The 62081-nt window shown below is 31.7% G+C and overlaps 2 protein-coding genes and 1 long non-coding RNA gene across 7 annotated transcripts; 1 reads left to right on the forward strand and 2 right to left on the reverse strand.

The window, feature by feature from the left end:
- Positions 1-837: 837 nt before the first annotated feature.
- On the forward strand, positions 838-40940 carry LOC105321038 (uncharacterized). Of its 5 annotated transcripts, XM_066081761.1 has the most exons (30): positions 859-944; positions 1046-1085; positions 4281-4527; positions 5662-5812; positions 6475-6840; positions 6928-7197; positions 8166-8428; positions 8725-8890; positions 8985-9320; positions 9490-9756; positions 10259-10361; positions 10722-10966; positions 12855-13106; positions 13216-13371; positions 13636-13850; positions 14163-14306; positions 14941-15009; positions 16076-16907; positions 17010-17323; positions 18684-19147; positions 19736-19976; positions 20773-20942; positions 21133-21337; positions 21610-21706; positions 21805-22005; positions 22180-22351; positions 24839-24986; positions 31648-31818; positions 35975-36164; positions 36729-40939. In XM_066081761.1, exons 3-30 carry the CDS (start codon positions 4282-4284, stop codon positions 39569-39571), a joined length of 9297 nt encoding a protein of 3098 aa, XP_065937833.1. In that variant the 5' UTR covers positions 859-944; positions 1046-1085; position 4281; the 3' UTR covers positions 39572-40939. The 5 variants fall into 5 exon arrangements, with proteins under 5 accessions (XP_065937835.1, XP_065937836.1, XP_065937837.1 ...); XM_066081763.1 differs by having other exon boundaries at positions 838-1085; positions 12855-12968; XM_066081762.1 differs by lacking the exon at positions 1046-1085 and having other exon boundaries at positions 850-944.
- Positions 40941-49761: 8821 nt separating this feature from the next.
- Positions 49762-53046, reverse strand: LOC117682550 (uncharacterized). Its single transcript, XM_066081766.1, has 4 exons — positions 51651-53046; positions 51333-51460; positions 51080-51240; positions 49762-50698 (listed from the first exon to the last, which is right to left on the reverse strand). The coding sequence occupies exons 1-4, from the start codon at positions 51798-51800 to the stop codon at positions 50631-50633; spliced, it is 507 nt and encodes a 168-aa protein (XP_065937838.1). The 5' UTR covers positions 51801-53046; the 3' UTR covers positions 49762-50630.
- A 5633-nt stretch (positions 53047-58679) lies between these two features.
- On the reverse strand, positions 58680-60420 carry LOC136274587 (uncharacterized). The gene is made up of 2 exons (XR_010713025.1): positions 59825-60420; positions 58680-59707 (listed from the first exon to the last, which is right to left on the reverse strand). It is a non-coding gene; the product is annotated as an uncharacterized lncRNA (long non-coding RNA).
- Positions 60421-62081: the final 1661 nt, after the last annotated feature.

A 62081-nucleotide genomic window follows, 5' to 3' on the forward strand; every position in this document is an offset into this window, starting at 1 on the left:
TTAAGTCTCGCTGTATGCACCTCCGAGCCTGAAAATAGTACACAAGAGTCAAACACGCTGTAATTGCTTTCTCTTTCTCAGTCTCTTTCTTCCCAAAACAAAAAAAAAAACAAAATAGTATGTGTATACAGTATTCAAAACCATCTTAATGTAATAAAATTTATCTCAAAAGCAACAATTACTTAAGCCATAACATGTATAAGTCGACCAAAATATTTATATACATGTAATTGTTTCGTATAATCTGCTTGTTTTAAGGAAAAAGACAATTTGTATAAACAAACACTTATCTGTTTAAAAATTCACAAATTTATATTAATTTCTTGTCATTTTAAGGTTTTTAGAGATCCTTTTGTGCCGCCGTAATATGTTGTGTACTAGTTCAGGTTGCACAACACTATTAATTTTTACTATATATTCTTACCAAAATTACGCAACTTTAGATACGGGTAGCAAGTTTAAAACAAACTTCTGGGAAAATTCCTCTTTACAACTTTTAAAACAATTGTTCCTAACCAATTTAGTAGCAAAAACACACAGCCATCCACAAAGGCACGAGAGTTTGTTTACATCAAAGTTACACATGTGCTTGAAAATCATGTCCGAGCCCTTTCACCCCTTGCCTAAACAACTGGCATCAGAAAATTCAAGTGACCTCGTATTTTTACAAAGGTGGGAAAATCAGGCATTTTACACGTTGTTTTTTATCTCATAAAAAAGTACAGTCCCTGTCGCTGGCGGAAAACTCCTAAAAACGAAGGGGAATTCGGGAATTATTTTCACTCAGCCATGTTTTAACATGAACCTTCGAAAAAATAGTGTTGTGATACCTATACCAGATATTGCGTAGTTGGTATAGACTACGTATATATTTAAAGCAGAATAATTCGACTAGAAACAAGTATTACTAGTGGACAATATTTATGCGCAAGATTTTTCAAGAGGTGACTATATTGACCATGGACTTTGAAATGTATACATTAAGCAAACAAATATATATTGCACAGATATGAAGTGAAAAGATAAATGGGTTATTAATATTTAGGCATACGCAACATCATTGGCCAACAAAAAACGTCGGACAGGTAAGTGGCAATTGTTAATGGTTTTTATTTTTGATGATTAAAATAAATAAAATTCTACTTGTAAAAATTATTTAAAACATTTTCCTCTTTTTTGTTATTATCAGTATGACTACACAATTTACATGTTACGGTCGATACATCCAATGTGAATAGAAAACGAAACAAGTTCGTTTCTTGTAAACGTATTGGTATTTTGAAACTCATTTTTGTAGATTGAATTGCAAAACCGGGTTTAAAAATATATCGATTTAGTGCATATCTTTTTTCATGTACATTAAAACTAAGTTTTTGGTAACCGTGATTTAATATCATATCTAATGTCTAAAACGCTAGTAAATGCTTTAACAATTCGGAACAAGGTAGTTTAACGGTGCATGTCATTTGTTTTATAACAAAGCGTTTTAAATCGATTAGACACAAAGGTTTGTGTACTCAATGCATGAAATGTATTTACACTGCAGCGAAGAGTATTGATTGTGAGGTTTGTTTACATAAAATTTCTATACGTTTCTTTTCAAGGCAATAAAAATGAAACTTTACCTACATAGAATTCTGTGTAAATGTGATTTTATTGCGCAGCTTAACTTATAAATTATCAATTAAAAAACCTGCAAAGAAATACGAAAGATTCCGACTTCTTTTACGGGACAATATTATTTAGCCATTTAAAAGGTCTCGATGACCGTGCCCAATTTTAGATTGTACTAACTTACCTCCTTGAAAAAGAGAGTTCTATATTAAAATATATTAAAGATGAACTATGGATTTTTTCGTTACTATAAACAGTTTGCATATGTTTGTGCATGTTTTGTTTTGTTTTTCTCTCTTCTTGTATTGTTTTTGTTTTTTGTTTCTTTTTTATTGAGGGGGGTGGGGGGGGGGGGGGTACATGTACATTTGGAAATAATTTGGTATTTAAAGAAGTCCTCTTTTATCGTTTTGATATCTCTAACTCAATATGTTTAAGTTCATTGCAATTTAAAGACATCGAGAAAAAAACCCCTCATTTATGCCCCCCCCCCCCCCAAACAAAAAACAAAAACAACAAAAGTTATATGATCAAAAAATCATTTAAGTGCAATCATGTGCCATACCTCATAGGTACAAAAACTGACATTCTTTTTTCTTGACATTTTTAGGGTATGTTTTTCTACAAATTTTTTTGATAAACTTTTTAAAATTTATTTTATACAACATTGCAAACGAAGACAGTTGAAACAGGGAACAATTCTAAATGGCAGGAACTTGAATTTATTACTTTTTTATCTATAATATATATTCTGATTCCAAAAGTATATTAAGGTCAATGAAAAGTTATTGGGATACATGTAGGTGTACCATTTCCCAAGATTTGTTCAAATTGCATACCATCTAGTTTTATGAATATGAAGCAAAACAAGTCGAATTAAACAGTATATAAAAAACAATATCGAAAAATAATGAAAGAAAATATATTCGATTTAAAGAGGTTCGATCCTCTGATTTTGTGTAGCCATTTTGTGTCACCTCTAGTCTGGAAATTCTGTGTCATATATGAATTCTACTTGTAAATTCCTTTTTTACAATGCCAAATAAACTATATTGAATAAAATAGAGAGGGAAAAATTCCATATTTAGAGAGTGTAGTAAGGGACTATATTTTGTGGCGGAAGGTTTTTAAGAAGAAAATGCACATTTTTCATTACTCAGTTGTTGTAGAGTACCGTCATGTTGGCTTTCTTAATTTCTGTGCAGACCAAAATTTCAGATAGTTTATGCATTGGGATATCTTCGTGTTGTTTCAAAAAACATATTTCAACAATATTTCCATATTCATATCGACATGTATTGGCATGTATAAGTGATATTTCATAAAAGTAAAGAAAAATTCAACTCCAATTTTCCCCTAAAATTAGCTTATTTCATGCCATATCTCAAAATTTACATTATAGACCCATACTTTTGGTTTTATTTTCTGAATATTTAAGTTTTTTTGACAAGTCTGTCAGAATTTGAGAAAAAGTTTGAGACTTTTTAATTATTTAATTGCATGGTGAATAATTTATGAATAAAAATAGTATTTTTTCAGTGCAAAAAGGTCAAAATATCCATAAGGTGAAGTAATTGCAAACTTTTTCATTATGATAATTTTAATTTTATTAATTCTAAATAATGTAAATTTGTATTTGATACTATGGTTCATTTCAATAAAAAGTTATAGGGGGAAAAGCAATTTGTGTGCAATTTGCACTTTCAGTGCAGAAAGGTCATATTAGGTCATATTACACCGTAGCACCGAAAGGAGCATATAGACCCCAACATTTTGTTTTGAATTTTGGTTTAGGTATATGTGTAGATGTTAAAAAATTACTTTAGAAAAAAACTTAGAGACTTTTGATCGCAGGATCCAACGTCCTTAAGTTCTTATTTATGATAAAAGAGTTTACCCTAAGCTTGTTGTTGCACATTATAAATTGATATAGCATTAAGACTTGTTTTATATCTGTTTATGTCAAAGTTATATTTTGTGTGTTAAGAGTTTTCCTTTTTATTTACGACAATCATCTACAACATGTTTTATTATGTCAATAGGCTTCTTTACGCCATAAACGTTTTATACTCTGTCCCAAGATATTTTGGATTCACGTTTGGACGATTTTTAATAAAAATACACTTACCTGTGAAAGAATTGCAATTGAAATAGTTGAAAGGGATATTTTCCAAGATAATTTCATTGACACATTGTCATCTTTCACTCGGAAAAATTCACAGGAACGAAAACAGATTCCTTACGGAGATTTATAATGGGGAATGTTTACATCTTTTCTCCATTCGGAATACACTCGGAATACATCGCGCAATATTTCAACGTTATCATCCGGGCTTGCTGCAATGCAAAATCTCCATAGACATCACATTTTTTAGCATTGTATTGAAACCTGATAAGCTAACAGGGGCGTTTTGACTGAGATATCTTGGAAATTTTTCATACTTTTGAATGAACATCGTTTGGATCCTGAGGTATTTATAAATATCAAACAATTAAGCCAAACGTGAATCCAAAATATCTTGGGACAGAGTTTTTTTTTTATATAGCAGAAAGTAGCACATTTGAATATGATACCGCTTTTATATAAACAATGCTCTTCATAACGTTACTCTTAAAAAACAAATACTTTGTTTTCAATTAATCATTATGCCGTTGATTTGATCTAGCATGGATGAAACAACTAGACTTAAGGAAATAGAAGAGAGAGCAGCGATTGCTCTCTATGCAAATAATGCCCAGAATGCTTGGGAGTTGTATTCGGAAGCTGCGTCGATATGTTTGAAAAATGGCCTTGAAGAAGATTATAAAAGGGTCTTATCTTGTAAATCAATGGTGGCAACAATGCTGCAAAGGAACACAGAAGCTTTGATAGATTCCATATCATATTTTATGTTAGACCAGCACACTGAGCAGGTATGGGCGGTTTTATAATAAAAAAAAAACCACCGTATAATTTTTTTATAATAATAAAAGGTACTTACGATACACCGGTATTGCTTAGATTGGGTAGTATATCTGCAACAAACATCATACAATGATCTACTTCGTGGGCATGTTAAGGCTTCTCGATGAATTTTACAGCGATGTGTAGAAAGTCACTTGTCTGTACTTCATACGGTATGACGTCATAATTATTTTTGACGTCACGATCTGCATTCCTGTCGATAGTTCTCAGGGAATGTATCTTTACGTTGAAAGTGAATTATCTCAAACCAATATACAACCGCATGTTTCCTTTACATAGATGCTGCCGTTAATGCTAGGCGTACAGCATTCATTCATATTAAAAACCAGTAACAAGTAATTGGCAGTTTTAAAGCTTCGTTATAAGTAAAAGACTATTTCTAAACTAGTGGTTTGGAGACTCTCCTTGCTACGCGTTAACAACTGAATGAAGAAATTTTAATGCATGTAAAAACCAGCTTGGCGCAGGCGAAAGATCAACATAATTTTAGAATATTTTACGTAAAAATGGTAAAGAATATCAGTACAAATGTGAATCCTGCTTGGGAAACCTACGGATTTACCGTAATTTTTTGTGAATCGCTTTTGATTAGTAAAAATGTGCATTATTTTGATGATTTTGTGGAATGTTTCAACAATATCTTCCGTAAACGAAATATCTATTTCTTTCCCAAGCAAGAACTTTAAAGTATATGACTTAACAAAGGATTTTTCTTAAAAATATGTATGATTTAATGTCATTAATCACCTGCGCCAATGCGATTTAAATAGATCATTTCTAATATTTGGATTCGCCCGTCACGTGATTACAAAGAACATATGACGCCACAAAATGCATCAAATAAAATGTTTAACATCGCTGTCAATAAATATAACATCGATTTTAAGAAATACTCCCGATCAAAGTATGTTTGCGATGATTCAAATAATATCGTTTTCCAGCCGTATTTTAGCATCGGGACGCCTTGAATTTGCTGCGTTTCTTAATTTGTTTCATTTCTAAAGTTCAAAATTAGAAGTTTATTATTACATTACATATGTTAATTATACAGGGTGCACTAGCTAGCTACATATCTTTTCCAGGGTTATTGGCTTGCTGCTATGTCGCATATAAAACATGGGAAGAAGAATTTAGCGTTGGGATATTTCCTGAAAGGGTTCAAAATAGCACTTGAACCAAGCCTTTTCTTAGTGGAAATTGTTCGTTGTTTAGTCACACTTAAGTCAACAAAAGGTATACTTTTGTTATTGCGATGAGAAAATTTCAAGAGTATTGGCCCCAATCTTTTTTCTATGTTTGCTGGTTAATTTGGCAATGACTAAAAATGACGACATACATTAAACTACTCTTTCTAACTTTTTTTTTTTTTACAACTTTGCATTTCAGTTGTAGTATTAAGTTATCTTAACAAAACGACCCTCAAGTTTGCTTAAAAATCTTTTTTAAAGAACTTTTTAAAGCTTTACACATAATATAATTAAAACAATAAATTTCAAAATAAAACATTCAACAAGTCAAATATTTTTACGCTTTATTTAAATAATATGCTTTATTTTATTGGCTAAAAAGACAATAATATTTCGCTTATCACAAATCGTAGAGTGACAAATTTGATCAAATTGTAGCATACTGTAATTTAAGTCTATAAAAACGTTCATAGAATAAGGAATATTAATGCATTCGAAATCGCGATCAAAACAAAAAAGTGCTTGTATAACCTTTACAGCATAAGTTAAAATTTTATGTTCATTGTTATTCCAAAATTCTATTTAAAACTAAACACAAATGTTTGATATCAATGTTGCACTTGTATATTCCTATGCACATATAACGAATATTTCCTCTTGCATAATATTTTACTAAAGTCATAAATAAAGATTTATTTTATCTTTTAGAAAAAGAGGAATGCACTCATCTCTTCGGACAACATCAAGACCTTAATGTTGCCGGAATCACAACTGACACGCTAAAACGTACTCTACAGAAACTTAACGAAACAGAATCTTGGAAGTGTCTTTGTTTAATAGTAATAGGAAAGCACCATGGACCTAAAACTGATTTTGATAAGTTAGCATACCAATGTCCTGCTTCTCACATTTTCGTTGGGAAAATGCTGAACAAATTGTCGAGAAAAAATAAGCAGAAATTCGGTTTTCAGCTCGCCATAGCTTTTCTTAACAACGGAGCGTCCGTGAAAGAAATAGAAAACGTTTACGAAACACCTGCCGTGCATGTTGGCTTACGAATGTTTTTAGAAACAGGTAGGTGGAAACTTTAAGCTAAATTTTTAAAAAACATGTTATACAAGAAGTCGTCTATACTTGGGGTTTACTTTTTATGTGTTTCAGAAAAAGACATTTTACTTTTGTGGCTCTTCAAACATTTTCTTTCTGAGCAATCAATGAAAGACAGAATAGATGTCAACGGTAATACAGCTGTTCATTCTCTGGTTAAGTCTACAGTTGAAGATATAAAGCTCAAGCAACGTGTTTTAAAATGTCTGCTGGAATACGGTTGTTCTCCTGGTCTTTGTGATATGGATGGGAAACTACCAAAAGATTGCATCACTGCAGATGATCCTTGTTTTCAAATTCTAGAGTCAACAGCATCTCATATTGGTAACTAAAATAACATCATGTATTTTGGCGGGGTCGGGAGCATAATAATTCATGTAGTTAACTACATGTGATTGATAACAATTGTGATTTTTTATACCCCCTCTCCCTAAAAAAGGGGTATACTGTTTTACTTTTGTGTGTCTGTCCGTCTGCTTGTCCGTCTGTTTGTCTGTCCGTAAGGAAACTCTCTGTTGCTTTGTTATCAGACGTCAACATCCTTTTAATGAGACTTTGTATATCTTAAGCCTTAATTTTCAATCAAATTTTCGTTAACGATTTCTTTGCAGCTATTTATCGCAGGTTGCTTGAAATTTTAAAACACTCTTTGCTTAGACATGCCATATAGTTGGATTTGTTATTACACCAATTGAACGTCAGCTTCCTGTTAAATATCGAATATGTTTGTTTTTTTGCCAAAAATTTTAACAACGGAAATTTTTTTCTCAGCAACTATTTATAGCAGGTGCTTGAAATTTTAAAACACTCTTTGTTTAGGCATGTCATATGGTGGGATCAGTTTTGTATCAATCGAATGTCAACTTCTTGTTGAATGGCGACTTTGTTTGTTGTTAGCCTATATTTTACAAATTTTCGTTTTTTGTCTTCGCCACTATAAATTACTGACACACTCTTTGTTAAGCCATGCCATAATGTGGAATATATTTATGTACCAATCAGAAGTCAACTCCCTATTAAATGACGACTTTGCTTATTTTGTATATTCACATAAGAACGGGGGAATTACTGGTAAGCATTGGCTCACGGATGTGTCGTTTTTCTTTTGAACATTCTGTCAAATATTGCTTCATTGGTAATATACAGAATTATAACAATGTTAACCAAAAATTTAGAATTCAACAAAAATTTTGTAAATTAGAGTAAATAAATAGTACTAGTGTGAGATAACATAGATGTAGAATTTATATTTATTCCTTGTTTATACTTACAAAGTACAATTTTTTTTTTAGATCAAACGAGAGTCAACAATATAATAGATGATTGGACAAATGCAGAACTCATTCAACATGCAAACAAATTGTTTGACCAAAGTAGATTTAATGATGCATTGGAGTCATATATTAAGGCCAGGGAGATGCTAACTTCCGAAGAAAATGATGTTGAAATCCAATGCAATATTATAGAATGCTACCTCAATATGAAGGATTATAAACGGGCACTTGAGTTATGTTTGTCAGTAAACGAATCTTCATGTGGATCAGGAATAGAAAAGGTATTTGCATTATAACACTTGTCATGGTCTTTATATTAGTTCTCAATAAGTTGTGTAAGTTGTTTTTTTCTTCAAATTATGATATATTTTCATTCTGTACTCTAAAAGCTTGCAAAAATAATCGTGAGAAGATTTTTGACCTCTGCTATCGTCTGACGTATGACTGCCTTTAATTTAAAAATTCTTGCAATGAATTACAAATGCCAAAAGTTCGGTAAACGTAGCAAAGTAACATCATAGTGTCATCAGAAACTATTCAACAAACAAATGTACTATAAATAAGCGGTCTATTTTAGGTAAATGTTTTACGTGGATATGCGTTGAAAGGACTAAAGAACTGGCCAGAAGCATTCTACGCTTTTCTTTATGTGGCAATTAAGTTTCAAGACAAAGGAATCTTTGAAAAGGACATCGTTGTAAATATTGCTGACACATACATTGAGTATTCAACCTTTGACAATGGTACGATTTTATCAAAAATGAAACACTAAAGCGGAATCGTATTTTTCATAGTCCCCGGATTTCTTGTTATAAAAAATGATAATATTTTTTTCAGAACTTGACACAGTACAAGTTGAAAGACTTTGTGATAGAATGAAATGCTATATTGTTTGGGAACTTGTTAAACGAGCTTACTGGAATGTTGCTCATCGGTTTTTCAAACAAACTGCTGGTACCGGGAGTAATTCACGGGAATGCGCAGTTATGATTATAAGTGATTTGAAACCAATCTGCACTTTTGCTGTTCTTTCGGAGCATCGATGGCTTTCATGTTTTATCACATGTCTTATCAAGAATGGCATGCTCGAATTCCGAAATATCAAATACAAAGCGCAAAGGAGGAAATCCTACAAGGGCTTACATGCTTGTGTAATGATATCATCTGTAACAGGTACCTCTTAATTTGTCGTATATATTAAAAAAGAGGAAGATGTTAAAGATAAGATTTTAATAATGAATACTTTTATTTAATAAAATGTTTTGATACATTAAAAAGTGAAGATTTAAGAGCTTTGAAATATCGTTAAATTACAAGTGAATTTAAACACTTTGTTGTTAAGGAGATACAAGTCTTGTTGATTTGGTATCAAAACAAGCTAAAGAGTGCTTCCAGCATAATGAACAAGACTCGGAGGGAAACACGGCACTTCATCTGGCAGTATTTGTATATCGGGATTTGTCTGAACATGCAATCGCACAGACCGTTGTAGAATGTCTGTTAATGAATGGAATTAATCCTTTGCTGAAAAATCATGAAAGTAACACAGCGAGAAATTGCATCGCCGAAACAAACAAAGAATTATCAAAGATTCTTTTGAAATATGAAAGTATGATTATTTCATTTAGATTTCTGAAGATTGTGTTTTAAATATCAAAATGTTTCAATCATATAATAGGTTCACATGAATTTTGTTAGTGTAGAAAATGCTTAAAGGTAAGATTATAATTATCTTTTTTATGAAATAAAGATATTTATAATGATTAAATTAAAAGACAAAAACAAAATAAACAGTAAAATATTTGCATTAAGTACATGCCGATAATGTTGAATATCTTTAAATCTTTTACAAAAGTTTATGCTTTTTAAAGTCATTATGTGGAGGTATTTTCTACAGAACAAGGTTAATCGTGTAATTTATTTTCAAAATCTTATTTTCAAATACCTAGTATGTTAAAGTGTTAACTAATATTTTAAACTGTCATTGAGATGACACTTTGTCAAATGATAGTTTTAAATGAAGTTTAACTTAATAGTTGGTGTTAAAAGGTTTTTGTTTTCAAAATTATTAATCGAGATATGAATAAGGAAGTTGCTTTTTATTTGAACAGCGAGGTTAATTAAACACATATCAAAAGAAGAGGAAATGAATGAGCGAAAAAGGAAATTTGAGATATGGAAATTACATGAGGAAAACCCCCAGAAAATAGACAAGTAAGTTTTTACTTTTCTGAATGTAGATCAGAATCACGGTTTTTCAATTCATTTTTTAAGGAGGCTGGGGGGTCAAATTATAATATAACATAGAACCATCAGATTTATTTGAAAATTTTATATGCGATTTCTGAAGTTATCAACTACTATTTGATAAAGAAAAATTTCATATTTTTTAATATAAAATTTCATCACTTCCCATTATCTTTATATGGAGCTCTTCTTTTAAAGGAGATCAATATTGTCAAAAATGGCAGCCACCCCCAGCCCCCTTAATATGATAAACAGCTTATGTCAAAATTATACTCATATGCATTTTATTTGATTTTTTTATTTGTTTTTTTTTTCATTTTTATGTAGCTTCAAAACATATGTCTTTGTTAAAGTCGACGAAACACCTTCTGAAAAAGTAAATTCAATTTATAAATGTGACTGCAAATTCACATTACAAAAAATAAAGGAAAGCGGCAACATTTCTGAAGAACAAAAAATCGGTCATCTGATAGAAGTGATCAGAAAAGATCACAGATTGAGTACACATCATAAAGTACAACATGAATGTGTGTCGCTGATAGCCAATGCTGTATCCAAGGAGGACGCACCAGGTATTTTCAGATGATCAAATCATATCTTCTAAAACCGTAAAAACATTAGAGGTCTTTCCACTTAAATAGTTTTTATCTTTACTTCAAGATACCGATTTCGATTTATCAAATAGCTTTCTAGATTCCTAGATAGGGTATACAATTTAGACTGTCAGGTATCACAATTAGATCTTCATTCAGGTCATTTGATAACTCAGGTATGACATCAATAAAAAGAGCTATATTTAGTCATCACTTCCACTTTTTAAAAAACTTTTTGGGAGTTGATTTTAATCAACTCACCTATGCTCTTACTCGGGCTAAGCGAAAGTGAAACAGTGTTTGGACCTAAGCACAAATCAATACCGCTGACAACACTTAGTTCTTGAAAATAATCGATAAATTCAATGCTATGTATTCTGAAGCATTGTTTTTCAGGAAAACTTATTTAATAATACCATGAAAATAATTAGATTTTAAATTGTACAAACAGTTAAGAGATTTTTAAAAGTCGTATGTATTCCTACGCTAGAGTTCAATGTAGTCTCGTTCAACCAGACGCTTGTTTGTCTCCGTTAATATCCGACGAAACAGAGTCTGTCTTGTTTGTCGGAGATAAACGGAGACAGCCACGCGTTTGGTTGAACAAGACAAGATTTTAATCTTGCCTGGATCCATTCAATTTCTCAGAAATATTTCAATTACTGATACTAATTGCAATGCAAAATCACATATCCTTGATTTTGAATATATGATAATCGATAAAATCAACTCCCGTCAGTACTTCAGTACTTTGATTACCTTATCTTATCAAACATTGTTGCTTAGGTTTGAGCTACTTAGACAGTAAAAGCTCAATAAAACTATTATACTACTGATGTATGTTGTAGAATTGAAGAAAACCACAAAGCCATCAATGATTATCATATTTTTTCCAGAAAAAAATACTTTTTAATTTCAAGCTTATTCAAGAATGTACAATAACACTTAACACTTAAGTAACCACATGACCTTGATGTAAAAACTGACTGACTCAAGTGTACACCGAACTGATTATTCCAGCAAACTATTGAAAACTCAATCAGTAATCTGTAATTCGCTGTGAAGCATTTCTATTATAATGGAATTTATGAAATATTTCCCCTGTATTACCTTTATATTTGAACTTGCCATTTGACCTTTCTGTCATTTTGATCGGCAAATGTACATGCATACGCCTCTATACTAAATTGTATAAAGTAGTTACGGCGAATAGTAAAATCTAATGTTTTAGGTAAATTTAGATATTTCAAGGGCAATAACTGAAAGAAGGGGGGTTTGATCTCTTTGATACGATATACTGAAAAATTCCTCAAAGTGTACTTAAAACATTGGTAAAACTTCAAAGTCTCTATTTTTGATGGTTTTTAGAACGAAAGCGATAACACGTATTCATATAATAGGGGCAATATCTTAGTGACTATTTTAAAATAGGAGCTAAAGAGCTATGTTATGTAATCTCTAATGATGCCCTACTACAAAAAAAAAATGAAAAAATTCTCTACCATCCTAATCAAACGAGATATAAAAACTCATTTGACTTTTATAGCATTCTGTTATGCCATTGTAGATGCTCCCATTACAGGTGGCCCTAAGTCTCTATGATAGATATTAAAACATTGGAAGTGATTTAATCGAAATTTGAATCCTTTCAGAGGCAATAATTGAAATTAGAATGTTACCTGATATTCTTTCGGCATGAATAAATTGGTCATTACTATTTTCTTTAACAAGTATTTAGTTTTTAGAAAACAATGTTGTTTTATGTACTAAGCATGTTGAAAGAGAATATGTGTAGTTTTTTTTTTATACAGAATCAATTTTGAGTTTCACTTATATTTCTATAAATTTATTTTCATTATTTTTAAAGAAATCATGAAGACAATGCTGGAGATAAGTGAACCAGTTTACGAAGCATATCTACACGAATTATGTCACTTAAAAAGGTTGGAGGAATTGCATAAAATTCTCAAGTCCTATCGAGGTAAATTATCCAACAGTTCGTTGCAAATGCTGGCCAGAAGTTGTTCAATTTACACTCTAATAGAAGCAGTTGATAAAGAAGAAACAATTGCTGAATTGCTAGAAATTTTTTTGGAAGGAAAAAACATAATTATTAAAGGTTTGTATCGTAATATAAAACGCTAAAAAACAACCCCGCACATGGGACCTTTCTATAAAAGACAATTAAAAAAATAAGAAATATATATCTATATCTTTTTTTTATGCAGACGATGGTATACTAGTGAACGACTTGTTGAAGCGCAAGATGTTCAGGGTACTTAGAGTGTTATTTCATCATGATGTCGACCCGACACTATTACGTATTTATCCTGGTGACACAGCAATTCATGCTGCAGTTTGTATTGGTTTCCAGTTCGAACATGGTGAGTTATTTCTATTTCCTTTTAAAACATTTGAAACACAGCTTTATTTGCTCTCTGCATTTTTCACTATTTCTTATTTACACAATATGCTACGATATTTGAAGCCGTGATTTTTTTAATAATGATATCCTTACAAAAATGATAATAAACACTAAATTCTTCAAGTGATGGGTTTCCAATTAATTAATCTTTAAATATTAACAGTCATAACGTGCCCTATTTGATTATTTAGTTTACTTTTTATATCAACACATTTTATTGCAGAAAATTTTGCCATTTTCGGAGACTTCGTTGAAATGTACAACAGGGACAAAATGAATTACAAATGTTTAAACCCTTGTCAACTTGATGATAATGGCGACAGTCTTGTTGATATGATCTCAAATGAACCAGAAACACCTCGAAAACGAAAATTAATGGAAACATTAAAGGATTTACGTGTACCAGAGAAAACTAACGTTACAAATGATGAAAATACGGTAAAGCTTATCTATGAAGATACATCAAATAAGCTTTTTGATCACTCTTTGCTCGCTGTCTCTGTTTCTTAGTGTTAATTTCCTTGTATTTCCCGTCCGTTTGTCAAGAATTATTTTCTTTTAGTCAGGCTAATTCAAAAAATAACTTTAGAAAAACCATTCTAAGAAATAAAAGATCGAAGATAAAACCCTATTATATTAAGAAAAAAGCAAAATGTTGTATTAAATTTAAATTATTAAGCTAATTAATTTGGATCAAAGTTTTTCATAGTTGCTCAGCTAAGCAATGCGCAAATGGTCTTCTGTTTTCAGACGTACGATTATCAAGACGAAAAGATGTCAATAAATGTGAAAATCGAGAGACTGGAACAGCACTTATTAGACGAGATCTCAAAATTATCACCTGGAATTTTTAACAAATCAGAACTACGCCCCATCGTCAAATTTTCTTCAGAGGTAAATCGCACATTCACTTTACGACACATTTTATTTTCCAAAATTTTGCTTAGTTTTTTACTTTTACTTTTCGACATTTTATAATACGAATAGATAATTCATAGTTTACTGTGTCTTTTTCACTGATGGAAAATATTACTTAGTTGTGAATACACTGTGACACATACGTCAGAACCGAGGAATCTGTTCTAAGTGACATATTTAAGATTTTATATCTTAATTAATCTTAATAACAGATCGTCCTATTCTCTATATCTGATACCAATAAAATATTAGTTTTACGGAAAAACTTCAATTAGTACCTTCAACATTTTCTTGGAAATATTTACGCTTTTCATAAAACTGCTTCGTGGTTTATATAACGTTTTTTTTTCTATATTTCTATTATCCATGCCGGTTTCTGTTTGCAATAACTGAAACAATTGAGAATCTGTTTATAAAGATTAAGATTTGAAATATTTTTTTTTCACTTTGATAAAGGTTCCCATTGAATATTATCATTACTATCCATTTCATTTTATTTTAAATTCAAAATCTCTCGTTAATAAAAATTCAAATACATACTTTAAAACAATTTGATGAAATATCTTAATCACTTTTAGCTTTTGTTAAAATATCTGAATGACTATTTCAGAAAACAAACCAACAAAACCAGAGTGAAATGGAATGCGAAAGAAATGAAACGGGGTCCAGTTTTGATGAGGTATTGGCTATTTACATTGTATTGATTCAATCTATACAGAATCGCTCTTAAACACACTTAACAAAAGTTGTACGTTTCTCAAACACTTTTTGCGTGGTATAATGTTTTTACAATAACAAAAAACGCTTTTCTTGCAGTGCGATGTTTTATTGGTGCAGAACGCATAATGTACGTGTTCCAATGGCATTTCTTAGGGGTTCTAGTAGAGAAGAGAGAATCATTCATGCGAATAATAAAGTTCTTTTTAACGGCACAAAACAGTTTCTTAGTTGGTTGTTGTCAGATTTCTCTGCGCTTTGGGCAAATGTAAACATTCTTAATTAATCAGATTGCAAAGAATTGTAAAAGCTTAGTATCTCGAATTGATATTGACATTATGAATAGTTTTGTTGACCATTCAAGACGTGATGAAGCATTGTAAACTTCAAAAAGTAGAAAATAAAAAATTGAAAATTTTCAGCTCAAATTGTGGCCATACCTCTGTTGGTTGATTATGCAAATCCAAAGTTTATTAACAGTGTCTTTCATATTATTTTTTACTTATATTTATATAGTTTTAACATCACAAGTGTGTAATACACATTAAAATAGAGATGAGGAAAGAAATATCATATCCATAAGAAGCTCATAAATCTACATGTGTACATTTTCAATTCAGTTAAAGTCGACGCTTTCTTTGTGCGTTAAGATTTAAAGCGTTGAATAGACAAGTATAAAGTGCCTGGTTAAACGAGACTTGCCATATTAGCTCAACAGAAATGCATAGCCTCTTTGAAAAAATGACCAATTACTGATAACCAGTAATTAAGAAGTCTGATTTTTTTTATAAATGAGAAATAAATAAAGCTGCTACTTCTACTACTATCTATTGAGACATAAAAATAAATACTGTTTGATCTATGCTTTAAACTAAATTTCAACCGTCTTGTATTTTATTCTTATTATTTACGAGTATTTCATATCTGGAAATCGTTTCATTCAGATATTTGTTCTTCTTGTCAATACTTAAAAAACAAATATATGTAAATATAAAACCACTTTACTCAATATTTGTTTTTACATTAAGGTCGATTTGAAGAGTTTTGAATCTTTGCCTTGGGAAATTGAATGTACATCTGGATTTAAAAAGGCTATTAATAGCAGACATGTTCCTGTGCATACAAAGAAAAGGGCGTTTGAATGTATCAAGAAGCTAGCAGAAGGTTACAGAGAACCACACCTTTGCAAGGCTCTTCATCATAACGGAAACCAAGATATAAAGCTATTCGAAATCAAACTTGATAAAGCCGTACGAATAATCTGGGAAAATGCAATCAACTTTTCTCCACGATGTAATAATATGAGTGCCGTTACTGACATTGAATGTGATGTCATCTTCTCTGAAGTAATAAGGATATGGGATATTGTTTTAAATCATGACAGAATACATGCTTGCGTTGAAAACATTACAGAATCCTATAAACAATGCAACATTTTTCGTCTATCATATAGCCCTAAGGAAAATTACGGTATCAAAGGATCTACTGAATTGGAGTTGCCAAAACTTTTCACAAAACGCAACACAAACAAACTCGTTGAATTCAAAGAAACCGAACGGAACTTTTATATTTCAGTGAATCCTAATGTCACAAAGTTTTATGACGTATCACCAGATCTTGTTTCTCATGCATTGAAATATTTGAACAATGATGTAGATCTACCATTCAAGGTAACTGATCTTGAATACCTATTTATCAAAATGAAATTTGATGCGCCGATTCTCTTGCTTGGACGAAGTGGTACTGGAAAAACAACCTGCTGCATATACAAGCTGTGGGCAATATTTGAAGAATATTGGAGACATCAGGAGACAAAGTGTAGTTCTAATTCTAACTTGGCCGCTTCAAAGCATTCGGATGGTATGAACATATATCAATATCAATATTAAGACACTTCATATGCATTCATGATTTCTTTAAAAGTAAAATATCTTGTTCAAATATGATACCATTTTTTTTAAGGAAAGCGAATGGATGACTCAGAATATTCAGAGGAAAATCAATTACGACAAATTGATCCTAAAGCGGGATTGAGGCAATTATTTGTTACAAAAAATCCGATTCTTTGTTCAGAAGCTGAACGAAACTTTATTGAATTAAGGAAGTCAAGTTCAGTTGAAAAAAACTTTTCTCCATCAGAAATTAAAACATCTTATGAAACGCTGCAGGAGATCGGCGAAAAAGGGTATCCGTTATTTTTAACGTACAAACAGCTAATAGAACTATTGGATGTTTCTATTGGTCCACCTTTTTATCTGGCAAATGAAAACTTAGTCGTAAGTAGTATTTCTTATTGTCAATTTATAAAATAAACAAGATTATGATCAATATGAAGAAGTTAAATTTATTTGATTGGAACAAATTTTATAGTATTGATATATAACTGAGACAAGGGAGAAGTTCTGTTGCGAGAATCGTATCCTGCATTACCTTTCTAATGAAAATGATGACATCAGAGCAAAACTCTTTCCATTTTACATTTTACGGATACCAAACACATTTTTTTGATAAACGATTGTCAAAAAAAAAAGATAAAAAAAAAAACCAAAAAAAAAAAACAAAAACAGTGTGTCATGCAGGAAGTTTGTTACGGGGACACTAAATGTGTAATATCCCTCTGGTATTAATTTAACCATATACATGTATTAAAAAAAATTGTATTTATTTTCATCAGTCAATACAAATTTATTTTCATCAGTCAATACAAAGAAATTCAAATTAGACATAGTAGTTAAAAAACCCCAAATTTTACCATAGCAGCATAAAATTAAGAATATCAAATGTATATGAAAATACTATATAGTTATATACAATGTTAATTTATGTTACAAAACATATGCTTTTTAGTTCAGAAAAGCACTTTGTTGTTTAGGTTTGTTACAAAATCTGCTTTAATTAGCAAACGTTATATTTCTTCATCATAAACTGTTAATGGTTTTACATTAAGGTTTTACATACAGTACATGATATATATATTTTCTAATTTTTGAGAAAAGGTTTTCTGTTAAAAATATGAAAGTAAATTGATCCTAAATGCTAAAAATGTAAACAAGAGCATTTTGTTATGACACATTAATGATTTTCAAGTAATTGGTATAATCTCAATAAAGGGTTTTAGGTTATGTCATGAATTCCTTAATATAAGAAGTATTACTCCTTCTTTAATTGAGAACAAATTCATCGTTATGAATCTATTCACTGGGTTAATATTTTCATCAATAATAACAATGTACACGTGTCATTAAAAAACAACAACAAAATAATAATGAAAAAAGTATCATTACAAAACAAAATTTTTATCTGCTTTACAAACATTTGCATTCTAATTATGTTAACTATTGAATTTGAAGACTTGACTGTTTTAATGGTTAAGCATGAATATGCAAAAAAAAAGCAAAGCATGTTTTTCAAAGAAACAAAACAAAAATCGGTTGATTGAAAATATTAATACTTGAACTACTAGTCTTCAGTTCAAAAGAAACTTTGATAAGATAAAGCTTAATGAATAGATGAAGAATGACAAATACGTCATCAGTCTCTTTATGTATTTGAAGGGACGTTTTGTACAGACATACAGTGAAATTTTGAAATTTTATATTTTTGTTCAATTTTTTATTTTTTCAAAATTTTCTCCAGGATTGGTCCGATAAAAACAATACTGAAGATCTTGCCCAGTTTCACAACAATGATGACAACTTTTCTGATTTTTCATCTGAGGATGATGAGTTTCAATCAGAAGGACCTTCTGAGAAATTCAAATCAAGAAATAAACTGAAATTCAAAAAACATACACAGCGAAAGCTACTAACCTATGAGATCTTTGAAAGAGACATTTGGATGAAAATAAAAAAAAGCACAACATGTCATGCTTCACTTGTCTGGACAGAAGTAAGATCATTTATCAAGGGATCTTTTGCTGCCCTTAATTCTTCGAAAGGGCATTTGACTCTTGAGCAATACAAAGAGATCGGGAAAAAAGTGGCACCATTATTTCAAGATGATAGAGAACTCATCTACGAAATGTTTAAATCGTATGAACGTGTGAAGAAACACAGTCATTATATTGACGAAGGAGATGTGACATTTAATTTATTTCACAGGTATAATTAAAAAAACTATTACTTCTCTCTCTCTCTCTCTCTCTCTCTCTCTGTTTAAATACACAATTTTTTGCACCGTTTTTTACTTCAAAATGCACAGAGCATGCAATATCTTTTTTTATCATTTAAAAAGAAATTAACGTTCTCCAATCCTCAGCAATTCTCGATTACTCTAAATTATCCTGAATTTTTTTACCCGTACCATAAAACTGCCTTTTGTATAGACAAATCTTTTTTAGCTTGAAATGTTAATACTAATCTAAGACATTCAATGAACTGCTAATAGCTCGTTATAGGTTAGAGGGTTCGACCCACTGTTGCACCGATACAATCTTTTTTTTCTAATTTGATCTCAACTTGTGTGCATTATATTCATTATTGCCAAAATTGCAATAACTTCGTAAAATGCATAGATCAATCTCAAAATATGTCTTTTTATTTTATTTCATTTATAAAGTTTGTCGGGTAAATATTATTTACAAACATTACATAACATAAATTGACAGGACATGACATGGCAAAACAACCTTTATGCATTAGAGGTTCGTGATTAGATATATTCATATTATTTTCTGGGTTTTTTTTTAGAATGAGAAATTTAAGAAAAGACGTATATTTTCACGAGGTATATGTAGATGAAACTCAGGATTTCACTAATGCAGAGCTTTGCATCCTAATGCAACTATGTTCAATACCCAATAGAATATTTCTTACCGGAGATACGGCCCAGTGTATCATGCAAGGAATCTCTTTTAGATTTAAAGACCTTCAAGCTCTTTTATTCAAAATCAAAGAGAATGGAAGAGACACGGTTAATGTTCCAGAAAAGGTAGTCGCATTTTGATTTTGACCAATTTTAAAAAAATACAATAACAAAAATTAGTTTTAACCTATATTGTTTTAAGCTTAAAGAAATTCATTAAAGTATGAACGATGTGCCAGATAATTATGCCAGTGCCAAGGGTACATTTTGCACCCGCTTAGGCTGAAGTCTTGTAAAAAAAATCAATCTAAATTATGAAATAGACCATTTTCTAAAGAGTTTATAACCCCTTTTGTTTATTGTGTATCTCACCTGACAGTTGAGTTTTTCATCTTTAAAAATTAAATCGTAGAAAAACACTAATTCTTATAGGAGAAATAGTTTTCCTACAGCAAATATAAAAAAAACAAACAATAGAAAATTTAAAAAGTTGTATTTCTTGTAGAGAAAGTATTTCCTATAAGAATTTGATTCAGTCAGGTAGTTTTTCCACCAGTAACTTAAGATTTCCTATCTGATATTAAACTCTTATGAGAATTTTTTTTCAAATTGTCGTTATAAATTTTTTCAGCAATGGTCTTTCATACGACATATTTTGATTTTCCGATATATGTTGCTTAGAGAATGAAAAATGCCACTTTGGGACTGGTATAATTATCCGGTGCAGTGTTGATGTCAAAGCCTTTGTGTTGCCCTTAATATTTATATTACGTGACTTAATTTAGATTAAAGGAAATTATTGTCAGTGTAACAAATTTAAGATAATACATATGAAAATACGTATGAATAAATACGAAGTGTTTTTTAAACAAAAATTGTTTGCAAATATATAAAAGCTTCATTGATTCAAACACTATTACAGTTGTATCATCTACCGCATAATTATCGGTCACATGCTGGTATTCTGAACTTGGCAACATCTGTTCTTGATATTCTGAAGTATTTTTTCCCGGATTCCTTCGATGACCTTGGTGATGACAAAGGAATGATGATAGGTCCAAAACCAGTCATTTTACGAACAAGTCGGAAAGAGTAAATAAATACCTATCACATAACATAACTTTATATTTTTTTTTCATTTTCCAACTTTTTTGTATTTTTATTCGAAAAATGATATCATGACAACACCCATGTAAATTCCTTTTTTGTAAATGGAAAAATAGTGTTTTTTAGTGCGTGAAGAAAATATATTTTTTTTGTTTATTCATCTGCTCATTTGCAGAAATCTTCATTTATTATTGAGTGGAAACGAAAGAGAGACGTCAAAAATTGATCTTGGGGCCCATCAGGTTGTTCTAGTGACTAAAGATGAAACGAAAAAAACAGTAAAGTCGACATTCCAGAAATGCCTTGTTTTGACCATTGATTGTGCCAAGGGACTAGAGTTTGATGATGTTCTTCTTTTCAACTTTTTTAAAGATTCACATGTACGATAACATTTTAAATTTGTTTTTAAATACAACGTGGTGGTGCATACTGAAATTCAAAACTGATCATTTCGTACATTATTATTATTATATCTTTTTAGTATAATTTAGAAAAAAAAACTCTTTTTTTTTTACCAAAAAGTCTGTGTTAAAGTATATAGTTGTTTTTTCGAAATGATTTGAAATCCTGCAAGAGGATAATCAGAAAATCGAAATTTTGATGACGAAAGTGTGCCGTACTTGTTTTAATTTTTTAATCACTATGGTTGTAGGCAAATAAAGAGTGGAGAGTGGTGACATCTTTTTTAGAAATGTTGACCAAAGAACACGACCCGTATAAATCAAAAGACAAGAGAAGTTTTATTCATAGTACGTCATATAGCTATTTTTAATAAATATACCTGAAATTATGTTGCAAAACCCATATTTAATGCTTAATTGAACATACATATTTTTTATTATAACAGGTGACATATCAACAAATCTATACCCGAGACCTCTTGAATTTGACCCTAGAAAGCACAAAATATTAAACACTGAATTAAAACGCTTGTATACTGCTCTAACGAGAGCAAGGACAAACGTTTGGATTTTCGATGAAGATGAAGAATGTAGATTACCAATGTTTGATTATTTCATTAAGAGAAATCTTGTAGAAGTTAAAGACGGTAAATTGCAGTTTTTTCATAAAGACCTAATTTTTTTAAAATGTAGAATGTTTGGGATTTGTTGCGTTTTACAGTGCTAGAACTTGATGTTTTAACAGTGGGTGATTTCAATTCGATTTGAAGAATTTTTGTTGTTTACATGTCTTAATATTTTTTTTACATTCTTATTTTAAGATGCATCTCTAATAAGATTTTCAAAACAATCGGAATGTAAAGACTGGTGTAAACAGGGTGAATTTTTTTTTCGGAAAAAACGATTTGATTTGGCGGCAGATTGCTTCAAAGAGGGATCTGATATATTTAAGGCCCGTTTAGCAGGAGCATATCACGAAAAACAATTAGCTAGGTAAAGTATAACTTACAACAACTAATGAAAAAAGAACTTTCTATATTGACATGAGAAGTAATGCATGATTTTATTTCTAATTAGATGTGCAAAAAAAACCCAACTACTCCTACTTTCTTATTAAGACAAATTCTTATGTAAAATAAATATATGACTGTTTTTTGCACATGGTTGCCGTTCCTCTTCAGGAAATATGAATATTAACTCCACTATTTTATGATTGAGTTCATATCTTACTCAGATCTATTGCTGGCACGTGATAAAATATACATATCGACAAAACTATGTAATACAGTACAATGATGCACTACTCCACGTTAAAATAGAGCAAACAAATAAAAAAGTATGCAGAAGCACTTTATAAAAGAGGGCGACTTTAGTTTTCATTGCGCATGTTTTTGCCCATTTTTGTAAAATTCCTTTTATGAAATTATTTTGATAACATTAATTAAAATTGTACACAATTAACAAATTGCATATGAAAATATTATGATTTTTAAAGGAAAATTTTATATTGAAACGATTGTTCCGTTGTACGATAAGTGAGCGTTGTCATTGTGCTTTTATGAAGTTATGATAAAATGAAGCTTTTAAGAGTATGTTATGAGAAATAAAATAAAGAAAAAGTAAAACAAAATTAGGCTTTTGAAATTTAACATATAGAGTATTGATTTACTTGGGATTATTTTTTTCTTTTTTAAACGAATTAATATGCGTTCTACCCTTTTGATACAGACAGCTCCACATATATACAATGTAGAACTATATTGAAAACTATCTTGAAGTTGAAGATGTTTGTCCATATGTTTAACTCGTGATTATTTCATTAAATATTATATCAATATATGCTGAGGTTGAAAGCAACAGCTTTGCGGAAGGCAATATTTCGTCCACAGAGGACTAATATAATCACAGTAAACATTTCTTTAATGTTATATGGAGAAGCAAACTAAAAATTAAATTAGGGCAAGGATATAATTGGCTGTATTTTTTTTGCTGTATAGAATACACGAGTTTGATATTGCGCCCGGTCCTTTTCCGAAATGTCATCGGCATTAAACGGTCAAATGACATTTTGCCTCAAGTAGAAATTATGCTTCAATTTTTCTACTCATTTATTATCAAACATATCTATAGTTAGAGTGAGCTACTGCATTGTGCGTCCATTGTTTACTTGCCATTACTTGAAGCATGTCATGACATCACATTGTTTTGAAGTCACGAAGGGTTATTTACGTCACAGACAATAGACCTACATGTACATGTTCAAATAAGATTTATTGAAATGGTGGGAATACCCAGGTATTCTCCCGATTTATTCATAGTCAGTCATTTTTAAAAATCATTATACCTCTCTGAATATTAAAGGTAAAATTACATGGAATAAACTTACTATTCTATCTAATCGTGAGATAGTTTCCATTCTATCTGCTTTTAGTGAATGACCAACAAAGCTATTTACAAGCAGCATTCGATATCCCTCGTTTTGATTTTGGAACACATCTGATGTGGTCCACGTCGCTACCTTAACTTTTAGGTCCGATAACTCTCATGTGTTTACTACCAAGAAAATATTCATTGCCGACAAATAAAGATTTTTTCGGTATAATAAAATACCTTTATACTGACTATTCGAACGGTAACAAATTTATTGTTCTCATCGAGAGTAACTATTTTCTCGGACCTCACCGTGTAAAATATTTGCTGTCCTCGGGAACAATAAACTTGCTATCATCCTTAATGCCAGTTAAATAAGTGTATATTATTTACTTTATTATTATTTTTTGTTTCCGACGAACTTACATCTCAATTATTAGAGAGGTTTAGCAGACCAACGAATACGTTTACTTGCACGTGTAGGTTACAAGTAAGAACTACGCGTACTAGCTCACATTATTGTTCTTGTTTGGCAGTTGTAACGTGTACCTGTACGTGTAAATGTTAAATGTAATTCTAGATATCCTCTCCTACTAAGCTGAGAATTTAAGTCAGTCGAAAATTGAGAATTCTGCATATGTAAATTTTATTATACTTCATTGTTTATATCTGTATATTCTTATTTATCACAGATTAATAAAATAACAGCGCCATTGCATGTTCTTGAGGTAAAGATACATGTATTGAAATTTTAGTATCAAATTAAATTTTAATAAAAATTTATGTTTTTAGATATCAGTATTCGCATTAAATATTCAGGCTTAATAAAAATATACATATTTGTTAAAATAAATAGCCAACAGGAAAACAGAAGGTACAAGTTTGACTTTACGGGTACTTTGCAATTACACGTAAGCTCATTCGGATACATACGTGTAGAAATACGTTATTACAAAAACTGATGACGTAATGCACATATTTTCCTTTCTACACGTATGCGTACACATTGGTTTGCTAAACCTCTCTATTGACAGTTTCTTTGTAACTGTATGTATAGTTAATTAGCAAAAATATACTTCTGAATATAACAAATAATCTTATGTGTTGTAGATCAATGGACGAGAAATCCCAAAAATATCATTTAATGAGGGCAGCTCATTTGTTTTTTCAATGTAAGAAAGCAATGAAAGCTGAAAAGTGTCTGCGCATTGCCTCACAATACAAATGTCTGGGACGTTTTTATGAAAGGACACAACAGGTACATGTATTCTTATTAACATTCATTACAAATACGAAATATAACTTAGCAATGTATGACCTTTGTTTTTTTCCCATCTTCGTCATCGCAAAAATTCAAAGAAAGTTTAATACCGTTATATAATGTTAACTACGATCTATGCATTTCTTTCGTGCAGTATGTGTGCACTTTGTTTTATTAGTTAGTACAAATGAATGATCATACATTTGATTGATTTGACTTAAGATAAAGCTAACCTGTTTTTGTTTTCGTAAGCAATTGTTACTGCAGTTAGGAATTAGGTTTTTCATAAAATATCAAAATATCTTAATCCGTTCAAATCGAACATAAACATTAAAAATCAGGGAAGGGGATACTGCATTAAACTCGGATTTATTATTATAAATTGCAGGAATGAAAGATAGATCTTTATTCAAAGCAGAAAAAACCTCGAAACTGTAGAAAAAGAAAAGGGGGTGCGTTTTTAGAAATCTTTAACGCTGAGTCAAATTCAAAATAATTTAGCATTAATAAATCTTTATAGAAAGGAAAATATAAATTGCAAAATGTATGGGCTAATTCTGCATTAAATCTTGGTTATTACGAAAATAATAATAAAGGAAAGCCGTATTTCGATCAGTTTATAACTTTGGGTTCAGTATTCCATACTTCAAAAACGAGGTAGCCATGTTGGACGCATGATAAACGTGTCGATCTGACAAAGATGAATTTGTTTTTTGTGCAACAGTTCGTATGCGAAGGGAATGTTTGAAACATGCAAGGTACATTGGTATCGATTTTGTGAAGTAAAGTGAGGTTAAATATTTCAATGCGTTTATAGTTTTCACATTTGACGGTGGTGTAAGCTTGACTGGATTTCGTTTCATTTTCATTATTTATGCTTTGTAAACTGGGGAACTGTCGCCTGTAATTTGTAATTTTTTACGTATCAAATCAAACACAGACTTCGGTAACTTGACTGTTTGTCTGCGCAGAAGAAGCAAAATCGGATGTATTCACAGGTACTAAAATACAATTAATTATATTGGTGATTCGATATGATCTTTTGCGTAATGGTTGATTAATGAAATGTGTTTTGTTGAGATGCAAAGCATTTTTTCGAGTTTAATCAGGTTAAACAGAGTTTAATATCGCTGACGGAAACATGTAGGGATATATATGATTCATTTTGTAAAATAAATTGTGCTCTTTATTTGTTTTAGTGCATGTTTCTTCTGTTCAACTGTTTACAATTTCCAGATACTAACCATATTTGAGTGTTAAGCTTTGAATTGTAAGCAAGATACAGAGCTTTGTTCTCAATTCTATATAAGTACACAGATCTGAGGCCATTTTTTAAATGCTGAAAAGGAAATACCAAGGTTGAACATTTTAAGCTGATATAATAAACTCATGTGAACAAAATATGACTCAAACCTAGCAGAATTGTGAGCTTTGTATCTTGCTTATAATTCTACGATTGACGTTGAAAATTTGGTTGATCATTAGAAATGTCTCGCTAAATGTTAAATACTTGTACAAAAAATGGGGATGATAAGCTGTTACTACTTACTAGGGTCCCCTCTTTATACGATGAACAATATTAAATCTACATCAATTTTTATAATTTTCAGACTCGAGTAAATAAAAACGACACTGTTAAAAAGGTTTCCATAGTTATGACACATTTCTGTTATGGGGATAAATGCATTATCACTATTCCTAAGAAAATGTTACAGCTGAAAATTATCCTGGTTTTTATTCATTTGTTGTTTTTAATAAAGATGAAAATAATGGGCGGGCCTTAGTAAAATAGAGTGGTACATGTATGCCTGTCAATACATCGATTATAATACCTCTTTAACATGTCACTCGACAACATTTTTCATTCGAGTTTATTCATCAATCAAGTAAGTAAGGTTATAAAACTTGCAAGAGCTTAAATCAGATAAACAACAGTTGTTTATGATAGGGAAGACCAATTAAATTTTTGGATGTTTTTGATTTGAGGGCATTGAGGTACGATTTTCTTCTTCACATCTATAGGAATTTTTTAAATAAAATACAATACCTATTATTATATATATTTTTTTACAAAAATACAAAAACTAGTAAGTAAGCTAGGAAGAAAATGTACCTATATGCTCTCAATTTTTTTGATTCCTTTATAAAGTGGGGGAAGGGGGGGGGGGGGCAGAACGAAAATATAGGCAATTGGAATTTAAGAATTTACCCCTATATCAAAAGTATACTTTTATAGCTTGAATAGTATTTTCTTATCTTCGGTAAAAATGGTATTCCATAAAGGTACAATGTCAAAAATTGAGAGTATGCAAAAATAAGTGTAAAATCCGAATACTTTGCAGTATTTATCTTTTGTTATTCTACCGAAGGGCCATATGGCACAATATCCGTTGAACGCCAACATAAAATCATTGTTGCTCAGATGAGCGATGTGGCCCCATTGGCCTCTGTTTATGGAAATGGCACTTTTTCTTCAGGCAAAACGGTAATTTTTCAACCTCGAAAAATGACCCCTGGTCGTTATTCTACGGTGGTCATTATTCTTCTTTACATCGGCATTTAAATGGTTTAGGTCTGCATTTAGTGAAAGATTATATAATGAATGAGTATTATTTGAGGAATCTAAATTACCATGTCATATGTTAAAAAAGATTGAGTTTTGCCATTAAGACAACACTTTAAACTATTAAACGTTACATTAAAAGCCAAAATTTAATATATTTTGTCAGATGCACAATTTATTAAATTGTATGAACAATTTTTGGAGTGGCGTTGTGGCGTCGCAGAAAACTAGTATTCAACTCAGCTGAATAAATTTAAACTTTAAACGTAAACTTTACTTAAAAAGTGTTAAATGGTACAACCATGTCATTATTCTTCTTCACATCGGCATTTAAATGGTTTAGGTCTGCATTTAGTGAAAGATTATATAATGAATGAGTATTATTTGAGGAATCTAAATTACCATGTCATATATTAAAAAAGATTGAGTTTTGCCATTAAGACAAAACTTTAAACTATTAAACGTTACATTAAAAGCCAAAATTTAATATATTTTGTCAGATGCACAATTTATTAAATTGTATGAACAATTTTTGGAGTGGCGTTGTGGCGTCGCAGAAAACTAGTAGTATTCAACTCAGCTGAATAAATTTAAACTTTAAACGTAAACTTTACTTAGAAAGTGTTAGAATGGTACAACCATGTCATAGAGTCACCCATTTTGGTCTTCTGTAAAGCATACAGTTTACGAATACCACAATTCTATCGTCTTCCGTTTAAACAGAAGATCTTGATATTGCTTTTGTTGTTTTCTTCATTTTTTCCCACTATTGTCAAGGTCATCCATTTCAACAGGACGCAAGGTAGACAAGGAAGCATATGGAATCAAAGATGCATGTAACTCTGCGAAATAACCAATTTTGGTTATTAGATATTAATATTTATTACTTATTCAAATGTTAAAACATCAAAACGTAGACCAAAATCATATGCAAAAAAATCCAACAGATACATGTTTTTCATGAATTAGACTTATTACGTAGATTAACACATTGATGATGTTACATGTATGACTGAAAGTGAAATGTGTAAATTTTAGAATCTAAGAACTTAAATAACATATTCTACTGTGATTTGTTGAGAATTTAACGAGAGAAGATAATAAAATATTTCCTAAAAAAGTATGAAATTTTGCTTTAATTGCTCGACCATCATTTCTTCTGCCTTTGTTTTTTACGATATTAAATCCCTACTAGTACAACGCTACCCCATATATTTTGAATATTTACATTTAGCATGTATCAAGAGTTTGCTTAACTTTTGCCTTATTACAACATGCCGAGTTTTCAGTGCAAACTGTATAAGAGTTAGAAAACTTTTCAGAGAAAAGGGCAAAGTACGATTTGATTAAAATCAAATAAAATTTTAGCATTAGTTTTTATAAAACAGATGTTTTTCTTTTACTTTATATGTTTATTGATTTGTAGAAGCCGCGGGGTAGTTTTGTTCCATTTCATTATATATTAAGGAATATATGTAAGCTATTTATAGTTATCACGTGATAATGCACCGAGGTGGCAGGAATGAACTACCAAATTTTATTGCAAAAACGTCTGTTTCATTGGAAACAATTTTTTTTGGTCCGATTAAAAACAGTAATTTAAAGGTACATTTTGTGTATTACAATCAAAATAAGACGCTAAATTGTTCATATGCTTCTTTAACCGGCCCCCGAATACTTTCTTGTTATTGTTAGGTCACCTGAGTGAACTCATGTGACTATTGCTATCCGTTTTCGTCCGTCGTCGTGCGTTAACAATTTTACATTTATAAGTTCTTCTTAAAAACTACAAGGCTGATTGTTACTTATTTTGGTGTGAGGCATCTCTATAGTAAGATAAATCTAAATTGTGAAACTCATGGCTCTACCACCCCCGGGGCGCCTCATGTGGGGCCAAATATGCCCAAAAAAGCCAAATTTTCAAAAATCTTCTCTTCTACCACACATGTGAGGAAAAAAATGGTTGCATAGTTATGATGTTCATGAAGCCCTCTACCAAAATTGTGAAATTTATGGCCCCTGGGTCAGGGGTTCTGGCTCTAGGGTGAGGCCAATATGGCCATATAGTAAAAATGTATTAAATCTTAGAAAATCTTCTTCTCTACTCCCATATATATTTGTTAAAAACTAAATGCATGATTATGATGTCCGTGAGGTCCTCTACATAAATTGTGAAATGTATGGCCCCCTGGCTCAGGGGTTCAGGCTTTAGGGTGTGGCCAATTAGGCTATATAGTTAAAATGTATTAAATCTTTGAAAATCCTCTTCTCTCCTAACATATAATTGTTAAAAACTAAATGCATGATTATGATGTCCATGAAATCCTCTACCAAAATTGTAAAATTCATGACCCCTGAGCTGGGTTAAGGGTTCGGGCTCAAGTTAAAAATTGTGGCCGATATAGTCATATAGTTAAAATGTATTAAATCTTAGAAAATCTTCTTCTCTACTCCCATATATATTTGTTAAAAACTAAATGCATGATCATGATATCCTTGAAGCCCTCTACCTAAATTGTAAAATTCATGACCCCTGGGTCAGTAGTTCAGGCTATAGGGTTTGGCCAATATGACCATATAGTTAAAATGTATTAAATCTTAGAAAATCTTCTTCTCTACTCCCATATATATTTGTTAAAAACTAAATGCATGATTATGATCTCCTTGAGGCCCTTTACCAAAATTGTGAAATTCATGACCCCTAGGTCAGGGGTTCAGGCTCTAGGGTGTGGCCAATATGACCATATAGTTAAAATGTATTAAATTTTAGAAAATGTCCTTTCTACTCCCATATATACTTGTTAAAAACTAAATGCATGATTATGATTTCCATGAGGCCCTTTACCTAAATTGTGAAATTCGTGACCCCTGGGATAGGGGTTCAGACTCTAGGGTGTGGCCAATATGGCCAATTAGTAAAAATGATTTAAATCTTAAAAAAATCTTCTCTACTCCCACTTATGTGGGCAAAAAATGGAATACTTGGTTTTGATGTCCACTAACGCCTCTACCTGAACTGTGAAATTCATGGCCCCTGGATCAGGGGTTCAGGACATGAGGGGGGGGGCAATATGGCAATATAGTGCTAAAGCATATAAAGTTTAAAAATTTTCTTCTCTATTCTCACACATCTGTATATAAAACTGACTTATAATTATTTTAACCAGGAAGTTCTCTACTGAAATTCTAATTTTCATGTCCCCTGGAGTATGGGTTTTGACTCTAGGACAGGGCCAAAATGGATGTATAGATGTTATTGCATATAATGTTAAAAAATATTTTCTTTACTCCCACACACCTGAAAGGAAAACTGAATTCATGATTTTGTAGACCAGATCTTTAAGTTTCTTGTCAAAATTATAGGTTTCACAGTTCTTTTTGAATGATGTCAGGTAGGGAGGTGGTCGTCATTACAAATTTATAATTGTTTCAACTCCAGAATGAAACCTAATTAATTAAATGCATATTTGAGACTCCTCGACAAGTTTGTGTATGGATTACATGTATATGCTAGTCAGGTAACCGTTAAGGCCAATTGGCCTCTTGTTTTTTTGTTTTTTTTTCTATTATTAGGTTCTTTTGCTTCAAGGAAAGGCCTTAATTTAATATTTTTTGTTTCTTTTCCCATACTTTTTTTTTTGTATAGCGCTTTCTCAAAAAAGCTTCATCCGAATTCGATGAAACTTTCAGATCTTAGTTTCAGGAAAAGTTTCAAGATATCTATCAAACAATTTTTTGGTCGTCAAAATCACAATAATTAGTTCCTTTTTTCAATCTGATTAAAATTCATCTGATTAACCTTAAGCGGGGGTCCTTCTGATTCCTTATACCGATGATAAAAAAGCGAATCGTTGATCTGATTTAATCAAAATGACCTTTTTTAAATTTTAGAATAAATATATCTTTTGAAATCCATAGAAAGGGTTTAATAGAATTTGTAGAAGTGTTATGAAATGATAGCGAAGAACAACTATCCCTATAGCCTTTTTAAGATACATTAAATTGGAAAATATCTTGTTGCTCGCAAAGAGATCACATCTAATGTTGGTTTATTATTTCAATGGTAACATGTATAATAAGTTTAATTATTATTAGATGCATGATGCTGCAGACATGTACAGAAAAGCCATCCTTCCATTTGATCAAAGTCGATGTCTTGAATACTTGGGATATTTTGGAAAAGCAATAAGTGTATTAGTTGAAAATGCATGCTTCGATTTTGCTCGTGAGAGTCTGAAAAAGTTTACGCAACACCAGAAAAGTGAGGTGAGTGTAGAAGTACTACGTTTTTTGTGTACATGAATATTTAAGTAAATTGAGTCCGTTTTACTTTAAAAAATGATATTAATCTGTTCAAAATTCAAACGTAACGTCAAGCGGATTAGTACGTTTTTGACGTTGGTGCATTGTGACGTGTCTTGTGACATGTAAACCAGGTTATACAAATTTAACTTAATTTTTCTATCCAATCAAATGCCGCGTTACAACCAGAATTAAATTATTTCTTGTATATTTTAGGTTCTGAGATTTTTCAATCTTACACTGTATAATACAACACCGAAAAAAGTAAACAGATATTGTCTGCGTAAGAAATTTTTAATGATAGAATATTAAAATCCGTGAAGTAATTGTTTTGTTTACGTATAAAAAGGACTATATTTAATATGGTCAAATATCCGCCTTCAATTTTAACCATTTTTAGATAGTATCCTATAAAAAAAATCTTGATAAATCATTGTAAAGAGGATGCCTTTAGCTTTAATTTTGGAATTAGTCATCATTGTTCATTAGCTGATGATCTATGACGTAAGCTAAATGACCTAATGTCAGCAATTTTGCAAACAAATGAATATGATATGTTTACTCTCATTGCCTGTTATAGGGCAATGACCAACAATATTTGTTCCAATTTGGTCTAAAGGCCAACCAATTAAGGATTGTTGTAATGGGGACTTGGTGAAACCAGGACCAGTGTACCTCTGACACAATTATCACATTCCCTACACTATCTACCTCAGCAGAATCTATTCCAATTCACTAACCCTTTCTTTACCAGATTTTCAAGCTATCTTTTTCTAAATTACCAGAATATTTTTAAATTACTGAAAGTTAAATACCATCCTATCACAAAATATTGTCTTTTTAAAAAATATATTGCATTTGGAAACATTAAGCGCAGTGCTGCTGAAATACGATTTTTACATATGCTGTTGTTCAGCATACTTAAAAATGGTAATTGAGCAAGCCTGCGCTCGATGTTTTCCAGTCTAATATCCTTCGGAAAACATCCATATTTTGTTACTAAAACAATAATTTATCAACATTAAACAATCTTCATGACATCTTTTCTTTTTAATGACGTCACTGAAGTGATTATTTTTAAAAACTTTTTTCAATATGAATTCAACTATCTTCCACTTTAACTTTAAAGCTTTTAACAAAACTTTAATATTAGGGGCGAGAAATACATTATACCGAATATCGCCCTTTAACATATATTCGTTAAACAAAATTGTCGTATGCTCTCCTCTTGACTTGCACTATATGTAACACGCGGAATGATATACCGAAACTAAATTTTCAACGTCATAACAGAGAGTTGCCAGACGTTGTTTCTGTATGTAAAATAAATAGTCGAAAAACAATAATTCATTATACAGTATACTCGTATGAGATAGGGACATTCCACATCGGTGCCAGAATTCACGGTATAGGACTCGACAAAGCTTTGTCCAATATTGGGAATCTTGTATCAAAAGGATTGTTTCTATCCTACATTAAGAATAATGAATGATTCTGTTAATGTGGCTGTGTGGTCAACAAATTAGCAATAAGATCTTCGTTAAATTTTAAGATATTATTTCTTAAGCCATCAACTAGTGAAGGAAGACTCCATATATTTTACCTTTTAAATTTGGGCATTTTCTTATAATCTAAGAGAGAGAGAGAGAGAGAGAGAGAGAGAGAGAGAGAGAGAGAGAGAGAGAGAGAGAGAGAGCTTTCCTTTTAAAGGAGATCAATACAGACTAAAAATGACCACGATCATCAAATTCTTCTTAATTACATTTAATCAATCAACTCGGGAAAATGCAACTTGAATTTTCGGTCCACGGTGGGTTTTTAAATTTATTTTCCATGTCTAACAAAGAATATTCAAGTTACTCAAAATAAACATGTACATTGTTTGTCTCTTTCATGCGTGATGCCAAAATCCGAAGCTATAAGTTTTCCAGGTACACCAAGTTATTAGACAATATCCATATATAAAAAAAAACACATCAGTAGTCCTTATTTGCAGTGACAAAATCGTGGTCTATTAAGTGCATCAGATTTACATGTTCATTGGTTCTATGCATCACCAAAGTTTTCAGACAAAATAAATGATTTTACTTTGACACATATTTTTCAAGAGAGTGGAAACTGTTTTTTCCGCTATACTATCAGGGGCGTAAACAAGATGAAATAAGATGGAAAAGTTGAGTTTGTTTCAAGTTAATTGACCGGTATACCTCACGACATGAAGTTATTTTTCTTTTAGTTTAACATTCTTCAAACATTTTTGTCCTCTCTTGGTTTCTTTTTCTTGTCAAGTCAAGAATTGAGCATTTTTTTCTATGTTTTTAATATTTTTTGTCAAACAACCTGGTTCTTTATTAGTGAATATTAGATTAGGAATATTTTATTAATTTAGTTATAGTTACTGATGTCTAAAAGTTCGATGAGCATTTGCATTTTTGATATGTCGGTCCATAAAAAAACAATAAAAGACAATAAAATTGAAAAATTTATTTCAATTTCTTGTCATTTTTTCACACAAGTTGACCCTTTACTATTATTAAAGATTGTCTCTTACAGAAACATTTTTAAGTTTCGTTTTCTTGTACATAAAGTTCATTGTACGGTGATTTTGAACAAACGAGCTGACAGACAATAATTTCTCAAACGCTATGTTTAATAATTTGAGTCGTTTCAACTTAGGAAGGATCGCTGGTCAACAAAAGAACTATCGGATCTACTTAAAATTATAGATTATGATGTATTTACCTCTGACAAGAGAAAAAATCCGCAAATTTTATCACTTTACTTTGGTTATCTTCCAATTTTATGATATAGAGCTCTTCTTCTTAAACAGATTAATATAAACTAAAAAATGACCCCTACCTTCAAACCTTCTTTAATCATCTTTTCAAATTCCAATCAAATTAATCACTTTCTTTTTTTTAAAAAAGTTACTTTGACAAATAGAGCATTAGGGTGTGGGTTCTTATTGCACATATGTTTAAAAGACCATATTGTATTGATAAACATAACTATCATTTTGTTTTTTATATCATTTTTTATATCATTTTTGTTTATAAGCACGTGATTTGAAGTCATTATAATATGTTATTCATAAATCTCCATTATCAATATTCGTTGAAAATTTTTCCCTCTTTCTGGCATTGCCCAGTGTACCAGATGAGAAGTAATTATGCTGCATATATATAAAAGAAAAGGATAGTTACTAACCAATGCAATTCCATATTTTGAATAATTCTAATTTCCTGAGTTGTTCTTTATGTGTTAATTGTCAATCAAACTGAAATTGAAAACCCATGCAACCACGAAATTACATTCCTACGAATAAGCAAAAACCCACAAACAACGAAAACTGGCCTCCACAAAATTTAGTTTGTTCACAGTATAAAGAGTTTGGGACCCTAATAAACATTTTTCTTTTAAAGTTATTTTTAAAGTTATTTATCTAAAGTCTTTTGATTGTCTAAAAATATTTTAATGAATGCTTCTACTTTGTGTCTGGTTGTTTTGAAATACACATATACATGATATGTACATGCTCTCATGTACATGCATGGATATTACTTCATTTGTTTAATTGTTTGAAGAAAACAGCTTTAGTTAATCATAAATACAGATCAACATACATTTACATAAAATCAAATCTGATTTTTAAATAAATGTATATACAAGATTATTGTACAAATTAAATTGATAGTTTATAAAATTACAAACAATAAGAGTTTTTTTTTTTATATAAACTATTTCAATAAGTTAAGTTTTGGTCATAGCTCAGCCGTGGATCTTTGACCTGTTAGGTTTTTTTTTGTTTTATCATAGAATTTCTACGACAAAGCGAAAATGATTGTTTGATATTATATATGCCCAAAACAAATACAAACCAGCCGTGAGATAGGGTGTCACATGTACATGAAAATCAAAGTTTTATGGTATTGTCACTTCACTGTAAATTTATATCTTTTCATGTGTCAATCTGGATAAACAAATATGATTACAATTTTCATAAAAAAAAAACCTGATTTGCAAAAATATTTTGAGTACTAGTTTTAAATTTATTTAGACGATCCGTGGTGTAATATTTAATATTTAACAGTTTCTGATATTTTTTTGTTTTATTTTTAAGGACAAAATCCCGGAATCGCTTGACTCGGATTCAAAGATTTGTGCAAAGGCTGCCGATTGCTTTGGGAAAATGCAGAATAATGCACAGTTTTTGAAGTTTGCAAAAAACATTGAATGTCGAAATGAGCGATTTGTTATGTACTTGAAATACAACTTCTTTGATGAAGCATTTGAACTGAATTGGCCCAAAGGTTAGTGTTACGGTATTAAACATTACTGTGATTTTAATCTCACAATTATCCAGACAATTCACCGTAAAGATTGAACTGTGTATTCACCATCTCCGTGTTGGTCGCCATAACAGTTGTCATTAATAGATTAGTGCATTATCGGGGCATAAGTTTCCTGTTTCTTGTGGTTATTTCAACATCAGTTAAAAATGATAATCTTGAATATGATAAAACACAATTATTAATTAACAACCAATTATGATCGAAATTGCTTAACTTCATGAGTTAATCTTTTAACGCCCATCTGTTGTCCTAATGAAGCTACTTTGGAGAACACGTGCGCTAATTGTTACTTATTACCTCGGACTAGGGTGAGGATGTTATTTAACATGCTTTACATCCATGTCGTCTGTGATCGATATTCATATTGAGCAGTTCAGTTGTCGGATTACTAGTATTTGAAGTAAAAAGAGATCTTTGAATGATAAAATATAATTACGAAACAAACCCAAGTTTAAAAGCGACTACATATAGTTTCGCATAAAATCGGACCAAATAACTTTAAATGATTGATAATTATTGCAGGTACAGAAGACAAAAGAGTAGATTTTTACATGCAATGTGGAGCAGTACAGAATGCATTGCATATCCTGAAAGACAACACTCAAAGAAACAAAGACAAAAGGTTTCAGTGCATATTAATTATGAGTCAGATTGCTCTTCATAAGAAAGAGAAGAAAAACCTCGACGAAATCGAGGAGAAATTAAAGCAAATAATTCATAATCATTCAAATTTAGTTACTGTTGCAAAAGCACATTTATTGATTGGTCAGTTGATGCATTTGGAACAGCATATTGGGAATGCTTTTGAATTGCTTCAAAACGACAGGCACCGCGGAATGTTCGTTCAGATTGAATGCATAGATTGGATGATAACAAAATGCAATTTATCAAAGGGAGATATACTAGAAAAAATTACTCAATATCTTGAAAAATTTCTCCCAACTGCCAAAGCATCAGAAATAAGACTTTTCCTAAATCCTGATTCATCATTTGGACAAGGAAGGTTTGATGCAATGTGTGCTTTTTTTGACTTTTATTATCATAAAGGGAATTTATTTAAATTATATCCAAGACAATTTCCGCTTGGTTTGAAGATAATCGAAGAAAAGCAAGAATGTCAGCAATTTGAAATATGTTTCGATAAACCTGCTCTTGAACATTATTGCAAAACATATTTGAAAACAAAATTCCAATGCTGGAAAAACAAACTGATTGCTGCATTTGCTGAAAAACGAAAACATTTTGAATGGTTGAAGAATATTGAAATGATGACGCATTTCAACATCATATCCATTAAAGCTGCAATTTGTCTTAGCAAACTTTTGTTTTGCGATGTAAAAAAGCAATGTGAAATTTTTCTATCGGATCTGTACGGTGCAGTCTTCCTTAGCACCAGTGTCAGCAGACGGTGTGAAAATGTATCTACGTTTTTACAAGACCGTGACTACGGATTTATCAGGAGCCGTATAAAAAGAAACCTTCAGGAAAATTTGGAGAACATTAATTCATGGAATGAAAGGGGAATTGCTGATTTCATAAGATTTTTACTGATGGCAAACCTATTGGACTTTAAAGATATTTTAGGCGAGCGACTCGAATGCCACATATCACATTCTGATTTGTCGATTTCCTTCAAACATTTTTTTGATTCATTGGTGCGGATTGAGCTTAAAAGAGCCGTGTGTGAATTTGATCATTTCTGCTACTTGATAAGCAAAGAAAATTCAATTCCTTTTTCATGTGACCTTTTTATGCTGTTCTGTGAAATGTTTCTTACTACTGCATTTTACATTATTGCGCGCAGTCATCGTAGGACATGTTGGTTTGTTGTACCACATATCTATTTGGACAGTTTGAGCCATGTTGAAAATTTATTTCTTAACAAAATTTCCGTATTAAAAAAGATAAGCCATGATAGCAAATCCGAACCAGAAACAGCCTTCTTTCTAAAGCATTTGGTACACATACTATGCGGGTTCTCTTGCAAACTGCATTTGTTAAAAAACAAAAGCAAAAAACAAACGGAAGATAGAATATTGGCTTTAGGTTTTACAGTACTGTGTAACTTAGGAGGCATTTTAACAACACCAGATTGTACTGAAGTAGAATCAAATCTAGCAAGGGAAATAAACAAACATTTGAAGCGAAAAGGGCAAGAAAAAATCCTAGAGGCTATGTCGGAGGCAAAGTTTTTAATTGATTTTCATAAACCATTACATGAACTGCTAAATTCAGGAGAGCACAAACTTCTGTGGTGCAGTTGGGATTCTGAAAATGGATTAAGTCATACAACAGAGAAAGAAAATCACTATTTTAAGGACATTTCAATCAAACCTGAAACCCGCACCGCAATTACAAAGGCAGAAATCAGTACAGATTCTAAAAAATATGAAGAACATTATATTCTTGGTGAAAATCCACAACTATTTCATGAAGAGTTTCCTAAACCCAAAATAGATGGTACAAACATTTGCTCATCAATAAAAAGTTCAAAAAGAAAGGGGAGAAAAAAACGGAATACAATACACGACCTCGAGAAATCGGGAGATAATGCATCCTTAGAAAAAGATGAATCAACTAAACAAAGGACTGAAGATTGTATAAACGATTCAAATGAAGAAATCTCCACTGAAATGTCCATTGAAGATACAAATAGTCAACTTAAAACTTCAAATGACAATGGTGCAGCAACACACGAAGATTCAGATGTAAAAAAAATGGCATTCGAAAATGGTGCAGAGCAGAACAAACTGTTTAAAAGTGGTCTACTTGATGAAATAAAAGACAGAAATCAATTAGGAAAGGAGAATAGTACTGACTGTAATGACAATTTTCATGATGCAAAACGATTAACAGATTCAGATGAAAAGGTTAAAGCAATTAGTACTGCTTCTTGTGGAGGAAATGCGGCAGTCGACACCAATTTAAATCAGAAGAAACTTGATGATGGCGATCAACTAGAAAAAAATAGGAAAATGAATAATTCATTTGGTCACAAGAATCTACCGAACGATAATAAAGACGGGTTTCCTGATGATAAACTCTTGACAGACAGTGTGTCAATTATGGCATCGCGAGATACAGATAATCTTTTCACGAAATCTGCTGAAGCTGACGAGACAAATCAGCAGATGAACAAGATGGACTTAATTGATAGAAAGTTTGATAATTCATACAGCCAGAATGATGATAAAATTGAAGATAACCATTACAAAAAGAATTTGAGTATCAATCCTGAAACAATATTACCAGAAACAATTACGAGTATTCATGCAAACGACATGGAATGCAGTGATCAACATACACAATGGGATGACGATCGTGATGAGTCTCTGAACGATATAAGATACTTATTTAAAGTTTAAAATGTGGATATTATGGATGATCAGGATGCCTCTCTTGCATTTTATAAAATACCTTTTTGAGGACTTTACTCACAAAGATGCAAATTGTAGTACAATTTAAGAATACCAAGTCATCCACAATTCCGTGAACTTATTGAATCATGTATAGCTTTTAAAAACTATAACTGTGAGAATATTTTATGAACCCCGTATGAATATCATGATATTTTTTTGGTATTATTACATTTGTAGTTTTAATGAACAATTAGAATTCATTTATTCCATTTAATTCAACGTTGTACACACCCCTTATCATACATGCGCCATTTACTTGCATTGTCGTTTAATGTAGCTTTCCGATTCAAATTTAACCTTTTTTCAACATGTGATTCCTGATCCACAGAATAAAAAGTCTATTATTGGGACACATATTTATATTATATTTATGTTATTTTCAGATTACATATCAATTAGTAAAACATTTTATTACTGAAGGTATAATATCCCTCTAAATAGAAAGGTAATAGTTTTTTTCCTTTCTAAAATTGACAGATTTTTTCCAAGCAATATAAGCAATTGATTTTCTTGATATCAAAGATATGCAATGTTTTATAACTGATAATCACATATGCAAGATTCCTTATGTACAGGAAGAAATTGCAACTAAGATATTTGTTTTCTTTGTATAAGAAATTGGAGACAACAAGAAGACTGCATGCAGTGTTTGCACATGGAAATCAGCAATCCATAAGTTATGTTTGTGTGTGTATCTATAGTTTTATAGAAATTAGGCTAGTTTGTAATCCAGGTATGTGTATGTAAAATATGTCAGTAGACACGATGCATATTTAGATGTTAAATTATTTGACGGTCTTCAACAACCCGTCATTTCAATGACAGTTTGTTACAACATAAAGATTTCAAACCACTGTGAATTTAACTCTTCATATCGCCAAAATCGGATGTCTACCTCTAATTATATTGCTTTGAGTACAGCCCTCTACTAATATTGTGAAATTCATGACCATTGAGTTAGAGGTTCAGACCATAAGTTGGGGTCTATATGGTCATATATTGTAAATGTATTCAATCTTAGTACTTCCATGTATATGTTTGAGAAAAACTAAATCCTTGGTTACGATGTCGTCTACCTATTTAGTAAAATTCATGACCTCTAGGACAAGGGTTCAGGCCCCAAAATTCCAACTCAAATTGTGAAATCACGGTTTCTGGGACTGGGATTCCGGTAATGGGTGAAGCCAATAGGCATAAAGTGAAAAGATTTTCTTTAGTCTCTAGTCAAAGGTTACAATATTCGATAATTTCCATTTGTATTTTCTATTGTATTCTATAACTTTCAAAATACCCCCCTCCCCGCAAACAAAGTTTGGTGTGTGTGGGGGGGGGGGGGGGTATATAGGAATCATATTGTTTGTCTTTCCTTCCGTCCGTCTAAAATTCGTGTCCAGTCCATTAATTTCTTATGGAGAATAATTGGAAGTGTTTACTTCACTAAAGCATTGATTATGACATAAGGGTGTGTCATGACCTTGACCCAACATCATTTGGGAAAGGTCAAGGTCACTGACAAAAAACTGCTAAATTCGTGTCCGGTCCATATCTTCCTTCTGAAGAAACATTGGAAGTTCTTACTTCACACAAAGATTGCTTATGACACGTGGATTTGTCATGACCTTGACCCAAGGTCATTTGGGCAAAGTCAAGGTCACTAACAGAAATAGAACAATACTTGTGTCCAGTCTATATCTTTCTTATGGGGAAACATTAGAAGGATTTTTAATACGAAGATTGCTTATGACCTGAGGGTGTGTCAGTCACTTGACTAAAGGTCATTAGGGCAAGTTCAAGGTGATTTAAAAAAAAATCTTCATTCCTGTCTGTGTCTGTCTTGTGTTAATTAATGTAAAATTCGACACAAAGCTTGCTTGTGTCAGGCCACATAAAAGTCATTGTTAGATTATCATCCCCACCCACCCCCTGACAATGGCCCGGCTCGCTTTTTTTTTTATGAAAAAATTTGCACGCCAAAATAATTTGGGAAAAAAATCAGGTACGGTATACCAAACATTCAATTTGTCAAATTACTGCTTAACATGCATATGTGGATTATCGTTTGATTTTAGTTAAAGGGATGCAATTGTCTTCATGCATTTACAGTTAAGTTGAAATTAAATGGAATTTAAATAGAAATTGGTTTGTGTTCTCATATTAGCATTGACAATTCCAAAAAAAAAAGAGCAGTTGTTATTGATAGAATATGAACGGTTAAATAGATAGCATCCATCATTTTCTATAATAGGATAATACTTGAGTTATGATTTTTTTTCTTAGAGAGGGGTATCATTTGTGACTTTTCTCACAGTATCTATAGTTTGAATCTACATTTTTTTTATAGATTTTTTCTGTATGTTTTCATATGTTTTGTGTATATTTCATTTGTATTGTTTAATTTTTTATTTGTATTGCAGAAATTCTTGTTGCATTGTATAATTTTTATTTGTATTGTTAACTAATTCATTTGAATTGCAATTTTTTTTATATTTTTTAAGTAGCCTAAAGGATAGTTTATTTTGATGTGTTACGCAGGATTTGATTAAATATTAATCATTTATTAAACTGGATAATGCTAAAGTTTCTGGATGGTTTCACGAGGCCATCTGTCGTAGCCTTTTTTGACAGCTTCGTGGTTTTTTAAAGGCCATGTTTAACGATGTTTAACAAAGCATGGTAAATGTACATGTATAAACGAATGTTCAAATACGTAAAGTAAGATTGTTTGCCTTCGCTTTACTGACAAATAACTCTAAAATCTCAGCACCCGTAAAACATTGTTCCCCGCTTATCGTTCTTGATTTTCTGGATATATGACGTTTCACAGAACCTTGTAATTTTTCGATTTAATAAAGATTTCCAACGGAAGACCTTCTTGTTATTGCTTTGTTTATTTTCCTTACTAAGTTCTTCCGTTTTCCATGAAAGACCTTGTATTACATTTGTTGGTAATTTTTTTTTCTAGACGTTTTTCAGGACTTACAAATCTCGCTTGTTTATTGTCCTAATACGTTCAAATTTTCAGGTTATATTAGAAATACAGTTTCTTAATATCTTAATGTTCCGGTACAGAGTTATAAAACTTATTTGTCTGTTTCCAAAAATATAGCCAATCCTGTGCACGCAAAAAGCTCTGAAACTAATAATGGCATGTGTTTCAAAGTTATACATCCTAAAACAAGAGGCCCATGGGCCACATCGCTCACCTGCGGAACAATAGGTATGATAAAATCAGCTTAATGGAGTCATAATACAAACTATCTGGACAATGTACAATGATACATGTAGATCCTGTACAAATAAAGTCCATTCCCCCTTGGGTATTATATATATGTTTATAATCATTAGTTCCTTTTCTAACAGGATGATTTTATAGTCATATCATATGTTGAGTATTGCAGTTCTCAAAAAGATCCTTAACATTTGTTTATTTATGAGATATAAACCTACATCAACCTCTGAACCTTCTTGTGAGGCCGAAGAATTGTGCTGGGGCCAAAGTCTTAACAATTATAAACAATCATTTGGCTGATTAGTTTCTGAGAAGAAGATTTTTAAAGATTTACTCTACATATTCCTATGTAAAACTTTAGCCCCCCCCCCCAATTGTGGCCCCACCCTACTCCTGGGGGTGTTATTATTTTCACAACTTTAAATCTACACTACCTGAGGATGCTTCCATACAAATTTCAGCTTTCCTGGCTGATTAGTTTCTGAGAAGAAGATTTTTAAAGATTTACTCTATATAATCCTATGTAAAATTCGACACCCCCCGCACTTTTGTGGCCCCACCCTACCCCCGGGGGCCATGATTATCACAACGTTGAATCTTCACTACCTGAGAATGGTTCTACACAAGTTTCAGCTTTCCTTGCGGAGTAGTGTTTGAGAAGAGAAGTTTTTAGGAATTTACTCAATATAGTCCTATGTAAAACTTTGATTCCTTATTGTGGCCCCACCGTACTCCCGGGGGGGGGGGGGTCATGATTATCACATCTTTGAATTAACAATACTATCTGATGATGCTCCCACACAAGTTTTATTTTTCCTGACTGATTCGTTTCTGAGAAGAAAATTTATAAAGATTTACACTATATTTTCCTCTGTAAAACTTTGACCCCCCCCCCCATTGTGGCCCCACCTACTCCTTGGGGTATCATTATTTTCACAACTTTGGATCTACACTGCCTGAGGATGCTCCCACTCAAGTTTCAGCTTTCCTGGCAGATTACTTTCTGAGAAGAAGATTTTTAAAGATTTACTCCATATATTCCTATGTTAAACTTTGACCCCCTCCCCCCCGATTGTGGCCTCAACCTACCCCAAGGGATCATGATTTTCACAACTTGGAATTTACACTACAAGAGAATGCTTCCAAACAAGTTTCAGCTTTTCTGACTGAATAGTTTCTGAGAAGAAGATTTTTAAAGATTAACTATATATACAGTTATATATTTGGTGTAAAACATAAATCGGCAGAACATGCCTTTCAGTATATCATAGCAGTTCGGTGCGGAGATCTAGATTCAGCTAACGCGATTGCAAAAGCCGATGACGCGCTTGCCGCCCTGCGCTTGGGGAAGAAGGTCAAATCCAATGACCAGTGGGTGTCCACAAAGGTTTCCGTTATGGAGGAGATATTAGAAAACAAGTGTGTTCAAGTACCAGTTTTCCGAGATAAGCTTGTAACTTCTAAGCAATCAACAACATTTGTCGAAGCAACCTATAACAACGAGTGGGGCTCCGGCCTTGACCGTGACGGCACCCGCAATACAAAACCGGATCACTGGCCGGGAAAAAACGTACTTGGCGTACTTATGAAAAAAGTTGCAAAAAAAGTCCGAAAAAGAAAACACAGCGACTCCGGTAAAATTGACCGTAAACAAAAACAAAACAAAGATCAACCAAATCAGCGTACCATAGTACAGATGCTGGAACAACTCAGAGCTATGTCGGACAGTGATGTGTCGGGGTGTAATCCGGACACAGAGAGCTCTGGTGATGAACAGTAACTGTATTCGGATCTGGCTTCCGACCTCAGAATTTGCAGAACTGTGGTATGTGTACGTTTAATACGCTCAATATAATTGTTTATACAATTATAGACTATTATTATGATAATCTACTTTCCAATAAGGAGTAGTTTAATATCTGTGTTCATTTTTTCAGTAATATTATATTTCAGAATACACTTTCTGAAAACAATGTGAAATACTAATATTATGTATACAAAAATGCATCAAGCAGTAACGATGTTGATATTTTTCCCTTACTATTTTTCATATGGAAGTATATTACTACTTTTATTTTAATTTTTTTTTTATCATTATTTTCTTTTTGTCAACGAATATTTTGAAATATGGTAAATTTAGATTTAGTATCAGTGAACGTAAGAGGTCTTAATTCGTCAGAAAAAAGAGATAAAATTTTTTCATGGCTAGAAAATAATAAAACTAATATTACACTTTTACAAGAAACACATTTTATAGAGAAACGTGCTGAATTGTATGATAGAAAATGGAACGGAAAAGCAATACATGCTTTCTCCGACTCCCCCTTTAGCAGAGGCGTTTCCGTTTTGTTCAATAAAGAATGTAATATAGATATATTAAATGTACATAAGTCAAATGATGGAAGAAAACTTCTGGTAAATGCTAAAATAGATGAAACTTTACTTACAATTGTTAACTTATATGCTCCCAATAAAGAAAGTGATAGAATAACATTTTTTAACTCGCTAAATACATTTATTTCGTCCCATACTCCACAAGATAGTAAACTAATCATCGGCGGTGACTTCAATTGCAATCTAAATAAAGAAAATGACAAATCCTGTAAAAAGTTAAGTAAACTAACAAATAAGCTGGACCTAGTCGATGTGTGGCTGAAAAAAAATCCAACGAAAAATGGGTATACATGGTGTGATGCAGAAAATTCCCCGAAGAGTAGAATAGATTACATTTTTGTGCGCAATGATACAATTGATTATGTAAAAAATATTGTTGTTCGAAAATTACCAGGTACTCATAAAAAAAACACGCGGTTAAGTGACCACAGGTTAATAAAATGTAATTTAAATTTTAGTAATTTGGAGAGAGGTAAAGGATACTGGAAATTAAATATCTCGCATCTAGAAAACGAAGACTACAAACGCGGAATCTTAGAATTATTCAAAAACATAGATGACTCATTAGATCCAATATCAAAATGGGAATCCTTTAAAATAAAGGTTCGTGATTATTCCATTAATTACGCAAGACAGTCCAGAAACAATGTAAAATATAGAATAAAATTGATTGAGAAAAGGATAGATGATATAGAAAATTTACCTAGCGGAGATATTGATATGAATGAAAAAAGAAAACTTGAAAAGGAATTAGATTACATGTACGATGAAATAGCTAAAGGGGCGCAGATTAGATCTAAAGCAAAATGGATTAACGAAGGTGAACGAAATACAAAATTCTTTTTAGGTTTGGAAAAGAAACATCAAGCTAACAATACAATATTAGAAATAAAAACCGATAACAAAACTGTAGCAAGTAATGGCGAAATTATAGAGGAAATGTGTCACTTTTATGAAAACTTATATACAAGTAAATCTATTAAAAATGATGATATAAATGCTTATTTAAATGACGTGGAATGTCCAAAACTTAGCAATAGTGAAAAAGAATTTTGCGACTCATTACCTACAATTGATGAATGCGCAGATGCAGTCAATAATTTGAAAAATAACAAATCCCCGGGTTTAGACGGTATACCGGCTGAATTTTATAAATGTTTTTGGAAAACAATTGGACCACTCTTTTATGAAGTTTTACTAAGTATTTTCGATAAACAGGAACTACCCTTTTCACAGCGGTTAGCTCTTATTACTCTTTTATTTAAGAAAGGGGACAAAAATAGCCTTAAAAATTACAGACCATTAAGTTTAACAAATACCGACTATAAAATTTTAGCTTTTGTCCTTGCCAAAAAATTACAAACAGTTATTGATAAACTGATTAGCAAGGAACAATCAGCATATATAAAAGGCCGCTTTATAGGCATAAATGCAAGATTAATCTTAGACATCTATGAATACTGCATGGAAAACAATAATGAAGGTTTATTGCTATTTTTAGATTTTGAAAAAGCATTCGATTCAGTCGAGTGGAATTTCCTTTTTCGAGTTTTAAAACAATTTAATTTTGGGGAAAATTTTATTTCATGGGTCAAAATTCTTTACACAAATCCAATTTTTAGAGTTAAGAACAATGGATGGATTTCTAAAACTTGCAAAATGAAAAGAGGCATAAGACAAGGGTGTCCTATCTCAGCACTTCTATATCTGTTTGTCGCGGAAATATTGGCTTATAAATTAAAACACAATTCAGAAATTCAAGGAATAAATATATCAAACATGGTAGACGATTTAAAAACTATACAACATGCGGATGATGTCACTTTAGCCTTGAAAAATATTTCTTCTTTAAATGTTGCAATAAGGACTGTAGAAGAATTCTGTAAACACGCTGGATCAAAAGTTAATATAAACAAAACGCAGTGTATACTACTTGGTAGTTTAAAAGACAAATATAATAATATTAGCGGCATTGATGTAACCAACGATGCTGTTAGATGTTTGGGTATTTACATTGGACATAACAAAAATCAATGCTATGAACTTAATTGGTTACACTCTTTTCAAAATATGGAAAAACTGTTCGAGTCCTGGAAAAAAAGAAAATTAACTATATTTGGAAAAGCATGCATTGTTAATTCACTAGCTATATCTAAAATAATTTATGTGGGTTCTATTTTACCTATGCCTGACCCTGAGTATATTAAACAACTGAAAAAGAGTATATTTAATTTCATTTGGAATAAAAGAGATAGAATAAAAAGAGATACTGTAATTGGAAGGCAAGAAGATGGCGGTATAGGAGTTGTTGATATTGAGTCGAAGTTTAAGGCCTTGAAAGCTGCATGGTGTAGAATATTGATTGACAAAACATGCATAATTAACAAAATAGTTGATAGTTATCTAAGAATTTTAAATGTAGATATCAATTATGTATTAAACGTATCGGAGACTAATAACTCAAATTTTGAAATAATTGTTAAACTTCCTATTTTTTATAGAGAAGTATTTTGTAGTTTCAATGATTGTAAAAAAACCATTGACATTAATAAATTATCTGATATAAATTTTGCTAAACAACCAATTTGGAACAATATTTTATTTCAATTTGATAATAAAACAATCTGTCATAAAGGATGGATTCAAAGCGGCATATTGTATGTAAAGGATCTTTTTAATGCTGATGGCCAATTCAAAACGCCTCAAGAATTGTCATGTATTCTAAAACAAAAAGCTAACTGGATGTGTGAATATAGAATAGTTAGAAATGCAATATATAAAAAATCACTAACATTTGATATGAAATGTTGTCAATATATACAAAAAGTATCCAATTGTGATTTTCTTTTTATTAATGGTTTACATTGTATTGAAGACAAGAAATGTAAATTTTTTTACGAAAATTTATTGTTCAAAAAATTCAAACCTCCCTGTCACCAGGCATTGTTTAAAAGACTGTTTTCAGTGGGAAAAGAATATTGGAATGACATATACAAAAACAAAGTAAAAGATATATATGACAAACGAATATGTGAATTTAACTACAAAATGCTGAACAATACAGTGTGCTGTAACAGCTTTCTTTTTAAATGCAAATATAGGTCTTCTGCTTCTTGTAATATGTGTAGTGAAAATGAAGATGTAAAACATTTGATTTTTGAGTGTGAACATGTTAAGATGATATGGTCAACTTTAAGCTTAGTTATAGGATTTGATATACAGTGGAAACATGTTATTTTGGGTTTTTTATTTTGAGAGAAATACAAAAATACGCTATTTTAATACTATTGTGTCATTCATAGCTTACAAGATATTTAAATATAAAATGTGTTGTAGATCTCAAAAGAAAACAGAGACATATAATGAATTAGTTTTATATTTGAAAAACAATATCAGATACAATATCGATGTACTTGTAAATATGTCAAAAATACAAATGTTTAAAATTAATATTGTGAAATTTGCAGATATGCTGTAATTGTTATAATACATGTAATCATACTCTATGACTAACTATCTTTGCCCGAGATAGTTGGATTATGTTAATGGGCTGATTTGCAATGTGAAATAAAAAAAAAAAAAAAAAAAAAAACTATATATACAGTCCTATGTAAAACATCGACCCTCCATTGTAGCCCCACCCTATCACTTGGGGATCATGATTTTCACAACTTTGATTCTATACTACCTGAGGATGCTTCCACACAAGATTCAGCTTTCCTGGCTCATGAGTTTATTAGAAGAAGATTTTTAAAGATTTACCTATATATTCCTCTTTAAAACTTCGACCCCCCATTGTGGCCTTACCCTACCTCCATGGGTCATAATTGTCACAACTTCGAATCTACACTACCTGAGGATGCTTCCACACAAGTTCCAGCTTTCTTTGCTCATGAGTTTATGAGAAGAAATTTTTTAAAGATTTACTCTATATATTCCTATGTAAAAAGTCGACCCCCTCCCATTGTGGCCCCACCCTACCCCTGGGGTCATGATTTTCACAACTTTGAATCAACACTACCTGAGAATGCTTCCACACAAATTCCAGCTTTCCTGGCCTAATGGTTCTTGAGAAAATCATTTTTTTTTTAATTTCTCACAATTTTTCATTAATTTCTAATTGTCTCCTCTTAAAAAAGGGCAAAAAACACATTTGTGAGCATCTATAAAAGTGTTTCTATGGCAACCAGATAGTACAAAATCTCCACCTTCTTGAAAAGCAAGCTTGATAGAGTAGTTCTTTTCGCCTTTATAAAAATCAAGTTAAATATTATATATTTTCAAACAGAGTATTGTCTTTAAAATGTTTTTACATCATAACATTACATGTACATCATTTATGTATACATCTGTAAAAAAAAGAATAGTTTCCATGACAACAAAAAGTTACAAATTTTCTCAATGTTAATAGCAGCTGAAGTTGAAGATTGTGAATGGTATTCTTTTAATCTATATTCTAAAAGTATTATATCAACAAATGAAATATGATCAATAAATAAATGTAGTTCAAGAGATTAAAATACACACAATTAAGTTTCCATGACAACACAAACTTATTCATACAAAATGCATTACACTCAAATAAGATTCAAATATTCACTACAATTTTAACACCATTCATCAAACATGTTGTTACATGCATGCATGATGAGAGATCCTTCAGTTTTTTTTAAGATACTGTAAAGGTTTGTGCACATACAAATAACTTTATTATGGATAGTAGAAAAATAAGCAATTTAAACTTGTGCCAATACAAATAATTTCATTGTGAATAATAGAAAAAATTAGCAATCCAAACTTTTGAAAAAATATCATTTGGGTGTGTAGTGCATTAATAACAACATTAGGAAAATAATGAAAAGTTATATAAATGAATTATCTTTAAAATTCTATTGATCTGCATGGAAACCGTTTTGAACATTTTTTTTATTATTGCATGGATTTTAGGATCTGAGGCTAAGCAGTTGATATACAATTAATATTTGATCTAACAATGTTTACAGTTGAATGTCATTCTTCCGTCCCGCTAAGTTCTCCCTCAGAGGACTCGCTTTCATCAACTGGAGTTGGAATGTTGTTTGCATCGTCAACAAAGTCTCCCCAGTTTCGAACTCCAAATCCACTTGTGATCCTGTGCCTCGCATTTCCCAAAAACCATAAAATGGCTGCAATGTGGGAACACATCCCAACAACTCTTGCCCCGGCTCTGCATTTACAGTACCATGCTGTAACACTTGCTTCATCATATCTTATCCATAACTGGTATGATCGAGATGATACATGTCGACTCTGTAACCGTACCCTGATAAGATCTGGCTCCTCTTTGTGGACATGTATCTGGCAGTTGCATTCCAAGTGTTCCTGTGCATAACTGGGTGAGAGTCAAAGCTGGTATACTAGTATCCCACAAGTGAGATTTCGAAGCTGCTCTTCATCAAGATACGGAAAGCCTAATAAAAAAATATATCAAAGTAATTAAAGTCAAATAAATACATGCAGAGAAAAATATATGCTAGGCTAATCCACTGTACATAAAATCAAAGATTAGCATTTGATTTGGATTAAAAAATGTTATTATGAACACTCAATACAAAACTTTGTGATTATTTGATAATTTATACATTTTTATTTTTCATAAATGAAAAAAAATATATCAAGTAATAAAATACTATAAACTGTTTATGTTTTCAAACATTAGGAGAAGACTATCTAACCTGTTTTAAACTTGTGTCTTACCCTTTTGATTTATTAAATAAATTCAATTCAAACATTTGAAGCAGGGCAAGCAAAATTCTGTGTTAACTAGGGTACATATAGTTATTCATACATACCTTTTAGATCATCTACTGGTTCCCAACACACAGAGGGTCGATCTAGGTGATGTTCCTCCACATGTTGTTGTAAGGCGTTGACTTGCTTGGATAGAAAAAGCATCTTACATCCAAGGGACTCGTCCTCAGTAGCATTTCCGTTAAAAAGGGGTTTCATGTATCTGTAACCAACAAAAACAGAAGTGTTAAAATAGTAAAAATATCAAATAGTACAGAGTATTAGTATAAATAAATTATATTGTTCTATTTTTACCTATTGCAAATAGAACAGACAATCCTTATGAAATCCCCTATGTATGGAATCTGACTTGTTGGCAATACATGCTGAAGGTATTTCCATTGCTTGATCCGGGAGTTCGCGGATTCCACAACCCACCTGATCTGTAAAAAAATAGAGGATTCAATCTTAATCAATGCTTACATTTAAAAATGTGATATATCATTTCATATGCAGATCTTGGTACATATACTCTCTCTCTCTCTCTCTCTCTCTCTCTCTCTCTCTCTCTCTCTCTCTCTCTCTCTCTCTCTCTCTCTCTCTCTTACACACTACTGAGTCTTTATTTTTCACCTTTGTAACAAGACGACTTGTATTGGCACTCTCTGTTGTCATCTGTTTCTCTCCTTTGGACATAAAAGAAGGCATGGGGGCTTGGATCCCAAGCTCTTCCAAAAAATCCAGTGAGTCTCGAAACCCCCCGATCAACCACGAAAATATCATCTTTCTCCACCCAGTTGCAAATGTCCTTTATGTTGGACTTCATGACGTGCTTTAGGATACTTGCGTCATTGTTCCTTGCAAGGTAGGGGCCCATAACTGATAAGTAGTAGCCAGTCGTTGAAACAATTATCAATGGCTTTACCAAAGGACGTCCCTTGTGCACATTATATGATTGTCTTTGGAATTGAAAGTTTCCGCTTTTGTTAATGTAGATGTAGGTACCGTCCATTACCAAAATTGCTTGACTGCCTGGGCTGGTTTCGAACAGTGTTTGAGCTAACTGTCTTGTATGGTGCTGTATAATCTCTGCACGTGAGCTGTGCTGGAAACCAAGATTCTCATGGACAAATCTTCCAGAAAGGGCTGAGCGTACAGAACTAATGCATCTTCGAATACTGGACTTTGATACATTGAAAAGAGTTGAAAGTACTCTGTTTGATTCACCTCCCCTTAATTTCATCAGGAAAATAGCTTAGCTAGTCCGTACAGATCTTGTTGGAGTAGGCTGAACTTTTCCCTCCACGAAGAGCAGAAGATCTTTGAAAGAGTCCTTGGAAATTCCCATGAGATCACGGTACTCGGCATCACTGAGAGTTTTTTCGCTGTTAAAATCAAGTCTTGTTTTCTCTTGCCTCTGAATTTCTGACCTTAAAAACTTGATCAGTTGGGTGATTGTTGATCTATTCATTGTTGGTGTATCAGCTGTGGGTTCAAGATCCCCAATATTTCCATGCAGATTGTTTGGACAACACCTGGCACCAGCTGGAATAATGATTTCCTTGGATATAAATATCTGGTGTCTGATATCCCCAGGAACAACAATGAGTTTTGGTCCAGGCCTCTTGCAGATGCAACAGGAGGAGTGTCCTCTAACTGAGCTAGGGAATGGCAGCTGCACTGAAGGTGGGCTAACAGTTGTTACAGATGTTAATGGCTGAGGAGTACATGTAGAAAAATTACATGCCTGCACTTTTTTCTTTGCATTCTCAGATCCCTTAACATATGACTTGCACACATGACGACACTTGTTGCAGAGAGAATCCCCATCACTTGGTGTTTGTCCTTAAATTCTGTTAACCACAAGTCTGTGACTTTTGGATATGGCAAATCTGTCAGTCCTTTTTGTTATGAGAGGACAAAGGAAGCACTTGTAGGACTTTTTACCAGGCATCTGTAGCGAAATAATTGAAAACCTAATAAGATTATTCAAAGACTACATGTACATGTATATAATTATAGAGTTTTGAATTTTCCTTCTTCCAACTTTTTATTTAATGTATACATACATATATAAATCTCTTTTTAGTTATTATGGCTAAGACTTCTTTTTTGTTATTACCAATTACCAATAGTTAAGATAAATGTGACAAAAATATGTTATGCACAGACACACAAGGGCAAAATAGCCTAATTATACTCCCTATCTCCTACGATTCAGAGCAGGGGTATAAATAACAATACACAAGTATGTTGTATATACAATATCCCTACTAAATATTATTGAGTAGTTGCACAGACTAATGTATATGTTAACATTAAAATCATTAGTTTAAAGACTATCAATTTCTAAGAATACCAGGAAAATAAATTCCCTTATTATAGTTTATTTATGACATGTTTTAGAATTTGGGATTAAGCATTATACATGTGTAATGTATATCAAGATTTGTACATGCACACAGCATATTTGAATTGAAAAATTAAATTAAAAAAAAAAAAAATAATTATAAAGAGTAGCAAACACATTTGATATCAAGTTCAAAATTTATTAGAATAATCTTTATCACTTTGTTAAACAATGTTTGATGAAAAAAATAGCAATTTGATGAAATGATTTTAAAACGGAAATAAATTTTTTTTAAGAACATTGAATTTGTAGATTTGTGAATTTTCTTTTAAATATAGTGGCAATATATGGTAAAAAATAATGAACTAGCACAAAGTTACAATTTATCTATTAATTATTCATTTTTTCCACAAAGTAAATACAATTTCCTAATTAATGCAGGTGTACAAAATGCACGATCCACCACTGCAACTTTGTTAGAGTTGTCCCCCTTGCAACTATTTAGAATAGCACATTCAATTCTTTAGGTACGACATTTATTTATGATAACTAGCTAAAAATATTTAACAACAATGATTATTGAAAATATCAAATTACCTTTCAAAATAATAAAACTACCCATCTGTTCTCAAAGTAGTTTTATTCTACGTGTTTCAACTAAATATTCCTTAAACACCTACTGGCGTGCAACCAGTTCTCACCGACTACCATTTCTCGCCAGTACATTGTGACGTCATTTTTCGTCTATAATTTTATGTCTTGATAAAATGACGTCACAATATACTGGCGAGAAATGGTACTCGGCGAGAACTGGTCGCACGCCAGTAATGACAGACTTTCAAGTCGAATTCACCGATTGTAAACAAACTGTGTACGATGTACAAATTATATCCATAAAAGTAAAAAAAAAAAACACTTTTGATTTTAATGAGCACGTATTTTTACTCGTTTTATATGCTTACTGTACATTAGAAACGTCAAACAGTTGCAGTACCTTGACATTTTCTAATAAACTACTTGTTTGCATGGTTATCAAAAAGTTGGTGTTTTAAACGTTTGGAAAAAGTGATACAAGTGTGAAAAAGATGTTTAAACTAAAGTTTTGTATATACTTACACATGATATTATAGCGAAATGATATCAGGATATCTCATATGCAGACATCAACACTCATCATGCTGATCAGTTCATCACAATTAAGCTGACAGACGACAATTTCTTCTCTTCCCGCGATAAGTCAAACGGTATTATTTCGATGACAGCGCATTCCTCGCTGATAATTTTTTTCGTTGGAAAAATTTTCTTTTGACTTTTTCTTTTAATTACACTTAAAATATTTATTTTTAAGGGCTATTGGTAGTTTGCGGAACGGAACGGAACGGAACGGAACCAGTTAAGAGGCCCCAAAAGGGGAAACAAGATTTTTTTTAAACGTCATTATTTCAATTTAACTTATTGTAAATGGAAGATTGTTTTACAAATTTTGCTGTTTTAATGAACTGTGAATTACATAAAATATGCTACTCATTGCACTATAAGTCAATACACGCTTCTTTCCCGAGAAAACCTAAAGTCACTAGTTGTTTTATGATGTTTGATTGACACTGAAAATATAAAGTTGAGGTTTAAACCAAACTCAATTAATCTGTGTGTGTAACGTCGATGAAAATTACTTAAGTAATCTTTCTTCTGAATAGATTTCTTCTGGTTCCGTTCCGTTCCGCAAAATACCATTACCCGTGTGGATATTGGTATTTAACGGAACGGAACGGAATCTTTCAAACTTTTTAAATAAAGGGAAACATCATAACAACTACTAGCTGTTTGTTTATTTCTATGTTCTTTTGAGATAAATGAAGCAAATCATTTCATCAATTCAAACATCTTGCATATGTGCATATCACTCCTGTGTTGTGTACAGCTATAACTTTTATTTCATCTATGATACTACATTGATTACACGGATGATATTACTAGTTTGTTCATCAAGCTAGCAATAATGCAATGTGTATGCCATATAACGTAGAATTCTAAAATATAACGAGCACATTCGCAAGGAAAAAGTTTAATATTCATCACTTACCTTCCGTCTGAACAATTTTCTTCTGGTTCCGTTCCGTTCCGCTAAATACCATTACCCGTGTGGATATTGGTATTTAACGGAACGGAACGGAACCGTTTAAAAATTTTGAAATATAAAATATATCATAACAACTACTAGCTGTTTGTTTATTTCTATGTTATTTTGAGATAAATGAAGCAAACCAACAAATCATTTCATCAATTCAAACATCTTGCATATGTGCAAATCACTCCTGTGTTGTGTACAGCTATAACTTTTATTTCATCTATGATACTACATTACTTACACGGATGATATTACTAGTTTGTTCATCAAGCTAGCAATAACGCAATGTGTATCCCATATTACGTAGAATTCTAAAATATAACGAGCACATTCGCAAGGAAAAAGTGTAATATTCATCACTTACCTTCCGTCTGAACAATTTTCTTCTGGTTCCGTTCCGTTCCGCAAAATACCATTACCCGTGTGGATATTGGTATTTAACGGAACGGAACGGAATCTTTCAACCTTTTTAAATAATGGAAAATATCATAACAACTACTCACCGTTCTTTGAATTTTTTATCAGATTCTTTAAAGATGAATGAGTCTATCAATCAAATCAATTCAGTCATCTTGTGTATTTGCTGATTATTAATTTCAGCGTTTGTGTGCGTGTGCTGCATACAACAACAACTCTGTTTTCATTTTTTTTATCAATTTCATATCATTGTCACGGCAGAACTAACTAGTTGGTTAATTAAGCTAGCAAAAACACAATGCTTATATCAAATAAAATTCATATTATACCAAGATCATTCGCAGCGCAGGGATAATATCGATAAAAATACTTGATAGTCTTATTTGAAATAAATTTGAATGAATGATGATATAACAAATGTTGTTACCATACTTATAAATAATTTTCTTCTGGTTCCGTTCCGTTCCGCAAAATACCATTACCCGTGTGGATATTGGTATTTAACGGAACGGAACGGAACCGTTTAAAAATTTTGAAATATAAAATATATCATAACAACTACTAGCTGTTTGTTTATTTCTATGTTATTTTGAGATAAATGAAGCAAACCAACAAATCATTTCATCAATTCAAACATCTTGCATATGTGCATATCACTCCTGTGTTGTGTACAGCTATAACTTTTATTTCATCTATGATACTACATTGATTACACGGATGATATTACTAGTTTGTTCATCAAGCTAGCAATAACGCAATGTGTATGCCATATAACGTAGAATTCTAAAATATAACGAGCACATTCGCAAGGAAAAAGTTTAATATTCATCACTTACCTTCCGTCTGAACAATTTTCTTCTGGTTCCGTTCCGTTCCGCAAAATACCATTACCCGTGTGGATATTGGTATTTAACGGAACGAAAAATATCATAACAAGCACGGCATTTATTCAATCTATAACGAACATGTATTTGTTACGGGAGTTTACGGGAGATTTAACGAGTTTGTTTATCAAATTAACAATATACAATGTTTACATCCAGTAGAATTTTATATTATATCAAACATATTCTGAGGGATAACATTATTTCCAAAAATAATTGATGGCTTTATTTGTAATACATTAAAATATATATTAATATAAGAATATGGATTCCATACTTATTAATAATTTTCTCATGATTCCGTTCCGTTCCGCAAAATACCAATACCCGTGTGGATATTGGTATTTAACGGAACGGAACGGAATCTTTTACATTTTTTAAAGCCATCTCAGGGCTTTGTTCGTACGATCAGTTTTATAATAGAGATTAACTGCCACTGATCATGGCTAAATATACATTTACATGCTTTATATGTTAAAAATATAATGTGCACATTAAATGGATTGCATCTCACTGAATTTTCATATCCATGATACAGCAAGAGACAAATTATCATAATGTTGATTAAATGTGCTTAATCATGTGTCTCTGTATTCCGCTTGTAAGTTTGTGTTACTAATCAGTGCAGTCTAATTGCAACTTCTCGGGCCTTCCCGACAGGCTCGGAAAAAACATGAATGCATTAACATTACCGGATGTTAGAATTTTATACAAAATGGAGTTGCTTCCCATTTAAATAAGGATAGACTAAACAGCCTTGTGTGTCGTTTTTCGTGGTATAGTTTAGGATATATCGTTGGCTTTAATGAAGTCTATGTCAGGTCTCAACAGATCATAGATTGTGTTGTATTTATATCAAGTTTTATAAAAATGGATGTTACCATGTACGCCTATCTAATACTTTCAATTGTGTCAATTTCAACTGTTACCCTCCAAAACAGGACTATTTATTTTTTTATACTGAATGTTTTAAAGGGGCATGGTCACGATTTTGGTCAAATTTTATTTTTCTGTTTTTATTATTTACAGTGCTTTATGAATGCATTTCTAATGATCACATGAAATTTGGGTGCCCGTCGGTGAGTTTTAAGCAAGATACAGGGCTCACAATTCTTCATAATGTAAACAAGGCTCGTGCCCTGTTTTTGTTTACATAGATTCAATATACCAGTAAAAAATCTTTTTCAAGCTGATTTGTCTATATTCTTATTTATTTTAAGCATAAATAATCAGTTCCTAACGATTAACACATTCATTTTAGGTCTAAAACTGGAATTTTCACTTCAACAAAATGTAAACACAAGCTTTGTTTACATTGCGAGAAATTGTAAGCTCTGTAACTCGCTTATTAGTCAACAAATGACACTAAAATTTTGATAGCCTATTAAAAATGCCTTTCTGAAGCATTATAAACATTAAAATCGAAAAAATAATTTTTTACCAAAATCGTGACCATGCCCCCTTAATTTTAGAGAACATTTTACTGCTTCTACATAGAAATGACGAGAATTATACAGCAAACCGTACGCGTATGTAACAATTTGTGTGTTACCCGTTGCCAAGGGGTTGCTAATGCTGAGGGTAATATAACGGATTATCAACTGCGTCTAAACCAATCAGATTTCAGTATTTTTTTTTTATTCGAACTTTCATGTACAAGTTATTCACATCATCTTATATATTTAGTTTTACAGTGCATACACATCATATATTCACTTCATTTGAGATTTAGAATATAAGTATAATATAGACACAGTCACATAACAACGATAAAAAAGCACATGTACAGACAAGTGTATACACCGACCGACAGACGTATATATGCACAACCAATCTCGAAAACATGCTTTCAGAAATTAACATAGAATTATAATAAAACAAAATATTCGGAAATGTATTTATTGGCCAATAAATCTCTCATCGACGGTAGAAACTAAAATATACATATAAAGACAAATGAATTCAAAGCACAAATCACACACCAACGCTAGATCAACATACAGACTTGAATCAAAACGACAACTGATTACCCTTATGGCACGTCATACTATTACTTATTAGGTTAGTTACTGACTCACTACGCCTCGCCATCTATGAGATTGATCAACCCAGTATATTTCCGTAGTGAGTCAGTAACTAACCTAATAAGTGTTTTGTTTTCCAAGGACTATCAAGCGACATGTTTATTCACAAATAGCGATGATCTACGCAAAGCCATGTACAAGATGTCTAATATCTCGTGCAATTTAACTCATTTAAACTCGATAGGAATAAGTAATTTTAACATTTTACAACCTATATATCGTCAGAAATCGTTGGAGAAACGGAAGAACTTGTTTAAAACATAGCTTGAAATGAGGACCCCCTATAAATCCAAAATGGCGAGTGTCGTCCCTTTACTTTTTTTAATGTACATTGAATACACTTTTTTAACATGATTGAAACGGGGGGGTTTCGGTGAATTTATTTATTGCAATACACAGAAATACACATAAGATTACCAATTTTAATCAATTTTTTCTTCGGGAACAAATAATTAGGAAATTCACTATCCAACAACCAAGCCCCTGTGATTAAAGTATTCTCGTGCAAAATGTGACATAAAGTAAGCATTAAAGATTTTAATTGACAGATAACTGCAATGCGATAAGAATCTGTAATAAACAAAATACAAATAAAAATGACAGGTATTGGTTTCCATAGAAAAACAATTCAATAAACCTTTCACATAGAATTAAGTAATGCAACATATCTTAAATATATTCTATAAATAAATTCATTAATTGAATAGAAAATAATGAGTTAAAACCGTAATCAATTGACTTTATTAAACTGACAGTACGTAATTATCAAGTTCAAAATGTAATGTTTGTCGACGAAATGGCGCACCATACTTGAAGCACATGGTAAACTAAAATCCATCGGTAACAAGAATATGCAAAACTAAGCATAGTTGACAATAAAGACAGAGGTAAATTACATCACTAGAAGATTAATAATACATAATTATAACAGTCAAAACACTTACACAGTGGAATTCAAGGCTTACAAAAAACTGTAGTAATCGAGCGTTTAGAAATATGGCGCAGTACTCCACCCATAAACAAACAAGTCGTACACAAAATCTTTCGTACAAAATACACGTAGTAATCAAAATAAGATATGCACAAGACATAACAGAAATAAAAGTTAACGTTGTACACAAGATAAGCACACAAGATATTTATAATTTTATATTAATGAAATGGTTTGTTAGCTTGCTTCTTATATCCCAAAATGATGTTTTGATATTTTCCATTATTTTTTTTTTTAAGATTCCGTTCCGTTCCGTTAAATACCAATATCCACACGGGTAATGGTATTTTGCGGAACGGAACGGAATCATAAGAAAATTATTCAAAAGTTTCGTAACAACATTTGTTATATCATTATTCATTTCAATGTATAACAAACAAGCTATAGGTTAGCTTTTTAAAAAGAAAGTTAAGAAAGTCAGCCAGCGGAATATTATTTTTGGTCAAACGTGAATACACAATCTATTAAAATACGGGTAATGTAGTTTTCAGAAGAATGATAATAGGCAAGTGTATTTTTAGTTTGCACGCTTATTTTCATGTCTGTATGCATATGTGCGGAGAATCTACTTATTACTTAAAATTGTAATTTGCAAGATTGCACTCTGAATTTCATGGTCCTGTCGCAAACTACTGCTGATGCATTTTCTCTCCAATCTCACTAAGCTGATTCCGAAGACCCCGGCCCGTGAATGCAGACGATACTTATGGGCAGTCTTTCAAGATATATATCCAGTTTGACCTAGAATCTTCGAGTTTCTCTAACAAGGACTGTCTAATTCCTTCCCAGAATTTTAATTTACGGAAGCGCAATTGAAGTTTAATCCCAAATTAATAAGTCAGCCCACTCATAAGGCTATCAAGTATTTATTTTTAAAAATGAATATAACCCTGGAAATGGATTTGATATAAACTTTGACTTGATGTAAACATTGTCTTTCGCTAGCTTGATTAACCAACTAGCTAATTCTTCCTAAAAAAAAATCAAATAATTTATTATATAATGAATAAATGTTGCCTTTGTAAAAATATGTTTCACATATTAAAAAGTTTGAAAGATTCCGTTCCGTTCCGTTAAATACCAATATCCACACGGGTAATGGTATTTTGCGGAACGGAACGGAACCAGAAGAAAATTGTTCAGACGGAAGGTAAGTGATGAATATTAAACTTTTTCCTTGCGAATGTGTTCGTTATATTTTAGAATTCTACGTAATATGGGATACACATTGCGTTATAAACTAGTAATATCATCCGTGTAAGTAATGTAGTATCATAGATGAAATAAAAGTTATAGCTGTACTCAACACAGGAGTGATATGCACATATGCAAGATGTTTGAATTGATGAAATGATTTGTTGGTTTGCTTCATTTATCTCAAAATAACATAGAAATAAACGAACAGCTAGTAGTTGTTATGATATATTTTATATTTCAAAATTTTTAAACGGTTCCGTTCCGTTCCGTTAAATACCAATATCCACACGGGTAATGGTATTTTGCGGAACGGAACGGAACCAGAAGTAAATTATTTATAAGTATGGTAACAACATTTGTTATATCATCATTCATTCAAATTTATTTCAAATAAGAATATCAAGTATTTTTATCGATATTATCCCTGCGCTGCGAATGATCTTGGTATAATATGAATTCTACTTGATATAAGCATTATGTTTTTGCTAGCTTAATTAACCAACTAGTTAGTTCTGCCGTGACAATGATATGAAATTGATAAAAAAAAACCAAAACAGAGTTGTTGTTGTATGCAGCACACGCACACAAACGCTGAAATTAATAATCAGCAAATACACAAGATGACTGAATTGATTTGATTGATAGACTCATTCATCTTTAAAGAATCTGATAAAAAAAATTCAAGGAACGGTGAGTAGTTGTTATGATATTTTCCATTATTTAAAAAGTTTGAAAGATTCCGTTCCGTTCCGTTAAATACCAATATCCACACGGGTAATGGTATTTTGCGGAACGGAACGGAACCAGAAGAAAATTGTTCAGACGGAAGGTAAGTGATGAATATTAAACTTTTCCCTTGCGAATGTGCTCGTTATATTTTAAAAATTCTACGTTATATGGGATACACATTGCGTTATTGCTAGCTTGATGAACAAACTAGTAATATCATCCGTGTAATTAATGTAGTATCATAGATGAAATAAAAGTTATAGCTGTACACAACACAGGAGTGA

Source organism: Magallana gigas, chromosome 4 (genome assembly GCF_963853765.1).
Source record: "Magallana gigas chromosome 4, xbMagGiga1.1, whole genome shotgun sequence".
Taxonomy (NCBI): Eukaryota; Metazoa; Mollusca; class Bivalvia; order Ostreida; family Ostreidae; genus Magallana; species Magallana gigas.

Coding starts and splice junctions, on each gene's coding strand:
- LOC105321038 (XM_066081762.1), top strand. CDS start 4,282: ATGGATGAAACAACTAGACTTAAGGAAATAGAAGAGAGAGCAGCGATT. Junction 10,967..12,854: donor ATCCAAGGAGGACGCACCAG/GTATTTTCAGAT, acceptor TTATTTTTAAAG/AAATCATGAAGACAATGCTG. Junction 19,148..19,735: donor ACATTTAATTTATTTCACAG/GTATAATTAAAA, acceptor GTTTTTTTTTAG/AATGAGAAATTTAAGAAAAG.
- LOC117682550 (XM_066081766.1), bottom strand. CDS start 51,800: ATGATATTTTCGTGGTTGATCGGGGGGTTTCGAGACTCACTGGATTTT. Junction 51,241..51,332: donor GTCTGTTCTATTTGCAATAG/GTAAAAATAGAA, acceptor TGTTGGTTACAG/ATACATGAAACCCCTTTTTA. Junction 50,699..51,079: donor ACCAGTAGATGATCTAAAAG/GTATGTATGAAT, acceptor TTTTTTTATTAG/GCTTTCCGTATCTTGATGAA.